The 71,328-nt window shown below is 41.5% G+C and overlaps 5 protein-coding genes across 6 annotated transcripts; 1 reads left to right on the top strand and 4 right to left on the bottom strand.

Annotated features, from left to right (window-relative positions):
* The first annotated feature begins 17,178 nt into the window (after positions 1–17,178).
* On the top strand, positions 17,179–40,917 carry LOC117413797 (sodium-dependent lysophosphatidylcholine symporter 1-B-like). 2 transcript variants are annotated; one of them, XM_058999416.1, is made up of 14 exons: positions 17,179–17,466; positions 21,332–21,457; positions 22,555–22,679; positions 29,562–29,685; positions 29,798–29,876; positions 30,663–30,838; positions 30,943–31,042; positions 32,420–32,541; positions 32,886–32,969; positions 35,637–35,720; positions 35,955–36,067; positions 36,420–36,563; positions 37,014–37,190; positions 37,967–40,917. In XM_058999416.1, exons 1-14 carry the CDS (start codon positions 17,374–17,376, stop codon positions 38,007–38,009), a joined length of 1,590 nt encoding a protein of 529 aa, XP_058855399.1. In that variant the 5' UTR covers positions 17,179–17,373; the 3' UTR covers positions 38,010–40,917. The 2 variants fall into 2 exon arrangements, with proteins under 2 accessions (XP_058855399.1, XP_058855398.1); XM_058999415.1 differs by having other exon boundaries at positions 37,956–40,917.
* Positions 40,918–42,662: 1,745 nt separating this feature from the next.
* LOC117413652 (gap junction beta-3 protein-like) lies at positions 42,663–47,283 on the bottom strand. Its single transcript, XM_034906208.2, has 2 exons — positions 46,814–47,283; positions 42,663–45,528 (listed from the first exon to the last, which is right to left on the bottom strand). Exon 2 carries the CDS (start codon positions 45,422–45,424, stop codon positions 44,618–44,620), a length of 807 nt encoding a protein of 268 aa, XP_034762099.1. The 5' UTR covers positions 45,425–45,528; positions 46,814–47,283; the 3' UTR covers positions 42,663–44,617.
* Positions 47,284–52,674: 5,391 nt separating this feature from the next.
* On the bottom strand, positions 52,675–57,219 carry LOC131701500 (gap junction beta-4 protein-like). The gene is made up of 2 exons (XM_058999630.1): positions 57,081–57,219; positions 52,675–55,405 (listed from the first exon to the last, which is right to left on the bottom strand). Exon 2 carries the CDS (start codon positions 55,389–55,391, stop codon positions 54,609–54,611), a length of 783 nt encoding a protein of 260 aa, XP_058855613.1. The 5' UTR covers positions 55,392–55,405; positions 57,081–57,219; the 3' UTR covers positions 52,675–54,608.
* A 1,116-nt stretch (positions 57,220–58,335) lies between these two features.
* LOC117413883 (zinc finger protein 706-like) lies at positions 58,336–64,344 on the bottom strand. The gene is made up of 4 exons (XM_034023286.3): positions 64,232–64,344; positions 62,460–62,598; positions 59,901–60,018; positions 58,336–59,495 (listed from the first exon to the last, which is right to left on the bottom strand). Exons 2-3 carry the CDS (start codon positions 62,589–62,591, stop codon positions 59,923–59,925), a joined length of 228 nt encoding a protein of 75 aa, XP_033879177.1. The 5' UTR covers positions 62,592–62,598; positions 64,232–64,344; the 3' UTR covers positions 58,336–59,495; positions 59,901–59,922.
* A 1,678-nt stretch (positions 64,345–66,022) lies between these two features.
* LOC131701611 (orexin receptor type 2-like) lies at positions 66,023–70,638 on the bottom strand. Its single transcript, XM_059000489.1, has 7 exons — positions 70,581–70,638; positions 70,306–70,484; positions 69,312–69,555; positions 68,960–69,075; positions 67,866–68,092; positions 67,657–67,778; positions 66,023–67,275 (listed from the first exon to the last, which is right to left on the bottom strand). Exons 1-7 carry the CDS (start codon positions 70,636–70,638, stop codon positions 67,082–67,084), a joined length of 1,140 nt encoding a protein of 379 aa, XP_058856472.1. The 3' UTR covers positions 66,023–67,081.
* Between the last annotated feature and the right edge of the window lie 690 nt (positions 70,639–71,328).

Genomic DNA, 71,328 nt, shown 5'->3' with positions numbered 1-71,328 from the left:
GAGGCTTTCAGCTCATCGCCTTTCATCAGCGCTGATTTCTGAACCAAACTTTTAATAATGCATTCAGGGGAGAAGAAAGCGTTGCAGTACATCCAAAGTGGAAGCTGCAGCACTCCCACTCAATAATGCACGAAGAGGCGTTTGTAGGTTAATGTATGGAGGGAGCTGCAGGCAGGCTGGCAGCTCGCCGTCCCCAGGGGCTCTCAGTGATCATTACTACCAGAGACAGCTGACTGTCTCCAGATGAAAGGCAGAGCTGGAGCTGAAGAGTGAAGGCAGGGGAGGACTGGGGGGGGCAGGGAAAGAGATGAGATAGGAGGAATGGGACTAGGAAGGGAGAGATGGAGGGAGAGTGAGAGGAGGAATTGGACTAGGAGGAGAGAGAGATGGAAGAGGAGTGAGAATAGAAGGAGAGAGAGAGAGATAAGAGGAATGGGACTGGGAGAGAGAGAAGAGGAATGGGAATAGAAGGGAGAGAGAGAGAGAGAGAGAGAGAGAGAGAGAGAGAGAGAGAGAGAGAGAGAGAGAGAGGAAGAATGGGGCCACGTAGAAACCACAGTTTGACATGCCAATGCTATCACAATGACGTGAACCAAATACACACTGCTGCCAATCCCATGGAGTGCCCTGTTATGTGATGTCATATCATACCTGTTTGTGCAGTGCAATGTTAGTTCCAAATCCATTGTGCTCCCACTCTTATACAAGTTTGCCATAGTAAAAGCATGGAGAAGCATTGTAAAGCACAGAGAGGTATGGCAAAGCATATTAAAAAAAACATGGCATACCATAGTAAGCATGGAAAAAAGCATGGAGGGAAAACTGCTAAATCATTTTAAATATGCCTGATCTCATCGCAATCAGTAATAAATGTGGCTGTGCTGCATGCTTCAGCTCAGTGTTAAATAAAGAAGATCACCCCACCTAATATCCGAATCCTCCTACACATTCCCCAATCGCTTATCTGTTTATCGGTAAAAGCTAATACCATAAGATTACTGCCCTTTGCATGCTGCAGCCAGTAACACAGATTCGGATCTTATCTGATTCAGAAGCTATGCAGAGCTTTACTTAGCTAACAAGTTCAGCCTGACACTGAAGGTGCTAATGGGTTTACTGGAAGGAATACGGAGTCTCTCTGCATTTCATCCGGAATTACATTTGAATTCCTGTCCACTCGTCGTGATAAAACATTGCCAAGCTGTACTTACAGAAATACCATTAAGTGTTTTCAGTGTCTTAACACTAGCTGGGGGTGGGGTTCAGATCACCCAGTGAAATAAGTATACGAATCAAAATTGATTTTAACAGACCCTGAGAAGGACTTACCGAAACGTTTGTCATTGAATTTGTTCTTTTACTATTTCTAAAAAGGACCACTGTTTGGTTTAGCCGGATTATAGTTAGGGGTGAAATATGAACTTGTATAACCCAGAGGAAACGCATTCTTTTTCAGGGCGACACATTTTGAATTACTCCTGAAACTTAACGCAATATGGTAAGAAGAGTATTTTCCATGCGAATGGTCTTCACTAACTTAAACAAGAACGGGGCCTCCAGCACACAATGCTGGTGTCAGGTCATTGTTTTGTAACCAGGTTTAACAGAGCGATTGCCAGAGGAATGTGTTAGCAGAAGGCTGGGGGGGTATTCATTACTGCAAAGCAACTGAAGAAGCTGAACCATTAACACACCGATAAGTAAGAATCACCCTCCTGGACTGTGTGCCACTTACACTCACAATGCCCCGCTACACCAGGCTATTGTGTTGTTCAGTTTGAGGTTAAAGGATTCTATTGTATTGTTCAGTTCAGGCTTGACTGAAGTGGTTCCCATTGTTACCTTTTGTCCAGGCAGCGTATGCTGATGAGATGGAAGAGAAACAGTTACAATGGCCCCTAATTTCATTGATTTATTTTTTTTATATTGAATCAACTTTGACAAATGAAAATGTTGACAGTTCCCAAGTTTATGAATGGCAGCAGTAGCAGTCATCTTTCGCTTTTTTTCTTTAAGCGTTCTTGTTTTTTTGTACTTGTTTATAGAGAAGTTAAGTTACCACTAGGATCCTGCTATATCCTCAGTGTATTACTCTGAAGACGCCTAAGCAGAACCCTTAGCAGAGTCACAGAATCAGCAGCAATGACATCACAATGCATTTGGAACACTTACTGCACTGTGATTCTGATACAGCTGCACACACTGTTATAGACAGAAAGCATTCTCTTGATTTACAGAGCAATGTGTCTGCAAGTGATGTTGTACCCACACCACTACAATGTACCTGGTTCTCTATGCTTTTACAGCAGCAGACTTTTATGTGGGTTCTGAAGTGTGTTCAGGTGTTACCATGCCAACTTGACAAAGCCAAATCGGAGATAACAAAGTCAGGATTTTTTTTCTTTTCATTGTGTTACATTTACACACATCTGTTGATATCTTGAGCAACTGGCTTGTAATTGTGGGCAGACTGAGAGGGGCAGGGGACAGGCACTGCTGGAATCCAGAGCTCTTAGGGAATCCCTTTCAGGAACAGGGAGTCCCCAAAGTCATTCAAAAGAGATCTGTGCCCAGGGACCATGCAAATGACACCTCCTAAAGAGAGCATTAGCCCCATTGTACCGGGATGCCTGTGCTTTGCAGGGTCGTGCCTCACTGCTTTCCCCTGGACACCTAGAGAAAGACCTGCTTACTCTCTCTGCACGGTTCCTTCTGATTACCTCAATAAATAAAATACACGAAAACATTCAGCTGCATGGAAAGAGACTGTTGCAGCTCCCATTCAGCTATACTTTATAATGCATGTGGGGTTTTTTTCTGGTAGGTCAATTTCTCAAATTAATACAATTAGTCAGTCATCTGCCATCGTAAACTGACCATGAAAGTGGCAGTAAAAATGTCAGCACCCTGGATGAGAGAAAAATATTTATCCAATCATCGCCTTTTAAAACACTCAGTGGGGAAGTTAATTGCCATTGATTGGTACTCTGTTGTAACGGTGAGGGAAGGACAGCTTTTCTTGTTTTGAAATCAACACTTTAATGAATAGGTACACTATTTTACGGGCTTGTATTGGGACGCATGGTTACTGCTCAGCTCAGCAGGGTTCCACAGTTCATTACAATGTCCGTCAATGTCCTCATCATGATGTCCTTCTGGTCTCGCTTCTCCAAGCTTTTTTTCTTGTCTTCTAATCCCCCTGATCAATACATTGTGTTTGAGAAACTGCAAGAGAAGCAGAGGCTAAAAACCCCCAACGCTTCTTTTTCTTATAATCTCCACTCTGCTCTACGGCTCAAAGACACAGACGTTACGCTAACTGACAGAGAAACAAATATTTCATCACAAGTTCACCATTTCAATCACCAGATTTGAACAGTTGTGTTATAAAAGATTACTATGCTAAAGTACTATGGTTTATTTAGCTTGCACTACACGTTTTCTGTTCTCTACCCTGATTTTTTTTTTATGAAATGCTCAACTAAGATTCTTCAGGAAAGCTTTAACAAATTACATCGGACAAACGTTTCAGAGATTGTCTTCTTTAATGTACAGAGGCTCCACAACAACTACAAAAAGATTACAATAAACAATGAAAAGTTAGCAAGACATTAAAATATAAAAAAATCATCGAGCCAACTAAAAGAATAACAGCAACAAAGCATATCATTATGTCCCGAATGGTGTTATGAATATGGTATGAACACAATATGAATTGAAAGCCATGACCAGGAAGTTGCATGAATACTTTCTGGTGCCACTGTAAGATCCTAATGCATCTTTTAATTTGCATGCTCTTCAACACAGCTGTTGCTTTAGCTGTTACAATAAAGTAACTGCGTTTGCTGCGTGTCTCTTGGTCTGGATCACTTGAGGCTTTCGGGGACCGCATGGTTGTCAATGTTGAGATTGATCAGACCCCACCTTTCCCCCATTCTACCAAACCCAGCACTCATTTATCAATCCAGCAGACAGCCCAATCCTCATCACTCACCGGCACCTTCTGTCTTCTGGAAATTGCATTTTGATTTTTTTTTCAAATGCTCATTAAAGCATTTTTTGGAAAGTGCTGACGCCAAACGCTGCTTACAATAGTAATACTGCTCACTTACAAGGCTTGGGTCCCTCGTATGTACCAACTAGGATCTGACATTTTCTTTGCATGGATTGAGAGTTTGTTATAGCTCTGGAATGCAAATTACAGGATTGTCTCACATACCTAAAAAACACATTGCTCTACACACATATAGATTACATAGAGGATACACCGTGAATGATCTATACTCTATAGAGCTATCATAGATCCCCTTTTGATGTTATATGTATTTTACCAGTGCAACCCAAAATGAAATCACACTCAGGCTCTGTAGAGCAGCTGTGGATAGCTTGATGGTCGAGCAGGTCCCAGTCTCTTACCAATGTTCTGTATTTGTGACAGTGGTTCTAAATGGACTCCATATCGGAAACAGATGATTCCTGGTGCAGTGGGCACGCTGGGAGGGATCTGAAATAGACAGGGGTTGAAGGGGTTAATGGGTTTATCAAGCCATCAAGCAGGGGTCACCCTTCCATCTCCGGGCCACGCGCCTCAGGGTTTGTGCAGGGTGACCGGTCAGCAGCCTGGAGCAGAGTGATCTCAACGGGAAGCAGGCAGAGGAAGCAAGTCAGCCTCCCACAGAGGAATCGGCAGCCCTGAGCAGTTTGAAGACAGGCTTCAATTGCAGGGCAAACACGGCCCAGGAATGTACTGAACTGTGTTCCGTTAACTTCAGTGCGTCATGCATCAAAATGAATTCTTTCTAACATTAGACATTATAAACAAACTCGATTGTGGCAAATGTTTGGTCATTTAGTCTGGATATGGAGCTGTATGCCCAAATCTCAAATTCAGTTTTACTTTGTAATACCTCAAAGCCAAAATGGGTTTATGAGGTGAACGAGCCCAGGCTAACTGTTCTCCAATCCAGGTCTCTAGCCAAGACTGACAATTTGTCTTGAGCAGGATTTGAATTTAATGGATTCCTTTATTAGGCCACACATGCAATTAAGTTAAAATAGTAAGAGAAAAGGAACACAGAGCCACAAACGGTAAAATGCAGGAGACTTTAGAAGTTGTTTAAGATGCCTAATTAAAGCACAAAGTGGTCTATCACTGATAACTGACCGGAAATTGAAATTTCATGCAGGTAGGTATATAAAGGATAGAAATCTTGAGGTGTTGTAATACATGTGCACAATACTGTACATCATCTTGTCAAGGAAATGCAGCTCTATACTGGGCTAGTCTAGTATAGAGAGATACAGGTGACACTAGCAGTGGTGCCGCATCATACCGCACAGCTGTCACTATTGTTCTGCCTGTTTATAAATAGAATATCGCTTTTTTTCATTGAACTGTTTCAGAAAAGTACATTTAAAACTTGATCCATTTTTAGTTAGGAAGGAGATGAGGACAAGTTCCTCCGATTATTTTCCTGAAATAGCTTTATAAGAAATCATAATTCTCCTGTCTGCTTTTCACCGCCCCTCGGTCAATCCCAGAAGACTCAACTTCCTGTTCTGGTGTGCTCTTCCCGGTCCTTCCCTGAATTGTGCCCCCCTCTCTAGCCACCCCTGGTGGAAAACATACAAGCAGCATTGGTGGTGACTTGTATTATTCTTAAAACAATCCCTCCACCCTGGTCAGGATGTTTCTAGCTATTAATAGTCCTCATTTCTTACCACTGTGCTGTTTTACCCTCTCGCCTGATCATTGATAAGTTGCCTTATTAAATAAATTCACCTACAGCACAGTGTTAGGGAACAATGTGCTCATAAGAGTTAGTCACTAATCTTAGTCACTACAATTCTGTATAAGCAACAACAACAAAAAATCAGCTCTTGACAGCTACCCCTATCACTTTCCTTCACCAGAGAAACGGAAGCTGGCCTCTGTGGTCGCGCCCGGTCTGTGAGTGGGAGAGTGCTGGCAGCCTTCTGACTGGAGAAAACGTTTTTCATGTCAAGTGCTATTAGTCCTCTGGGAAACCGTTCAGAGAGAGAGAGAGAGAGAGAGAGAGAGAGAGAGAGAGAGAGAGAGAGAGAGAGAGAAGGATTTCTGGGAAATGTCTATTAAAATGTTTGAATATTACATTTCTTCCCAGCTGTTTAACATGCTGTTTATTGTGCATTGTATAACGCTGTATTGCTGTTTCAGTCACAGATGCAGCTGTGTGTCACCCAGTTTTGTGTTTTAGGCACCAAGGTAGCTGTGGCTAGCTGGCTTAATTGTAGCTTCTTGACTAAGGGAGTGGGACCTGAAGCCCAGACTTTGCAAAATGATCAAAATCAGAGCTGGGACAAAATATCATGTGCAAACAAACACTGCTTAAAATGTACTATCTGGTAAACACATCCCTTTTGTATAAGTTCATACTAAAGAATTCATGAATCTAAATAGTATCGTGCAGCGATAACCAATGCAGAAATGATATCTGAAATACATGTGTGTTTCTTTCCTTTCTTCAATTGGTAATTCGATGGGGTTTCGACCAGGTTTATTGTACAGTGTGACTGTATTCGAGCTCATTCAAAACTGAATAATATTCAGCTGTTCTTTTAAATTCTTAAAGAAACCATGTATCTGTTTTGGCATTGGTTAAATAAATACATTTTAACCTGTCGATCGCTCTTGTCCTTACTCTTTTTATATGCTTCACAGGTGGTAAGCTCCAGTTTCAGTAGGCAGGACGCAGTCAGCTGCTTGGACAACTGTCTCCAGCCCTCAGAAAGCCTGTGTGTCTGCTGACTGAAACACGAACCCCGCTTACAGGGGCAGCTGCTAAAACAGCCCGGCACTAATTGATTCAGAAACATGTAAAACAGGGCTGGATCAGTGACCCTACTGAAGACCAGGAATCAGGACCCACATGAACTGTATTCGTTACTTGCTGACAGATATACCCAGCTGTTTAAGTCTTTTTTATTAAAACCACATGTACTACAAAAGCAAGGGGCATCAAATGTCATTTTAATTGCTTTTAAAAAGGAGTGTTTGCTATTATTCTGAGGTCCTTTTTTATGCTGTTCCAGAATTTGGGTTATTGAAGATTTTCTTTCAATCTGCTTTCACTTGTTTTTGAGATGAAAGGTCGCATTTTGAATGGAATGAGGGAGGCTGTTCAGTCCCAGCATTTAGTGTTCTTCAGGCAAGCTCAAGGCCAGGAAAACAATGATAATAACTCAGTATGCATGTACGTGCTTGACTCAAGAGCTTGCTCTTTAGCTGAATGGTAAGATGCTTGTCTTTGAACTGTGATCCCTTCCCTCTCCATTCAGTTCAATGGACTGAGATGCCAAGGCGTTACACACTGCGGGCACTGAGTTCAAGAAGAGGCTACCACACTGTATCTGTTGGCATCAGTGTGTGGATTATCCCTGGCCTGCAGATTTGATTTACTGTCTCGCTGTGCCAGCGCTGACATCCTCCATTCAGACATAGGCAGAAGGTGTTGGCATGCAGCCCTTGCAAACTCAGTGGCAGCACTGTCAGTGCCAGGGAGGACGAGAGAGGCTGGCAGTGCCAAGGAGGTGCTGCTACCTGCAGTGTTACTGCAATCAAGCCACAGTGCTGCACTTCATTATAACTGCCATGCATTTCACCCTGATCCTTACACATGCATTTACAAAGGACTCAACTACAGCTATAGCCAAAGGTTTTGCATCACCCTGTAGAATTAACTAACTTTGCTTCATAAAGTTGAATGAAACCTGCTGAATAATGTTACGTTAACATATTGAATTACATACCGCTTCAAAGTCACATTTAAATGATATATCATATAGTTTCCAGGTGGCTCCTGAGTGGGGCAGCAGTACAAAAGAGAGATCCATAGCTGGTCATCTCTGGGTTAATGCCTAGCCCTCCAGAGCTGCTTACATCAGCACCACAATCTCATTAGCAGAGCAGACAGCAGCTAGACTGATCATCTCCTAATCCTATTGCATTTGGAGTTGAATCTGTTTAAAATGGACAGATAGCGCCTCTATTACACTTACAGTGTGATGCAGCTAAGAGAGACCAGCGTGCATGTACAGCATCCGTGTTTCTCACCCCCTTTCTCTCAGTGTCAAAGGGCTGCTTCTCACACACTGCCGCTGTGATAAAGCCGTCTAAAAAGCCTCTGGATCACACAGTGTGGCGGATTTCTTGCATCTTTTTACTTTGATCAAATTGTATGAATCAGATTAATTCGATGTAACAGATGGAAATTACATCACATCAATATGATCGTTTGATAATTATGATTTAGTTTTATTTATATAAAATATAGTATAGGGTGCTGTAAGATACTGTACTGACTGTACTAGCGCCTTATACAATAATATTCTATATGCACTGGGACTGGACGCAAACACTGCCTGATGACACTGATTCGTTTGTTATGGAAATGGAAACACAGACATGCTTTGTGATATATACAGTATATACAAGCTGCATCTCCCCGTTACAGGATTAGGAGGATCTGTTTTTCAGATTTTGTATTAGTTACCTTTAAGGTGCAGAGAGGAATCGCGGATACATTCACAGCCGGGTTTGTTGAGACAAGCAGACAGCATTCAGAAAAAATTGTCAGTTAACAACAGTGTCATTTTCATCCAGCAGGTGGAGCCAGAATGTCATGGTCATATTTCAAACACGAGAAATTGAAATCAAGTTTCGTTAAAATAAGACAGTAAGCAAAATAGTTTTAGTTTACTATTGACAAAACGCTGGCAACAACTGTCCGAGCAGGACCGTTTATATTGGAAACCAAACTGAGATAAATAGGACTGTAGACGTTCCATCATTGCATTGACTTTATACAGTACATCCACCAGAGGGGGGTCGGATTGCACTGAAGCGTGTATGTCAGCAATGGCATTTCTATCCGGCAGGGGAAGCAATGGTATCAATTGTTTCATTGGATGACAGCATAAATGAATACAAGAGGTTTGGGTGTAAAGATTATACCTGTCTATTGTCTATAATGAGTAATTCTTCATGCATTATTATTATTATTATTATTATTATTATTATTATTATTATTATTATTATTATATCAAATAACCAAATTGACTAATTTTACTGTGTAACAATTATTTTTATTTTTTTTTTGTTCCTGGGTAGTAAGTGTTATTTCCTAATTGCTTATGCCTCAAAAATATAGAAAATGGCTATTATTCCCCACAAACTTTGCTTTTGTGACCAGGACAGTGATATTTTGAAATTTACCTATTTCCAATGAAAAAACGGGCGAATTTGTGTCTTTTCGTTCACATAAAGTCAGAAAAAAACAACATATGAATCCAAATTAACATGTATTTATACTAAAGTAATACAAAAATGACTACAAAAGATTTAGAAGTGAGTAGTTTTTCGAGATTTACGATTATACTGTAAATCACTTTCACGAATCAGCCCCCAAATGTAGTCTCCCATCATGTTCTTGTTATACTGTCCTTGGTAGTGGCGTTCAAAGTCCAGTATATCCTGGTGGAATTGCTCGCCTTGCTCCTCCGAGTACGCTCCCATGTTCTCCTTGAATTTATCAAGATGAGCATCAAGGATATGGACTTTGAGGGACATCCTACAGCCCATTGTGCCGTAGTTCTTCACCAGAGTCTCAACCAGCTCCACATAGTTTTCGGCCTTGTGATTGCCCAGGAAGCCCCGAACCACTGCGACAAAGCTGTTCCAAGCCGCTTTCTCCTTACTAGTGAGCTTCTTGGGGAATTCATTGCACTCCAGGATCTTCTTTATCTGTGGTCCGACGAAGACGCCGGCTTTGACCTTTGCCTCGGACAGCTTAGGGAAGAAGTCTTGAAGGTACTTGAAGGCTGCCGACTCCTTATCTAGAGCTCTGACAAATTGTTTCATAAGGCCCAATTTGATGTGCAGTAGTGGCATCAGCACCTTCCGGGGGTCCACCAGTGGCTCCCACTTGACGTTGTTCCTCCCCACAGAGAACTCGGTCCGCTGTGGCCAGTCCCGCCTGTGGTAGTGCGCCTTGGTGTCCCTGCTGTCCCAAAGGCAAAGATAGCAGGGAAACTTGGTAAAACCGCCTTGAAGACCCATCAGGAATGCCACCATTTTGAAGTCTCCTATGACCTTGATGCCATCTCAGAAAAATGCAGATATGTATCCACTTAGGCAGCTGGAACTAAACTGAACTGGTGGGCTTAAGGCCCCTGTATTTATACTACTATTTATATTACTGGAAAGTTCTAGAAAGTTCTAGAAGTTACTCCAAGTTTACTCAGCACTGAATCTATCTGGAATGTTCTGGAAAATAGGTAAATTTCAAAATATCACTGTCCTGGTCACAAAAGCAAAGTTTGTGGGGAATAATAGCCATTTTCTATACTTTTGAGGCATAAGCAATTAGGAAATAACACTTACTACCCAGGAACAAAAAAATAAATAAAAATTGTTACACAGTGTTATCACTGTCTCAAAATATTCTTTGTATCTTTATCATTTGAGACAGTGTCCTATTCTCATGTCGCTGACTCATGCACTCTTCTCTGGACAAGGCTACTGCTCCTTGGCCACATTCCAGCATGTTAGTTCAACATTGTAAATTTAATACTATGTTAACATCAAACTTCATATAATATCATAATTCAGGTTATACAAATCACAGAGATCACCCAAACACATTAGATTAGAACTCTTCGTGCGATTATTCTATTATTTTTCTATCACAGGTTGCAAATGGGGGGAGGTATTACTGGTACTAATTTGTAAAAATATACAACCTTCAAAAATATCAAGTCATGCATATTATAGTTTGACTTTAGTTTTGAACTCTTATTAAAAATATGTCATTGATTTTGATCTCAATCTGGGATCTAAACTGGGGGTCACGAGATCTAAGATGGGGATCTTAACGCTAATCTTTTTCCTGCCGCTAAGGGGTCACAAAATACTAAACACTGAGTAATAAGCAAAGGCATTTCCTGCAAACTTTCCCTTACCCTGTATATCATAACAGATATCTGACAGGGGACAAGAATAGCAGACAGAGATACTGTATATATCAATGGGTCAGCGGGTTTGTTCACATAAACACAGCTATCTCTCCCTGCCCTGAAAGCGTATAGAGTCAATGAGCCACCTTTAGTATTAATTACAGAACCTCCACCTGCATTGATTGAGAGCTACATTACATGCTATAGATAAGACTGCAGAATGTAGGTCTGTTGTGGAACAGGCAAAGAGATGACCTCAAATTATCCGAGCGGAAGACAAGCAGAGAGAAGGTTATCTGGAAAACATCAACAGAACAGCCAAAGGTTGTGTTTAGATTGGACTTCCGATGGGAGGATCTGAGCTTAAAGTGCCAATCGAGAACCACGTCTCCCTAAATAATGCCAAGAGGCGATAGTTACTGAGATTCAGAGTCCCATTTGGTTTTAAAAACTGTTTTTTATATGAGCACATGTATTCCTGAGCACGTGGGGAAGATGCCAAATCTGTAGTCCTTTTAAAAAAAAAAAAATCATGCTCGTTTTTTTTTCATTGTGTTTTATGGTTCTGCTTCTCTGCCATATATAACCTCCTGCTGCTGCAGGTATGGTAGTGGCGAGAACGTGCCCAGGGTGGCAGAGTGGCAAGAAGGTTCAAGGCGGATGGAAGCTTGTTTGCCTGCGGGTCAAAACTACTTTTCAGGAATGCAAGTGAAAGGTGCAGTCGTGGCCGAACACTTATTTCTGTATAAATACTGTGGGGTGCTGCTGCAGCTTTAAGAACTATACACTTAAGCCACTGTCTCTGTGACGCAGGCCAGAGTTTCCATGTAATACGACGGGTCTATTTTGGACCTGTCAGCTGACGGACTGCCAGTGGAGCTGGAACAATGTATCCCACTGGATTTGTTCCCACTGGACAGAACATTACCAACGTTAAAGACAAGCCACATGAATTCACTGGAGCTCGTGAGAGGTGGGGCACACACAGCATTGGCTAAAGTCAGGCATTGTTCAGAGTGGATTTTCCCACCTGAGGGACCCTCACCCACCCCTTGGCCTCTCCAGCTACAGGCTGGTAAACATCACTGTGATGCTTGGGGCCGGTCTATTTCAAAGCAGGGCACAATGTCATTTAAACAGCAATTCGCCATGTACATTTTATATGCCGTTATCAAACGTGGGAAGCAGAAAGACATTTGTCAAGCATGGGAGATGGTGTATGTTTTTAAACCTTTGTTGCATTGTGTTTGGTATACTGGTCCAGAATCAAGCAAGTCATCCAGACAGAGTTTTATTTCAAATTCATGGAACCATCTACACTGTATCAAACCATGTCTTATTAAACTCATAGTAAAACCAGAAATGGATCAAACTGCTATGCGATGGGAGTCTTGTTTCCATCCCTGTAACATGCATCGTGCAAACGGATTAATCAGCAGTTACGCTGATATGTTCAGATATGAAAACGATAGCACTATCGTACTATTCTACCAATGGCAGCTCTATTGAAATGTCACCAGTGTGGTACCATGGTAGAACGCCACTGCAGTGTTAACCTTTTTAGATTTGATCATACTAACAAAAAAACACATGGATAAAGCCCTTATAAAAGCTTCCCACAATAACAGCACAGCAAAGTGTAATAAAGCACAGTGAAAGCATAGCAAATCATAGTGAAGCATTGTAAAGCACAGAATTATAGTAAAGCATATTAAAAAAAAACATGGTAAACTATGGTAAACGCACAGTATAACCAAGGAAAAAGTCTGGTAAAAGGGCAACAATATTGTACAAAAATACCATTGTAAAACGTTTCTACGTGAGACACTAGTCTGAACATGCTGAATGTAAGCAGGGTGATGCTAGTTTGTTTGTTCCCCTGTCTCAGTCGAGCTGACAGGTCAGATACAGTAACCCTGTGCCACATGAACAGTGGCGCCTGGACTTTGAAACTGTGAGGTGCGGAATGACTTCCACTTCCAAGGGAGCTAACGTTTTCTGTAAAACTGGATGATTTAAGTGGTTTGCAAATCTGAATATTTTTTTCCCCTATCAAAAATGTAGATTTTAAGGGCCCTATTAACGAAACATTAGGGACTGATTTACTGGTAAGTCAAATTTGCAGTTCTTGAAACCTGTTATCAACTGTTTCCGAGAAGGTTTATAAGTTTACTCTTGCTTATCAAAGTGCCGTTTAACTATTTATAAAACAGTTTTCAAAAACAGTCCTTAATAAAAATAATGTTCCTTAAAACAGTCCCTAAAGATCGATGAATAGCACCCATATTCCTTTAAGGAAAAGCCCGCTTAGCAATTGCAAAACTGGGCTCAGGAATCCGTGCCGCAGACGTGTCACTCAGAACAGCTGTTCATCAGACACCTGGAATGCAGCTGCCCCTGTAAAGCACTGGTTCATGGATATACCAGCTGGGTTGAAGTGTAGAAAGAGGTCCGGGCAGCTTACTAAGAGAGCATTAGCTAGTCTCTTCACTCTCCTGGCATGGTGCAAGAATGCTGGGGGCAGGGGTGCAATCATTTTTTGAAATGCTGTCATTTGGATGAGATATCACTGTACAGAAAAGTACTTTGCTGCGTAGTTTGTATTTCATTTCTTTGTGAGTTTAACCAGCATATCCTACTGACATCTGCATCTCATTCAGCGGCACAACATTCATTTTTGTTTTGGGCAAATTTTAACTTGAGATGTAAATCATACTACACAATGCCTGACCTGCTTGTATAAACTTGTATCTTCCTAGTGATTCAGGAGATTGACAGCATGCCTGACCCAAACCACAAGCAAAAGATTCTCACGACAAACAGAGTAACCCTCAGCCTTGCAAATACAGAGCCCTGTGTTCAGAGAAATGCATTTTATGATTCTCCCCCAGGCTTTTTCATTGGAATTATTCAATTCACACAGGTTTTAATTTGCGGTTGTCAGGTTCACACGATATTAAAACCAATGGGAAAAACTGATATCCAGATAATTGTCCTGGGTCACATGCTGTAATGAATTTGCATGATAACATTGACAGCAAGGTTTTGTGTGAAGTGCGCATGAAATCCTTGAATGGTACAGCATCCAATCCAATAAACTACAAAATGATATTGCAAAAGACTACCGGAAGCCATACTAGTAGCACAGTATTTCATGACAGAATTTGTGTCAGTATGTGGAAAACTACAAAGCGGTATGTAATTCAATATGTTAACGTAACATTATTCAGCAGGTTTCATTCCACTTTATGAAGCAACATGTGTTAATTCTATAGGGTGATGCAAAACCTTTGGCTCATAGCTGTACTTCCGAATCTTACATGGCTTGACCTTAGCATAATCCTTGTGTTGTTTTTAGCATTGAATAGCCCTGTAGCAGTACAGGACATGTGCTGCCGTGTCTGGAGCACTGTGCAACCATTCTTCCAAATGCATCGTGTTGCCATCACTGGTGGTGTAGAGGTCCTCTGATAGCTCTAATAGGGTATCAGCAGGTTAATACATGTATTGCTTTATTATGCTTCACTGGAAGCCTATTCATCCCAATGGCGATGTTTCTGATCTTCTTTGTCAGGAGAATTGAAATGCAATCAGTTTGGCAGTAATTGTGTTCAAAGCAAATGCAATCTTTAGCTCGGGAGATGAGTTAATCAGGTTATGCAGTCATTCTTTCCTGAATATTGAAACCTGTTTTTATTATTTTAATAACTGCCACTTGTTTCTGTGGGGAGGGATGCGTTGCAACATGAATCTGGGGTACAATGAAATTAGCACAGGATTCTGCAGCTTGTGCAATCTCCACCACTTGCAGGGTCAATTCTTTTTTTTTTAAATACATTTAGTGTGCCTGATTATTTGAATATTTAAGCCAGATTTTCTTCCCAATTTGAAATGTCCAATTATTTTCCACCTCACCGTAGAAATTCCCCACACAGCTCGGGAGAACTGAAGGTTCCAACAGGCTGTCCTTCTGAGAAATAGGGAAGTACCTCAATCACACTCCTGTCACTGGGAATTGGAGCGGACAAACAGGTTTATAATCTATGCACGATATATACTTCATCAAAGAGTATATTTGAATTTGCTTGGCTGTGATGTACAGGCGTAAATCGCAAGTGTTTTAACAGCTAGAACTAAGTTTTGTTTGTAAGTGTATTTCATTTGTTTTGAACCAACAAAACAGAAAGATCTGCCAAGACTGATCCAATTGGTAGACTGCCCCCCTCCCTTCCACTCCTCCCAATGCGGGCACAGCAGCGGGCCAGGTGCCAGCGCACTGATCTAACCTTACGGGAACTAGGCAAGATGCCCCCATATAACCCCTGTGAGATCGAATTTGGATTTTAATAGGGCCCTGCGAAATTCACTGGGAGAATTAAAACGACAGGACTACCCTGCAATTCAGTCCTAAACCTGCAGTCCGTGTAGCCACTCCAGCTAAACTTATCTAAAGAATAATTAAGGAATCAACACATTAAATTCTGGATAATTAGAAAATTACGAGGGACAATTATGGCCATTCTAGAAAGGTCCTATGCAGTATCCACAGGGACATGCATCCCCAGCAATTGCAATATTTAGCCACTAGATTGGCACTATCAGCCAAAAAAGTACAGCATCTGTCTTATTTCTATTACTGTTCTAATCAAACTTACCAGCAGTGAGCTGTGTTGTATACTGCAATGGTTCCACCACTGACAGACAGGTTCAAATACCCAGTTACCACTACCTTACCTCATTGTGGCATGCTCCTAATGTTCTCTCCCTCTAACGTCTCTCCAGGTCATGCCCCAGTGCCCCACTGCTTCCAACACAGAGCTCATTGTCAGCTCCAGCGTGGCACTAATCTCTTGGACAGCCACACACTTGCAAAGCTGCGTGCCAGTACGGAACATGCCAGCCAAGTCACTGGAAGAATCATCTTTACTACAGCGCTCACACAAATGGTTTAAGCTCATACTAATAATATAGAGGTACTGGACTAAAGAAAACGAGAAACATTCGCCATAGCGCTTTATGATGGGGTGAAAACTCCCTTGCTTGGAAGTAGTTCCCAGGAAAGAGTTCATTTTCATGTGGTCAGGCTGAATTGTTTGATTAATTGCCCGTTTTGCCTGGCCCTCCTGAATTTAAGCCTGGCCCTTCGTGCTGCATAGTTCTGTTTTGGACTCCTAGAAGAGTCAACAGAACGAGCTGCCAGGATACCCCTGATTCTAGAGGTGTTTAGGCCGCTGCTAACGTATTACCTTCTCAAATTCCAGCAGGAAAGCTGGAGTGGTAATCTGCAGTAAAGACCACTCTCTTTCCAGGCCCTCACTTCAGTTTGGAAACAGCAGCAGCTTGTGCAGTCTGGGATATAAATGCACCTGCCAACCGAACCCCCGTCATCATCCCGCAACCAAATCAGTCAGATCTGTCAGATCTGCTGCCGACGTGCAACAGGGAGATGCAGCTATAATATATTGCAGAGCACACGTCCCCCTGGTTTGAACTGAAATATATATTTTAACTGTTGGTTTGTTTTCTTTTTGTTTTTTGGCACTCCGCCTAAACAACTAGACTTTCATTAGGGTATCAGGTTGGCAGTTACCTTTTAAAACACAGTGAACTTGAGTTTTAGTAAGCAACCAATCAAACCAGTGTTATCACTCAGAGGAAAAGTCACAGTCTCATTGTAAACAATTTCCACGTGGCCGACCTTTGGACAAAGTTGCTGGAGTACCTGTACACATTGTGCTATGTATTGCTAATAATAATAATAATAATAATAATAATAATATTTAAAAAATAACTTCATTATATTAAATACCTAATAATATTTATATTTGGTTATAAATATTTCACTTGACCTAAGTAAAATTGGGTTCACTGCATAGATTAGGCTATAATGATAACGTACAAGCCATGGGCCTCGGTAACTCCAAGCAGAAATAAAATTAAAACACACACACACACAAAAACACAGACAGTTTATTAAATGCAGCATCCACAAAGAGTATTTAAACGTTTCAATCTAAAGGTCATACCGTAACTCTCAACTCTCAAATCCGCGGCAGCTTCTCAATGGCGTGATGTCGGTCTGTAAATAATTGAGAGAGAGAGAGAGAGAGAGAGAGAGAGAGAGAGAGAGAGAGAGAGAGAGAGAGAGAGAGAGAGAGAGAGAGAGAGAGAGAGAGAGAGATGCGATTGGACGTCCCCACCTACTACTAGTATCGACTAATGTAAAGACAGCAGCACAGCTTCCAAAAGTTCACAAAGGGCGTAAGAACACACTTACAACACGCTAGGTCGTACTGCTACATACTTGGTACTTTGAAATTATTACACAAAAACACAGTATACTTCATATTTATTATTCAAAGAAACAAATACATAAATACAATGGCTAAAGGAGAAGGGAGCGAGCAGTATTCAAATACCAATCTGTTACAAAACAAACCATTGAATGAAGATGACGTAAAATTAGCAACCAAGGTAAGTTTTTAATTCGTATTTATTTCTAATACAGCTGATAATATATTGCCAGCCGGCTGTTATCTTTTCTAACACGGATACTGCGGCATGTTTTAAGCGCGCACGAGTGAAGTATAGCAATGAGAATTATAAATAGGCTAAATTATCAAAATATAAACTTTATATAGGAGATAAAGCAGTTATATAAGGTTATACGACCCTAAAAAAGTTACGGACTAGTGATACAAATTTTACAGACGTTTTAAAAACTTTAAATCCCATTTCAACGACTACGACAGTGTGGATGTATACATGTACCAATGCGATGAACCTTCATTTCCTATTTTTTATTTTATTTTGAAAGCCACATACCGAATCGGAACGGTTACAAACAACTGTTTTTTTCTCTCTCAGGTTAAATATTCTGACAAATGAATGAACGTTTCGGTGTCTTCTTTGAATGGGGGGAATTTTGGTACTAATTATTTACTTTTGCAACCACGTACATTACGTTATTCTTTTTACTTATATATATATATATAGTGTGTGTAAAACGTTAAGGTTAAAACATGCTATCTGGACCACCTATGCTGAAGTCGTATCGTAAAGACAGAGTACCCCAATTTCCAAACAAAATAGGACATATTCATTGGTGCAAACCCCCTTTCTTAACGAACTGACGATGTAAAATAAATAAAATTTAAAAAATCACCTAATATACAAAAGTTGAGTTTATACCCTACAATACTGCTGGAGCAGGAATGCTTCTTTGAATGCAGCCACGTCAACTTGGCTGCTGCCCTCTAACGTGTGTTTCTGCTTACTTCTGCTTGTCGCCGCTTCACCAAGGAGCAGCAGGTGTGGCTTCTGAAAGTAAAATACTGAAACAAATAGTGTGAATACATATCCAAAGCTAACGCGGTACCACTAGGCTGTAAAATAAATGCGCAGGAACCCTGTTGCTGAAACGAGTCGCAACGTTTTACACACACAGTCTTTCCTACAGTAGCTGGCAGCATTTACGGAAATAACGTGGAAAGTCATCTGTTTCCACAGCATTGTGTTCTGTCGGGAGGATGTGTGACTAAAGCAAATTGTTTTAGGTTGTAACCTTCCCCTTTCTTACCTATCCATGTCTCTATATCTGTAAATAACAGCACAGTGTCGTAAGGGCACAAGTACTGCCTTTCCGATGAGACTGCTTTGCACTGTTTAAACAAACTCAAACCCAGCCTATGGGCTTAGCAGCTCGCCTTGCTTCTCGTAAAGCTCAAACCAGCAGTGTGTGGGCACCACTGCCAAATTATTTGGCCTTGGCTGGCAAAGCAAACAGGCGTCTCAGCCTCTTTAGGACCCATGTTGAAGGTAGCGTTCCGTCCAGTTACAGAGTTACAGTCCGGCACGGCTGCATTATTCTGGGAATCCCGTCACTATATATAGCTTGTTTAAATATAGAGGGACATGCGAGATTGGTTAGAAATTACAGGCTGAGGCAGGATGCAGACTGGGACTCGCAGGCTGGGGAAATTGCATTGCATTGAGCAGAGATTCCAGGTGAAATGTGAGATTGATGCGAGGTTCAGTGTGTTGTGGGATGCTAATAAAAACATTGTCTCTTCATACCAGACAGGACTTAACTGTTTTTAAACAGAGTACAATTACAAAAACCTAAACTGGGACATGACCGCAATCATTCAGAAATAACGGGCTTGGGATATAACAAGACTCCTATTGCATAGCAGTTTCACCCATTCCAGGTTTTACTACGAGCTTGGATTGCCACAGTGTATAGGTAGCAAGCTCAGGTGTGTTTTTATTAAACACATAGTAAAACCAGGAATGGATCAAACTGCTGTACAACAGGAGTCATTATTTCAAAACCATGTGCGATCCTTGTGAGTCTTGTATTGCCTAGCTCACTGATGAGAAGTTGTGTCATAAATCACATGAACTTGGAAGGTTTCACAAAAGGCTTTCCGAACTCCTCCCCACCTCACCCCACTGCTTTACTCCCTCCCCAAGAGAAAAGAAAGCTGGCCCACATTAAAAACTACAAAAGCCAGACTGGCCGACAGTTGCGCGTGAATTGAATGTTTGTCACCAAACAATCTAACATGTTTACAATGCTGTGTTAATGTTGGCTGCTGCAACACATTAACACCCAGCACACTGTTGTAAACCTCTGTGGGGATATTGTGTTTGCAAGCCAGCCAGCTTTAGCATGAAAAAGGTTCAAACAGTGCCTGAACATGCATTATCCTACGACAGAACATACATCTCTAAGCTCTACCCTCCATCCATTTCCAATTTCCATTTCCAAATACTGTATGCTCGCTCGCTTTGCATTGCAGCCAGTGTTTTCATTTCTCTTCAACAGGATTTAAAGACCAGAATATGGTTTAAAGAAACATTTAAACATTAAAGCTGAGAAAAAATAAGATTCGATTAAGTAAAAAGGTGTTGCAAATGTGTCTGCAGACTCAGTATAGTGAGATCATCTTAAAATGTGGCGTTGCCAGGACATTGGAGCATGCTCTTTTGGGGTGTTTAATAAGCTTTAAACGGGAGACAGTGTCTTACTGAGGTTGCATTTATCTGGAAATGCACAGGGGAGAGAAAACAGACCCACGTAAATAGAGTTGTTATTTCTGTGAAATAACAGGGTGGGGAAGGGGAGGGTGTGCTGGTCAAAGTCACTTTGAGAGCTGAATAGAGTCTTTGAAAAGGCCACTGCCAACACTATCAAAACCTGTAATGATCCGTTAAATCAATAAAGAAATACATGCAAAATATATACTGTGTATAAAAATATACTGGTTAGGTTGACGAGCGATTCCCACAGTTTTATTGGCTTAACTGAAGGGTGTGCCTCCCAACTTTCTGACAAGCTTGACACTGGGGACGGATTGTCACACTGCCCAGCATTCTATAGTGAAAGCCAATGAGAGAGCGTGTGTGTACAGGGGCGGGGTCTTGGTCTCATGGTCGTCTACTGTATACTGGCACATGGTAACACCTCAAGCCTTCTCAAATGGGCTGCCTTTCCCAGCTGATCACATGACAGATCAAGGTTTCATGAATGTGTCACGATGGGGATTACAGCACTTGATGCATTATTTTAGCCAGCTGCATCCTTATGTGTGCATAAAGTTGACATTTTAATTCCCACCTTTAACAGTCTAGAAAGCCCCATTGACAGTATTCTGTGTGTGAGAGAGGTTTTCTTTTATATTCCACTACATATAACAAACAATAACCTGTAAAACACTTTTAAAATTGCCTTGCTTGTAGAACTAGGAGAGCTTATTAATTCCTAACACTTGGCTGCTGTGGTTAAACTGTACTACAGTACCAGAAATGTAACTTTATTCGCAAAAGCTCTTTGTTAAAATTTTGTTTGTGGGTGTGACTGCTGTGGTTTGGTTTCAAGCCAGCTGCAGGAATATTGTGTTCTGTTAAGGAATCCACCTGTTTATAGTGCCACTGCAACAGAGTGAAACATGTAAGAGATTTAGCCCACGGCACAGCCCCGCTAAATGAGAAGCAGGAGATAGAAATACTTTAGTTTTTTTCCCTTCATGCTCTTTCTTTCTTTCTTTCTTTCTTTCTTCTTTATTTCCCTTCTTTGCTCCAAGAGGACTGTTAAACTGTGCAGGTCCTGTATACTGTACAGTGCAATGCTGTCATGAACTTACCCCTGGTTACGCAAATTGAACTGCAACTAAAAATAATACAATCATACAGGAAGCTCCTGATGTAAGTGTTGCTCAAAATATAAAACATACCAAAACACTTCAATGGTCTCAGACAGGCTACCAGGCATCGCAGCTTGATTTTATTTTTTTTAGCTGTATGAATATCTCCCATCTCTTTCTCGTGTTTGTAGAGTGACCGAGGCGGCAGGCTGACTGTGTGCAATAAGATCTGCTATGCTATCGGTGGTGCTCCCTATCAGATCACAGGATGTGCCCTGGGGTTCTTCCTACAGATATACCTGCTCGACGTGGCTCAGGTGAGTGCAGGACTGTTTAAAATGATTTCCTCACTCTAATAACCCAGTACCATGTGAGTGAGAACTGTGATCTAACTAGAGATTAGTAGTTCAAAAGGGTGAAAATAAGAGTCCTGTTGCATAACATTTTCACCCATTCCAGGTTTTAATACAAGCTTGATTAGCCACAGAGTACAGGTAACAAGCTCAGGTGTGTCTTATTAAACTAAAACCAGGAATGGATTAACTGCTCTGAAACAGGGGGGGGGGGGGGGGGTCTGATTTCCATCCCTGAGTTCATGAATAACTATGAAAAGCTGCACTACTATTTACTATAGATTGATACTGCAGTTCATCAGTGTTGCAATGGGTAAATATTAAATGCATGTAATTGCTGGGTCTATTGCCAGACAGGAAGGTTCCTCTGCAGTGTATCAATCTGTAGTCAGATGAAGCACTAGGGACCTTGTTGTGAGAAGATAATGACAGTGTGAAACTACAGCCTCATCAACAATGTTATTGTCTGTGGAAGCTGTTGCGTTGGCACTTTCATAAATTGAGATGTCATAATTCTCATCGTGTAGTCGCCAGTAAACGTGCTGTTCCAGCATGCAGTTAAGACAGTAATAACTGTTATCACCAGCACTGATACAGCAGAGTAAACTGTCTGCAGTAGACCGTGTCTTGCAGGTAGTTATATGTACTGCATATACTGTAGGGATGGTGCAGTACAAACACATGAGACTGACCGACATGCTTTGTAAGCAAATGAGCAATATAAATGTGCCACAGAAACTGTTCCCCTGAGTCTCTAGCCTTGCTCTTCTATGATGTCATCATTGGATCTTTATAATAAAGTAACTATAGAACTCAACTGAAACCTACGTGTTCGAACAAGAGTCACTTACTTGAAAGAGGAAAAAACTGAAAAAGCTGGCTACTTAAAACAGGTGTGATCTGTATGAGTTAAACAAATAAAATGCAGGAGTCCCTGATCTACTAAATCAGTACTCGAAACAGTGGATTATCTCATTGATTAAAAACCTTTTACACCCAACACACTCCAGAGATGACCTCACTGAGCGGTTCTGAGTAACGGCAATCTGTTTCTTTTGAAGCTGGACCCGTTCTACGCCTCCATCATCCTGTTTGTGGGCCGGGCCTGGGACGCTGTCACTGACCCCACGGTGGGCTTCCTGGTCAGTCGAAGCTGCTGGACCCGATTCGGACGCATGATGCCCTGGTAGGAGCCCTTCCCCTTTCCTTTATCACTGCTTCCAAAACAAACAGACATGTTAACCAAGACAGCGAAGCAGACCGCCAGTGCTTGGTGCTAGCAGAAGCAAGCATCTGTGTTTGATGTCCATTGCATTGACTATACATATACTACATATGGGTTAACATAACAGCTGTAGCGATACGAGTGAATGTAACTCAGCTGCTGAAGCAGAAATAACAGAGGTGTCTCTCTGTGTGCACATTGCTAACTGTACTGCCCTTGCACAGTTTCCTTGTGCAGTATAATTCCACAGCAATGCACCTCACGAGGAGCAAACGGAATCCACTGTCAACAAGGTCAGGGTTCCATTCACAGGTTTTTGTGACATCACTGAGCCTCCTGTTCAGGGCTGCCATTGACAGCACGTGGTTTGATGCTGTTCTCAGAGAGGTCTGTCACACAGCACAGGTTATTGCTGAAATACACTGGAGTCACACTTTTCACATCAGACGGTTTCATTGTTGTGATTCCTGTTCTTTATAAGTCCGCCAGGCTTGACATAGTGTACTAAGCTTGTTTGACGCCAGCGAAGATTGAAGTTGTCAACAAGTTATTCTGTCAGCGTTTGCCTATGTGTTTTAATTTTCGTGGCGTGCCTGAAATGCACACTGATGTAACTTAAAACGTGAGTATCGATGTTTCTTAAGAAACTGCTAATCAATTCTCGATCCATGTTTTCCAACACACACACTTTGAATAGACAGTAGTATCTCAATTGTCCTGCTTGGGAGGGCTGAACAGCAATATTACAATCTGATAGTGACCTTAAGACTGGCATTACATTTCAATGTTAGGACTGAGTGTGTGTTTCTGCTCCTGGAGGCATGGATCTTTCTTGAGCATTGGACTCCTGATGAAGCCACAGCGTGCCATTGTTATAAGATGCAGAAAAGAGAGAAATGAATGAAGCAGACCTGTTTGTCTTCCACTTTGCAGACTTCTTTAGGCTCTTGTACTATAAAAACTGCTCAGGGCAGGGTGACTTGTGAACAACTAGATTGATATGGATTATATGCCAAACCACAATCTTCCACGTTCACACAGAACTCAGCACTGCGATGTGAAACAATACTTCTTCATGCCAAGTATGACAGTTGAACGAGTGGGCGAAGTAGTTCAGTGATTTACTGTAGCAGAACATGCCTAGTATTTAGCATAAAATACCAACAGGCTATTCAAATGCATTTAAACAGGTAACTCCACTTAAAACTGCAGACTTGCAAGCTAATTTAATGTACTGTTATGTAAATACATTTTCATTTTAAGACACCAATGCTATTTCATTTTCTAGGGTAGTCCTTCTTTCTAAGTTAATTTGAGCTGAAATAGTTAACTAAGCCCATTATCTGGGTGAAAAAGAAAGGCAGGCTGGCTTGCATAACTCCTGTCTAGAGATTGATTATTGGAGACAGGACAGACAGACAGATGGGCAGGGAATGATTGTAACAGTTAATGCATCAGCACAGATGGACAATGGGGCCGGAGGTGGCGTGGACGCTTGCTGGACACTACAGGTTAATGTGGGTGAGCGCCAGTGACCCGTAAAGGCTGGATTGGATGGAGAAGCAGCAGCAGCAGCAGCAGCCGCAGCAGTGCTCCCATGCAAAGAGGTGGCCTCCTTGTAAGAATAGCACATCCCTTCTGTAGAGCATCAGGTATACTTTCCACTGGAAGCTGTGCCTGAATGTAAAGCAACGTCTATACAACCTCCGAAGAGCCCGCTGATCATGCACAATGCAGACTATAAACTCCTCTTAATGATGTGGCTTAATGCGTCTCATTGGAGGAAGTCTGTATTTTGTTACGCATTGTTTCATGAAGTGTGGAATTAAAAACGGTGGTTACCAATCGGGTGCTTTGATTGTCTGAAAGGGGTTAATGATGTAAAATCAATGAGCTTTGTAAGCCTTTGAAGCAAATGTAAAGTCGGTAGATGCTTACAGTACCGTACTAGCCTGCAGTTATAATGCAGGTCGTTTTGCACGTCATGTGAGCTTATCTAGCATTCCTAGGGGACCAAGGTAGGCCTATTTGTCAGGCTGCCAATGTCCATAACTCAGAGAAACTAACTTTAGGATTAGTGTTCAGACTTGATTAATGCAAGAAGGAATCCAGTGCAGGGGGACAGACTTCTACAGTCTAGGCAGCAACGCAGATGGAAACCAGTGATCTGTAGACCCAAGAAATACTTCTGTCATGCTGCAAATAATCATCCCACCTTCCTACATTATCATTGCTGTGTACAGTACAGGGGGGGTTTGTATTTCATGATCCAGATAGTTTTGAGTGCTCCCAGCTGTGCTCTCTGTAGTGACTCTGTGCACCAAATACTACATAAAGCCTTCACAGTCCTAAACAAGACCAACAATGGAGTGAGTCACATTTTACCATGTCTGCCAATTTTACTGTTGGGTCTTTGGTTAAAGCTTCACATTGGGGCATCGCACAGAAAACACTGTTGGTTCAATGTTGACGTTCAAAGTAGTTTTGACGGACTAAAAATAAAAATGAAAGCAAGGCACACATCTGGAATGTGAGCCAGAAAAACTGTAGAGGAGGAGTACGAGTGCTGGTAATTGCAGTTTAGCAATGAGAGAAGGGCATGCTTTAGGGCTGATGAGAAGGTTTTTAAATCTGTAAAATTTGGTCTTCAGGATTAGTGAGGTGTATTGGGGCTAGGGAAAATACATGCATCCTTGACTTTGTCCTTCACCACTGAACCACCAAAAACACTGAACCACCAAAAAAGGAATGAAAAAACACAGACTTCTAATCAGATTACTCTGGCTGAAGGAGGCTGTGAGTTGTCATCTTTCAGAGGAATAAGGAAGGAATGCAGCAGGGGGGAGGGGGCAGAGGGGCAGGTCCACACACACATGCACACACGTGGAAGGAATTCAGTTACAGAAAGGCCAGCCCACAACACACCACCAGGATACAGCCAATTAGAAGCCATGCAGAGATTCTGAATGAGACGTGGTTGTGAGCATGCTAATTTGGAGGCAGCCTGGGGACTGCCGGTCACCAGCAGAGGTAACTACAGTTCAAGCATGGTCTGATGTCGAGGGACTCGGCTTACAGTGTCAATGAGTTCTTTGTTGCTTTAGAGAGCGATTTCCTCCAACTGATGCAACATCTTGTTGCTAGTAGTTGCAGTCTCCTTGGTTTTACAAAGCTGGAAGGAACCGAAGCTCATGTATGTGTGGTATCAAGGTCTCTGACTCCGAGTGGCTGAGATTTGAACTCCATTGATCTCAATACCACCATCCTTTTAAATAAATCGGAAGCTCCCCTGCTGTTTACACTCTTTTACTGATCGATTTACACGTTGCACTGCTGCTAGGTGTCTGTGGTTGTAAATAATCTTGCTTCACAATGAGCCTTGTTTTTAATGATCTTAACAGCGCAGTTTGGATCAGCTGAATTGATAAAGGACCTCTTGGTTCCAATCATAAGGCCGCACTGTCATTGCATGCTTTGACTGCAGGGACGCTGCCTACTGCATATTTCCTGACCTCTGCTGTTGATGTTTAATTCACTGCATCTGACTAGAGTCTGTACAGGAACCGTCTGTTGTATACTGTCTGTGTATTTGCTGTGACCTTGAATTCAGTGTACAGCTGTAACTCCTCTCACTGACACACCCACCGCTGGGTGTGTGTATGTTCAAACTACTGGGCGTGTGCAGGGAGTCCTGCTTTAGCTGCCTCACTCACTGCCTGTCTGCTAGCAATGAGTGGGTCTGACACCACAGATAAGACCGTGCCGTGTTCTTCTAGTCTGGTCTGAAAGGACCAGGATCCTAGGATTGCTTGGCATAGATATTTTTTTCATTTCGTAATTGTGATTACACATGCCGTTGCTCCAGCATGTCTTAGTAATTTGCTTATTGGTAATGTACCTGGCCTTGATTTGAATATCTTCCACCAGCACGGCTATCTTTGGTTTAAAAGTTTCCAGCGTTGTGGCTGGTAAGTTGTATCTTGTGCCAGCTGATATCACAGTAAAGCTTAAACGGCATGCAACAAGAAAACGTTCCTCTACTTGCACTGTGAGGTTCAACATTTTGACTGTAGGGACCCACAAACACCTTCACGCCTGTATAGTCTCTTGGGATCATAGTTGGTTTAAATTTACCATTCCAGGATTTGTGTAGGATTGTGTTCACATATACAGAAGCTCTACTGCTAAAATAGCCCACATTATAACATTGTAAAATAAAATGTCTTTCCCAGTCCTGCTAGCAAATGGTCCATATATCTCGGCAAGGGACTAGCAGCTACACTACCCTCCAGTATGCCTTGGGTTTGAACCAGTATCAGTAGGTGGGCGTGAAATGTACTGTATTTCAAAGTGTGTTGAAATTATAGCTCAACGGTAGTAGAACAGGTGAACAGACGTAGAAAGGATTTCCTTGCACTTCCCACCCAGACGCACACACACACGCGTTTCCTCGTTCTGTACAGACAGGACTAGCAGTCGGCTCTGCTTGTGCAAGGAGGGCTGAGTAATTCTTGGAATCCTTAAGCATCTCCTGTGCTAACGCTAGCGGATCTCGTTAATGCTGTAACCGAAAACAGTATGCATAGTCAAGATAAAACTACAGGCTATGCTGCTCGCTTATATACATACAGACAGACAGTAAGAGTGAAAAAACATATTTGGCATTCATTTAATTTACTCTTTCAACTCTAAAGAGGACATTTCCAGTTAACCGGTCCCAGTTCTGGCTATGCCCCTGGATGATTTTGAAATGTCAAGCCATTTTATAAATGGTAATGGATTATGTATGCAAAATTGCATTGCTTCTGAAGATCATTTGATAAAGGGGTTTTTCCAGTCTCTTCTTTCAGCTTGTAAGTTGCTGGTGTATTGCAAGAACTAAATTAGGACTTTAACACTGTCAGCATGAAGCCACTTTGCAAAAAGGTCAACCCTTCTAGAACGAATTAAGTAGTTTGTCTCGCATGTAATTATAAATCAGCTGGGAAATTTTCTGCAACCTGATTGGTTGCAGACATTCCAATCCCATATAGTTAAAATAGAACTCCCGAGAGTTTTGATCTCATTTCATTGCAATCCGGAAAATCACAGTTCCATATCCATACCCCACAAACCAAACTTAACTGAAGGTCTAGCCACCCATTAATAACTCAACCCAAAGATGTGGAACACTAAATTCCTTCTGCACGTGATTTATTTCCTCTGTTGTTTTAAAGGTTTGTTCTGTGCTGCACCTTGCCTACTAAATGTATAGTTTAAAAAGCACAGATTTGTTTTCCTTTATCGTTGCATAAATGTGTCTCAAGTTCGGACTGCTTCTTTGTAAATGCAGCACAATAAGAGTTCAGTTTAATGCAGTTATGATGGCGTTTAGAAACGTATGTCACTGTGGATTACCCCAGCTAGCTGTCAGTAAACCGAGAGGGGAAGAGAAGTGGTTGTTGTTTTTTCTGTTGACTCAGTTCTCTGTTAATTTGGGACAAATGAGAGCAGTAAACCCAGCAGGTCTCCTCACCTCCACCCCTGGCTTAATCAAGTGCTTTGTTTCAGCCTGAGTGTAAAGAATAATAACGAGAGCTGGCGGTCTTCCTCAGCAGCTCAGTGTTTCTGTTTATTCTCCCGCTAAGTGCTCACGTCAAGGTGTAAATAAAGACTGGCTGTTTCACAGCAGTTAACTTCCTTACTACACTCTCTGCAACTTTGTCGTAAAAGGCTAATTGATTTACCAGCTTTGTAATGTATCGTTGTTGCTAATAATCAACGATGGTGTAATACTCCATTATAATGTTTGCTAATTTTTTCAAAAAAGAACCCTTGTTTTTCAGTTTTATTTTTTAACTAATAATTGCAATCACTAATAAGGAAAGTTGCATTCCAGAATGAAGTATAAGCAGTAACACCTTCAAGGGGAGGACACTAGTTCATTTTCTGAGTGTCAGAACCTGGGGATGCAAAGAGGAAATTCTGCCCATATGTTGCAAGTTTTGTACATGTAAATACAGCGCTTGTAGGTCATTCTACTTTTTCCTGATGGCTCTGATTTTGTTTTTACAGCCCTGGTGGGGGATGCATGTTAAAGATAAATTATGCAAAAACCCCTTTAGCACAAGTCTAAATGCACAGTAACGTTAGAATGAATGACATACACATTTACAGCAAGCCGTCGCTGAATCATTTAAGTGTTCCTTTCTATATAATCCCGTAAACCTTTTAATGCGAAACACAGCGTGTTTTTTTGCCCCCAACACTTGAAAGTGCAATTGCTGCACCAGCACTGTGTAGTGCAATCTGAACCAGTACCTCTCTTCTCATCGTCCTCCCTTTCACTGTTTGTTTACCCAAGTCGTTTGTCTTCACCCAAAGTGGAAGGAGACCAAGAATAATAAGGAAAGTGGCTTCTGCATTCTTGGGGTGGGGATGAGGTTGTTTTTTTTTAATTTGGGGGAGATCAGGCCGCTGTTAACCTTTTGATGTCTGGTTAACTAGTTAGTGGAGTGTGGAGCTCCCTGCTGGGTCAAAGGTCATCAGTGTCAGCCTGTAATGCACCCCCTGCTGCGGAGAGAACACCCCACCAACCACAGACACCCCTAAAAACATCCCTGGCAAACTCATCAGGGAGGGGGGTACAGACCTTGTAATCACCCCCCAGGGATCTGGCTGTCACTTCTGTAAAAACCTGCAGCAGAGCGGAATGAAATCAGAATGCAGAGCGACTGTCGGTGGTGACTGCTGATTTGCGTTCTGAAGCTGTCCAGTGCAGGTGGGGCTTGCTAGAAATCCGGGTTTAAATACCCCTGCTCCTCCAGCGCTAACTCCCCTTCTCTTTTCATCATCTCCTTGCAGGATTTTGCTCTCCACTCCATTTGCGGTGGCCTCCTATTTTCTCATCTGGTACGTCCCGTCGTTTGACCAAGGCAAGGTGATCTGGTACCTGGTTTTCTATTGCCTCTTCCAGACACTGCAGACGGTGAGTCTCCAGCAACGGACAGAGATTAACCTTTTTGAGGTCTAAACAATGGAGTCAAACTGTGTAGAACATTTAGCACTCATCTCTCTGTTTTATTCTTTGTACATTACAGTGTTTCCACGTGCCCTACTCATCCCTCACCATGTTTATCAGCTCTGAGCAGAAGGAGAGAGACTCTGCCACTGCCTACCGTAAGCGACCTGCTTATTAAACAAACGACAAGTAGAATAAACAGTAAGACCCGTTGACGGATTTAAATAACGAGCACCCAAAATCCATCACGGCAACGAATAAATAAATACTGTCAATGGAAAACGAAACTTAACATTCGTCTGCCGGAGTTGGGAGTGTTGTGTTTAGAGATGTAACAAACGTTACAATTTATGATTGGGAGTTTTCAGTTTTGGAAGACTGGAGAATGTAAGCTGCCTTTTGAGGTTGCTATGGTAATATGTGTTGTGGAGTGTGCTGGTATAGATCCTTTGTATCTTGCTCTGCCACTAGTTTATAAGCTGCACACTGGAAAAGCTCCAGATTACCTTACATCTCTGTTAGAGACATGTAGCTCTATGCACTAAGATCGCATGATATGCCTACTTTTAAAATCCCCACATTAAGATAATGTGGGCTAAGGTGCCTTTGTATATCAGCTATCTTTGGAATGAATTACCTTGAAACATAAACACGGCCTCTTTCACAATATTTATTTTAAATCTGACCTGGGTTGCAAATCCTGACAATGAGCAGGATCGTGTAAATTGGAATTGTTCTGTTTTTTTTTCATGCTTTTTTGTGTGTTGCTGTTTTTATGATCTTTATAACGCTTTCTGTCCTGTTTGAATGATAGTTGTGTTTTATTTTTGCCATTGATTTTATGATGCTATTTCTTTTCACCTTCTCTTGCCAGGATCCTCTAGATTAAATAAGATCTCACGGGTTCTATCCTGGTTAAATAAATAAATCCATTTGAATCTCAGGTATGACGGTGGAGGTCCTGGGCTCTGTTTTGGGCACGGCTATCCAAGGTCAGATTGTGGGGGGTGCCAACGTTCCTTGCATTCCGAGTGCCCTGGACTTTGGCAGGGGGGTCAACGCCACAGTGTTCCTGCCAGAGGTCAACGTCACCAAGGAGTACGTCTCCCTGGACGAACTGGTATGCCACCATCACCTTCCACGAGTCGGTTATTGTGACTCTTTCTGTGTGTGTGCTGTTTTTTCCATGCTATAATAACTTCTGATTTCTGGTTTTTTTTTTAGGTGCTACAGAAAAAGTCCTACATGGTCGCGGCAGGTGTCATCGGCATCGTTTACATCGTGTGTGCTTTCATTGTGTTCTTTGGCGTACGGGAAAGACCAGGTGAGAATGGAACATAAGGGTCTTTTGATTTCACATTCCTTTTAATTCAGTTGCTGGCTTAGGCTTTGTCAGATCTCAGAAGCCAAGTTCTGTACGTGAATTGTTGATGATGAATAATAATGATTCTCATCTCCTGTTCACTGGTAAACACTCCATACAGTGAACTTGACTTGCTTTTGATACAATTAGAAGAAACTTAGAGCTGCCCAGGTTTCAACTGCTTAGCTTAGCTTTCCAAAAAGTGCTGACCAGACCTGGACCTACTTGGCTTACGGGACACCCACCCGCAATCCCTGGCGATCAGTCTGGCCTCAGCCTGTCATTCATTAAACTTTACAGCAGCCCACAACACTCTAAAACAGGTTGAGGATTATCAGATTGAATGGTAATTTACTCGCATTCTTTAATTAATGAGTCTGCGTGATTACTGCTGACAAGAACATAATGGACGCGCATTCTTGACAAATTTGTACTTGACGTTTATCCATTCTGTTAGACAGCAAATCTGTTGGGTTGCTAAACGTTCCCTAATGAGTATATACTTACTGAAGTCTAGTACTGCTGTAACTCTGAAGTTCTTACTTAGTTCTTAATGTGTAATTGTTTTTGTATCAAAAATTAACCGGGCATTTAACCTGAACGGGACCTTCTAGTTAGAAGCAGGTTAAAAATAATTGCATGGCTCTGTCAGTCTAAGGGTGAAACGGGGCCCTTCCTCAGGAATTTGAGTGGGAGACCTGCTTGGAAGACTGTAAATAACAATGCAGCAGCATAGTGCTGGGAATGGTTAGAGAAAGAGGCATTCGCAATCCCTTTCGGTTGTGGGGTTTACATGCATATTCATAAAGGGAGCTTGTAACCGGGGGATTGAGAAGTCTGAACAGACCTGGCATTGTGTGTTTGGAACACCGAGCATTGACTGCTAGAACCTGGACCTCGCTGAATAGCATTGCAGACTCTCTCAGGGTAATGGTTAACACAGCTGCACTTTCTGTATTTAGATACATGGATGATTAAATCCCATCCTGTAATTTCCCACATTGCCATTTGTAATATCCTCAAACCTTATGATTTGCTGAAATCTCAGTGTGTTTTATATTGCATCTAAACACAGTCATATGAGACTCCCATTGCATAGCAGTTTGATCCATTCCTGGCATTACTATGAGTTTTAATAAGACACACTTGAGCTTGCTACCTACGCACTGTGGTTTGGTTTTGTCAGATCTCGGAAGCTTATATTTAAACCTGGGATGGGTGAACCCGCTGTGCAATAAGAGTCTTATTTCCATGCCTGATACTCTAGAATTTTGGTTGAATCAAGGCTCTGGTAAGTTGAGTGATTTTGGACTGACAGTTTCTTGCTCCTCTCTCCAGACCCCACCACTCTCCTGGCGAAGAAGCCCATTTCCTTCTTCCAGGGCCTGCGCTTGGTGATGGGGCACGGGCCGTACGCCAAGCTGGTCATGGGCTTTCTCTTCACATCCCTGGCCTTCATGGTGAGCGCCCTGCCCTGCCTTCTCATTGCCTTCGGAATTCCAAGAACATAAGAACTTTAAGTTTACAAACAAGAGGAGGCCGTTCGGCCCATCTTGTCCGGTTCCATGTGGCTGATTGATCTCAGAACTTTGTCAGGTTAAATGATCACTTGATGTTATTATGCATCGTACGAAGAAGACCATCGCATGTCTCGTGATAGATACACTATTGCAACCTGCATGCCATGATATGAATCGTGACATTGCTGTATTGTTACTCCTCTGCTGTGAATGATGGGTGGACAGTAGTGTGGTGAAGGTGTGCTAATCAACCCCTGTCTTCTGCTCTCTCCCTCGATTTTTAGCTCCTGGAAGGGAATTTCGCTCTTTTCTGCACCTACACTCTGGGATTCCGGAATGACTTTCAGAACATTCTTCTGGCCATCATGGTGAGTCTTGACCATCTCTTATAGCAGTGGACAGCGGTGAAACTCCAGTAAGCTTGGGTTACATAAGAACGAATGTGTGGGACTGAGAAAAGGATGTTCGGCCCATAAAGGCTCGCCCCTACAAAGGATCTCATTTTAATAGCACAGAATCGGTTTACCAATGCTAGTAGGCTTGTGAACTCTCTCTCTCTTTCTCTCTCTCTCTCTCTCTCTCTCTCTCTCTCTCTCTCTCTCTCTCTCTCTCTCTCTCTCTCTCTCTCTCTCTCTCTCTCTCTCTCTCTCTCTCTCTCTCTCTCTCTCTCTCTCTGTCTGTGTGTTCTAAACTTGGTTATTTTAGCCATTAGGTTATTTTAACCTGTACTCTTGTATTCTAGCATTATTCCTGGGATCAGCCTTGTATTAAGCCATGGTAAACGGAGAGATAACTAGATTAACCATGTGTAGCAAAGTGTAAACTGTAGAGTGTTCATGCAAATTTACCATGGTAAGTATTCGAGGCTGCATTGAGCGTGTTGTATTAGTATTATATTATTGTGTGCACTGGGAATGCTGCAGAACCAAGCCCTTGCATGGGAATAGCTCTTTACCGCTCACAACGCTTTATTTTGATTGCTACTTCGTTGGCTAGCTAATTGCGGGGGCTGCAGCACAAATCGTACGATTGCCAGCACAACAGAGGCATTGACTGTCTGTCCAAGATTCAGTCGTGGGAACATTACACAGCGACTGGCCGTTACCCAAAGCTGTGATATGAAACCAGGGCTTTTAGTTTCTAACGTTTAAGTACTAAATGTCTCAGGTAAAAAATAAAATAAAAAGTCAAACCTACAAACGTTTTGGGTAATGCCTGTATCGGTGTGAAATGTTTTTGTGATTTAGTGTTCGGGAGGAGGCATTGAATAGACTGTGCATACTCTAAAGGGAGGGCACCGATACCTGTGTTAAAGTGCGGACGTCCTTGGCTGGGGTGTGCTAGTTGCATACTTTGATACAGGAAATGGATTAGGGCTCACTGCAAGGGTATGCGCTTTTTCTTTCTTTTTTTTTGTTAATGCAGAGAGAAAGGAAAGAATACAGTGTTGTCTTTGTTCACCCATTCACCCGGCCATGGGAACCGACAGTCAGTGCTTCTGTATACCCAGAACTCCTATTGTCTTCTGAAAGATGTATGTTTTGGGGTGGGGGTGAGGGGGGGGGGGGTAGGTTTAGGATCTTAAAGGCTTTCTATTGGAGTTATTCAGATTTGGTAGAGAAGTGAAGGGCAAGATTATACCGGGGACACAAAGCATGCAGCGCAGGTCTTTGAAGCTGTAACGGGAGCAAGCTCAAGGTCATTGCTGCTTCTTTATAGGGAAGGGGGGTGGGGAGCAGGCTAGTTTATTGTGGGAAGAGTAAGGGAATGGGAGTGATTTAAAAACTACCAACTGCAGTTGCCTCACGGCTAATACTCCACAGTCAAATAAATAGACTAGAAAAACAAGAGAAAATATGAGGGTACTAGTAAGTTATGGACTGGCGGTAACCGCTCGGTGTACAGGGAGTTTCTAGGGATTGTAATCACTAATAATTGTCTAGCGTCTCATTTCTATTTTGCAATGATGAGGAGAGGGTGTGGTTTATTTCCCGGTCTCATTTAAGAAACTAATCATTAGGGATCAACTGCCGCCCGTTGAATTTGCACTTTTAGGTCTATTGAGACGCAGTTTGTATAAATGAAATTTTCGTTTTCTAATTACATTACTCACTTTTAAATGTAGAAGGTAATTATAGTTAATATTTTGCCCTTCGTGCACTTTAGCATAGTTGTCAGTCAGTTCTCAGCTAGCGTGTGTGTGCGTCAGAAATCTAAAGGAAAGCTGTGTCGAGATGATAAGGTCAAAGTGCCGTTGAGGACCTAAAGAATGACCCTGCGGACTGAGGAATGACGTGCTAGAATCCCAGCTGAATTCCTTGCATGATCAGATATCCCAGAGTACCTGGGAATAGTCGCTGTGAGTGACAGATTATGATGATGATGATGATGAATTCCAACACAGCTGTGATGCTTTCCATGATGCATCGCTTCCCTCACCCAGAACTCCCAACTCTTCATTTTCCCTTTATTTCAGTTACTTTTCAACTACAGTGATTTAAATAAACTCTACACATTTCAGTGGATTTGTAATGTTTTATTTGTGTGACATAATCACACATGCTTACTGCATTTATTTCTTATTCATGTATTTATTTATTTATTTATATTTATTTATTATGGTACCAGTATCATTAAAGGTTTGGAATCTTTTGAGAGAGTGAGTGTTTACAAGCTGTACTTAAAATAAAGATATAGTTTTATGAATAGGAATTGTACAATATTTTAACATTTATGACCATGATTTGTGCTAATCTTGTACAACAAGGCAAAACGAGTAATCTGATTATGTGCGCTTGTAATGGGCAGTGTTGTGTGATACACTGCCGTTACGGGTTCTGTCCTGTCCCCTGTCGATGAGATGAGACGAGGTTAAAAGCTCTAAAACCAGGAATGCAGACGAGCCCGGCTGTTTTGCATAGCGGTTAAGGCGCTCTCTTGCAGTGAATGGGGTAGCTGGCTTGCACCCAGTCTCCACCCTGTGAAATCAGAGCAAGTCATACTGTATGTGAAATCTCTGTCTCACTTTTTTCCAGATCTCCGCTACCCTGACCATCCCCTTCTGGCAGTGGTTTCTGACGAAGTTCGGAAAGAAGACAGCAGTGTACTTTGGGATCTCGGTAAGCGTTTTATCAGACTGCATTCCTGACTAACAGTGAAGCTGCCATGTGATTAGATCAACCCGCCTTCACAAAGAGTCAGGTTAGCGGCAGTTTCTTTCAAATGTACAAAGTCTTGTGTAACTGCCTCTATAGAAACAGGGTTTGAAACGCGCGTAAGGGGGTTTGTCTGCTGGTGTAAGTGCCTCGCGCCCTGCGCTCTGCTTCACGGCTGTGTGTTTGTTATCCTGGCAGTGGGTGATCCCCTTCATGATTCTCATCGTCTTGATCGAGAGTAACCTCATCGTGACCTACGTGGTGTCCGTGGCGGCTGGGATCAGCGTGGCCGCAGCCTTCCTTCTGCCCTGGTGAGTCTCACACTAAAAAGAGAGCTGGTGAACAGCCTTAGGGGAATGTAAACCAACTGGAATGTAGAGGAGGCCTGACTCCTGGTTGGGGAGGAGGGGGGCCCATAAGGCCTGACTAGGGACATGGGCTGTAAAGCAGGTATTAAGAGGTACAGCATTGAGGATGTTTGTGGGAGACTGCAGTTTTTACCCTTTAAGGTACAAGGGACATGTGTCCCACAAATGCTATCTTTAATTTTGTCAATGCAAGGCATGAAACAGGGTTTCAAATTTGGATCTAGTCATCCAAATGTGTTTTTAAGAAGTAATTCCTTGATAGCTGAATGCAGCTTCCCTGTGGTTGTGTGTGCAGGTCCATGCTTCCAGACGTGATCGATGACTTCAAGATCTGTAACCCCCAGTCCCAAGGGCACGAGGCCATCTTCTACTCCTTCTATGTCTTCTTCACCAAGTTCGCCTCCGGAGTGTCCCTGGGCATCTCCACACTCAGTCTAGAGTGAGTACCTGCCAGCCTTTTTACCTGTAGTTTATCTCCATGTTCAATGAAAGGATATTCACGCTCCCATCTAGAAAATGCGGCATCATTTTTCAATGTTCTGGTTAAACAATTAAAATGAAAAAGTGCACAAACACCCCCATTAGCGATTTGGTCTTCCACATTCAAGTACTTTTATGCTTGCAGCAATCAGTGTTTACCATGGTGAAAATACGTATCATTATTCATATTTTTAATTTTGCGATGGAATAATCTGTGCACTGTAGCTGGGCCAAGTAAAATTAATTAGTGGGCCGCCAGTTGCCCATCCCTGATCTAGACGATCACTGGCACAGCTTAATGTATCTCCTGAATAATAGTAGCTTGTAAGGATCGCCACCTAGTGGAAAGCTCTGAAAATCCAGTTCCTAGTTTTTCTTCTTTCCTGACCTCTTGGTTTCCCCTCTCCAGTTTCGCAGGGTACCTGACGCGGGGCTGCTCTCAGCCGGACGCAGTCAATCTAACCCTGAAGATGCTGGTGTCCCCTGCGCCCATCGTGCTCATCATCCTGGGGCTCATCATCTTTAAGCTGTACCCCATCAACGAGGAGACTCGGCAGAAGAACAAGAAGATTTTACAGGACATGCGGTGAGGTGGTGCGCCATTAATAGAGAGGCTTTTTCAGAGAAACATTTAGGGGTGTTCATGGTGCCCACATTGCGACATCCTGTACAACATGACATGTGTGCTAGCGAGAAATGGTCGATAATTTTCGCTTTTGTTACAAATCTGCTAAATATACATGCAGCTAAATTTGCATAATTACTCAATTCCATGTGCATATATTTTGTTTATTTTAAATATGTCCATAATGGTACATTTGCAAAATCGAGATATTTCCTGTTTTACAGTATTGAGCATGCCAAATAATGTCAAACAATCACTTGACAATGTGTTCTTAGAGAACAATGATAGCAACTCAGTATGGGAGCAACTGAACCCAGAACCTCCTAAAATGATTGCAAACCATACAATAGTAAGAAAAGTGCAAAATAAATAATTTGACATTTTAAAGTTACTTAACGTTGCTGCTCAAACTGCTATGCAATGTCCTTTAGAGAAGTTTACCACAGTAAAAGCATAGCAAAGTGTAATAAAAAATAACAAAAGCATGGTAAACAATAGCAAGGTATGGTAAAGCATATTAATAAACATGGCAAACCAGGGCAAAGTATGGTAAATTCATAAATAACCATGGTAAAACTGCAAAAGTATCTTGCAGAAATACAGTGCTCAACTTTTATAGAGGGTTGGCCTCTAAATCAAACTTGCATCACTACAAACACACCTACGCTTTCTAATCAAAAACGCTTGAAGAATGTGTGGTTTATAACGTACCTTTTTTATTTTTAGAAATCCTGCAGGGATAACGAACACGACTCTGAGACAAACTCCAGTATAGTGTAACAGACCGGAGCCGTCTCTCTGTACTGGTGTTTAAACTGGGCTGCGGCACTGGGGAACAGCAAAAAAAACTGCGGAAAACGGCCCAACTTGGAGTGACCGAGCCTACCTTGACACCTCGAGAGAACCCCAGGCTTTGCAGGCCTGACGTTCACGGATCCTTACAATTTGGGATCTGAAAACTCTTGGGAGCTTTACAAACCTCCTTTACAATAAGTAAATCAGCCTGACCCATAGCATCCGTGAACAAATGTGAAAAAAAATGTCCTTATTTATTGGGGTGAGGTGGTGGGGCGGGGGAGTTTAATGTATTTATCATTGAATACAGTACACTGACGGAACCTAAAAGCTGCTCATTGCTCTGGACTCACCAGTAAGATCTCCACAGTCCCGGGTATTTCCTCCTTGGGTTTAAGATCTCTAATTTATGCATTAAAAGACCCCAGCAGATTTGTACCTAACTGGAGAATCAACCCCTTAATGCCTGACCCTTATGCTGTTACTTGTAATACTTCATTCACAGGCAGTGATGTCTCTTCCACACTACTGAAAACACTAGACTCAGGGTTTAAAAGAAGTAGCAGCTATATGACAAACTGTACTGAAGCAGTGTTAAACAGACACCCACTCATGCTGGATTAAACTGAGACTTGCTGACAACTGTTTCAGGTCTTTCTAGTCTTACCTGTAGTGGTTTTTAAAGCGCAGAGATAACCTTTTTAATAATAATAATGATAATATTGAAGGTGTTAAAAGATTTGCTGCTGTTTAAACCTACAGTACAGCAACAATGCATCCAGGAGTTCCAGAAATGGGTGGTGTCCCATTTGTTTTTATTTATTTATTTATTTTCTCACTTCGTACCGTACGGACCGTATTCTCAAAGACTCCCAATGAGAAAAACACCTGCTGATGCCAAAAACCAGCAGCGCATGCTTTCGCGTCGTGTCCTGTAGTTATCACAGGAGTCTGTTTACACTAATACTCCTATCCGTATTTCATGTCATGTTTACAGGTCATTTCATACACGCGAGGAGCCCTGTACAGCATGTCAGTATTGCTCATGATGAGCATAGCTTCTGTGTACAGTTTGGGAGTTGATTTATTTGAGTCCCAGTTATCAATAGCTTAAAGTGGACTGAAATCCAAAAACAAGCACTTCTGAAACACATGCTACCATTACGTTTTGTAATGTTGTGCTACAAGCAAAGCGATCGCGCAGACCTGGATACAGTGAATGTTAAACTTCAATGATCTGAGCCCTTCCTATGTGATATGTGAATGTGTTGTGTTTTTTGATATTGTGCAGATAGTGTCTCTTCTCTCTCTAAAGCACTTGTGAACTGGGTGGCAGTCTTCTCTGTGAAGGAGCGATTTATATCCTGCCTGAATCTTGCTCTTGGTTTACTGATGTTCTGAAGCGTTCGCCTGGAGCACACTTCAGAATGTAAAGAATACAAATGGAAGTTAGACTCCCATTGCTTTGCAAGCGGAGCCGTTCCAGGTTTTACTGTGAGCTTAATTACGGATCCCTTGGTTAGCACAAGTACAACCATTTGTGTCATGTTTGCTTATGTTAACCCCGTCTCCAGCAGCTTCTCGTAACGTTGAGAAAGTATAAGTCAAATGAAAAGCTAGTCAAAGGAAAACCTGGAATGACCCAAAATGCTCTGCAACGGCAGTCTTTCTATCACTAGTCTGTGATATGTGACTCCTGGGGTAATTGCCTCTGTACAGGGTTTTGAATCTGAGTTGTCTGTTTCTCCTTTGCACTTATAAAGAGGGGAGCCAGACCAGCTTGGCCGCAGGCTCTGGCTAGCTCTACACTGTAGCACTAGACTTGTGTTTATTCATCCTAGGCTATATGCATGAAAGCCAAGTCCTTTTTTTTTTTTCTTTTTTTTGACTCATTTAGTTACCTGCTGTTGGTAAAAGCTCTACTAAGTTAATAAAATCATTGCACGGGTACCATTCAGTTTGCCTGTGTTGCTCACAATGTAACGTGATGCTGATGAATCTGTAGAAATACAAATGGACAGCTGTGGCCAAAAGTTTTGCATCGCCTAGAATTTGTAGGATTGAGACACCAATTTAAACTGTCCACTATAAAACATTGGCTTGGTAGGTTAAATGCACAGAATTAAATTAAAATAATGAAATGCACTGTAGGTTAAATGCACTCGTTTGAGTTGGTGGCACCACACAGAGGTAGCAGGCCGTGGATTGGATGTGCATGGAAGATGAGCTCTCCAGACCGGCCGGTCCCTCCAGTGGAGTGGAGAGAACGCAGCATGGAATCGCTTGTTAATGTTGTTTACATTGGACTCTTTTCCGTGGTGTTTGCAACCCCTCCAGGTGGGCTGTGTTGCGCCAGTGTATTAGGTTGGCATTTCTGAGCTTGTGTGGAGAAGTGCTCGTTCCTCCTTCCATACAAATCATGTGACAACTCAGAGACGCCTACTCTCGTCAGACTTCAGAATGACTGATCATGACTGTAAATGCCAAAAACCAAACTGGGGGGGGGGGGGTACAGTACTTATTCTTTCAAATAAACGGCAGTTCTAACCAGTTCTAAAATGCCATTCTTTTTCAAGTTGCTATAGATTCCTCCTGATAGTTGTTCAAAGACATTCCTATACAGGGGTGTACTGGGATCCACACAATGGTCAGCATTACCCTTCCTACCAAACAGCATCACCCTAATGTCTGTTTATATGTAGATCCTTTGTAAATATAACTATAGCTGAGGTGAACTTGTACAGTAACACTAGTCATGTGTTAAATTAAAATTTGTTCTTGAACAAAATGTATTTTTGTGAAAACTTTTTTTGTAAAAAAAAAATGGAAATAATAATAATAATAATAATAATAATAAAATGGTATTGTCACTAAAACTCTGGATTGTTATTTAATTGAATTGCTTGGGTTACAGCACCCCAACACTCAACAGTGTCAGCACGATGTATTCGATTCGTCTTGAGCGATCAAGCTATTCTTTTCTTTGATTATTTGAACCCACTGATCATCATTATTAAATCTGAACCATGCGTGTAATTGTCTAGCAATCGGGTCACTAGAAATAATAGATGACATCATGCAGTGGCTATCATCTGTTAGTCAATGTTTGCCACAATACACGTGCAAACCCTTGTTAACTCTGCCCCTTGGGGAGAGCTGGTGTAGATAACCCTGTGCACATTTAGATTGAAGAGCATGTCTGAGTCCGTGTCTGTTCTAACCATATCCTTATTAAACAGAACCACTTAAACCCGACAAAAGCTAATGACACATTCCTGTTCATTAGCGGAGTTGTCTCCCCCTGTTGTAAAGTACTGGCAATTACATTGCATTGGAGGGAGGGTAGAGAAACACTGATATTGTTCTGTGATAAAGCATCTACCGCCATCTACTGGTAAAGGAGGTTATGAACTGGGTCCCATTCTCCCGCTTCACCCACTGGAGACTTTGACTGAGCCTGCAGGACTGGAGTGAGCAATGAGAGTACTGTGTATATATATGATTTAAATAGTATGAAATAGCTGATATGCATCATTTAGGAACATGTTTGATGTTTATTTAGTGCATGGTTTTTATCCTTTTCAGAAAACAAAATACATTTGGAGTAAAAAAAAAAAAAAGCCAATGTTGTTGAAATGAGTTGTGGCAACTGATTTGGGTGTGTTTCTATAAGAAAACTTATGTTGAAACTATGTAAGACGCCTCTTCTGAGATGTGGGGAGAGTGCGTGTGTGTTTTCAGCATTCCTTCCTCGCTTAGTCATACACTACGTGACTCAGACACAAACACAGAGAAAGGCAGCAGTAATTACTTACTCCTGCTTGTGTATACAGTCTCAGATGTGATCAGGATAGGCTGGAGTAACTCATCCTGGAAATACACAGTGGAAACACCCAAACAAAACAACATTCCCAACTGCTGGGGATGCTGCTTTGACACGCTGGTGCGCCAGAGAGCACGGTTAGCTTTGCCTTCAGTGCAAAGTTTGTAACAAAAGGCTATGTTTTAACAGAGGGGTTATGGGTTCTATTTACACAGCTTTAACCCATGAGTTATTTAAAAGTCTGTTTCTTCAAAGGATGTTTTTACAGAGAAAATAAAATCAGTTTGATATACAGTGTGTGTGTGTATGTGTATATATATATATAGATAGATAGATGAAACTGTTGATTGTTTAAGGCAAACCAACATTGCTTGAAATTCATGGTAACAAACGGGTTTAAAATGTCGGTTGTCTACAGCTTTGTGTCAGATAAGCCTGTGGTTAATCCAGATTGTATCATTATTATCAACTCCCTGGAGACATTTCAATCAAGTCTGTTGGGTCTAAAGAGTATTATATTAACGCTTAACAATGCAGATCTATATCCAGGTAACAACACTGCAGAGCGCTCTAGTAGTATAGGAAAGAGAACTCCACTCCACACTGCAGAGCGCTCTAGTAGTATAGGAAAGAGAACTCCACTCAACACTGCAGAGCGCTCTAGTAGTATAGGAAAGAGAACTCCACTCAACACTGCAGAGCGCTCTAGTAGTATAGGAAAGAGAACTCCACTCAACACTGCAGACCAGCAAACTAATCTAAAAAAAACCCAATATGTATCCATGCCTGGAAACACACTGATACAGCAGCACAGATTTCAAAACCCAGACACAATTTTTATTGGAGATATTTTCATCAGTTAAGTACAAAAGTTAAAAATGTGTAAATCCATTTGGTACATACATTTCCATAGGAAAGGTTTACAAGACCTGCATAAGTGAACATGGTACAGCACACTATACACTAATATATAGAGGACTCTCTGATACCACACACAATACCAGTTCATCTCTTTACACAGCGAGCCATTGATTTGGGCTTCAGCTTTATCCTCCAAAACACAAGAACCCAAGTTACATTAAGAGTGGCGAAATGAATCAACTTTCCCATTACAGTAAAATACACAAAAAAAACAAAAACAAACACGGTGTAGAAACAATCTTTTTTATCTGGCACAACATCTTCAGCCCTCGCGATTCCTGCACCGCTGAGATTGTTAATTGCTTCAGAGTAGAGCAATGACTTTGTTCTTGATAAGACTTGTTTGCATTGGCAGAAAGGTTTAACAACACAAGAGTACCAGGCACACAGGACTTGAGAAGGGCAGCTTCCAGATTCATAAAACTCAATTGCTGTACAGCTTACCTACTGCTCTTCACAATGAACTAGCCAGACTGTTAGTACAAGTGAGCAGAAACCCCATATTTTCCCTGCAAGAGAAACATTGAAATTGTCAATACAGATAAGAGCACAGACTGCAGTACGGCTGTTGACATTCTAGTCCTGTTTACTTAGTCAATAATTACAGGAGACAAATGTAGTGATAAGATTTGGAATTCCACTGAAAGTGGATGGCAGTGAGACTTCCACATTCATATTTTGTGCATTGTTTTTCAAATTAGAAGTTATTTACTGATATTTCTAACTTGGCAACTTTATGCAAAATATATATATATATACAAATATGAAATATGTAAACTAATTAATCTAAGTACTGTGATACATACATGATACATACAAGGGATTATATAGTACTAAGCAAACCTGCGCATTTCATTCATTCATGTTATATTTGTATTTGTAGTGGACCAATGTGAAAATAAAACCTGCACACCCATTAAACAATTAAATACCTTATTACCAGAGGCTATTACAATATGAACATTAACATATTTATAATATATGAACATTAACATATTTATAATAACAATAATAAAACAATATCATTTTGGAAGGTATAAAACTATGCATGTTAAACTGAAGGGAATTTTAATGTTCCGCATTGGATTCCATTCAACAAAACAGATTTTGAAGGAAACATTCTCTCCCACAGCTGGGTTTTACTTTCCTGTAGCTCTGCTCCCTGACTCTCCACTTGAGAAATCCTAGCTCAGGCAGTATCACTGAGTGTCTGGATGTTACACCACAGGCATCTGAAATGACGAGCCCAATCTGCTTGAGTACAATCATCTTGTGACAGACTCATCGCACTAGATCAGGCTCCCACTAAACCACAGAAAGGTTTTAAAAACTCCACCTCTCTCCTGCATTCCCGTGGAGCGGCCACGGTCACGATGAGGAAGGAAACTGCAGGGTCATATTTCATAAATTCAAGTTCTGCTAAGGCCTGATATATCGTTTTCTGAAGTTCATTAAATGAACAAGGTTGTTAAGTAGAATACATTTGTATGAAACCTTTTTTTTTTATTCTGGTAATTGGAAGCTACAGTATGCAATTAACTGCTTTCCCTGCTCTTAAGACCTTATATAGATGAACAATTAAGGTACCTCGTTAGTTCTTGCATAATCTCTGACCATAGTCAACAGTGGACAATCTGCCTATCTTCTTCCTTTATTATAGGTACCCATTGTCGGGACACCGACCATGGACGAAATGAAGTCCGTTGATCTGGATTATTAGTTTTACCATGACAGAACCTTACAGGAGAGTTTTATTAAACATGGAAATTGATCAGTAGGACAGAGAACAGAAGGGGACAGGAGAAAAATGATCTGGCAAAAATCATTGGATAGCTCTTTGAAAAATGTTTCATTGACCGAAAAAGAGGTTGGGAGCGGACGCCCGCAGCTCCGTGCCTTTGAGGGCAGGCTTCAAGTCCAGGGGTGTCATCTTGTGGTGACACGTGCAGGTGGAGGCTTTGCTGTAGGCCACTGAGTTCCTCTTGCTTTTGTTCTTCAGCTTCCTGCTGCAGCGCAGGACTCGCTTGGTGATGAGATAGATGATCTCACAAACGCTCAGCAGGATGCAGAGGGCAGAGGCACCCACCATGAAGTAGGTGAAGACCTTCTTCTCCGTCGGCCGGCCGATGTAGCAATCCACCACGTTGGGGCAGGGTAGGACCTCGCACTTCACCAGGCGTGGCAGGTAGAAGCTGTCGTAAATGTGGTGGAGGATGTAGAGGAAGCCTATTTCGATGCCCAACTTGGCGAAGAGGCTGAGCAAGTAGGTCCACCACAGCCCGCCGTGCTTCTTCCCTGTGTTCTGGTACAGGTTGGAGCAGTTCTCTCCATGCTCCTGCTTGTGCTTCTTCTCGCGGACCTCCCTGTAGGCCACGTGCATGACCACGAGCAGTGAGGGGCAGGTGACGAAGATGAGCTGCAGGGCCCACAGGCGGATGTGGGAGATGGGGAAAAAATAGTCGTAGCAGACGTTGGTGCAGCCGGGCTGCTTGGTGTTGCAGTCAAAATCCTTCTGCTCGTCGCCCCACACCTTCTCGGCCGCCACCACGTACACCATGACTCGGAACACAAAGACCACGGACAGCCAGATGCGGCCGAACGCCGTGGAGTACTTGTTGACCCCACTCAGGAGGCCTTGGAGTGTCTTCCAGTCCATGGCAGTGGCAGTAGCAAATCTTCGTCTTCTTCTTCTTCTTCTTCTTCTTCTTCTTCTTCTTCTTCTTCTTCTAATGAAAGCAGCAACGGAAACCAGCTGGAAAACTAAAGATAAGACAATGAATAAAGTAAGGCAAAGTCTGGTGGCGTGCGAACAATCAACGCAAATTTATAACTCTACAGAAAACAACCCAAAGCCAATATCCTACACCAGAGAAAACAATATAAAAGACAAACTACAAAACTCTCCGAAGAAAACCCATCCACACACGAAGGCACCGGTCGAATACTTTGTCTACTTGATTAAGTAGTTTTACTTTATTTTTACATTTTTTGAAACGTGATCTCACCACTCAGAAGTTAGGCAAGGTATACACGGGTCACTACTTAGACCGTAGAGTGTAAAATAAATCAGATACAAGAAAGAAAGAGACAGACAGCAGGACTAGAGTAATTCTCCCGGCTTCTCTCCTGTGCTGATTAACACAAGGCATCTCCATTTTGTGGCGTTTGAAGCACAAACATGCCACAAGTTATCAATGCAGACCTTGTTGATAGTACAGTTTGCTAACACCCCCGAGAAAATAGGCATACTCTGGTGTTTGGTGCATACTTGCAGCAGTAGGTTACAAATCCAAGGAGGAAGGTTATACTTCCCTTTAGTTATAGCTATCACACATTTTATAACAACTTACACAGCAAGCAGAAATATTTCAACACAATATGTCAAAATCGGAAAAGTCTAAATAAATAAAGTAATCCTGTAGAAAATAAAATAATAAAAATGTAAACATACCAGCACTGCATTGATTACAAAGACTTGGCTACTGCAATGTGGGGATGTGTTAATTAATGTATACTTTCTTTTTGGTCTGCATTAATGTGCTTAAAGTGTAGTCAATTAGAACGTTTTATTAAAAAGCTCTCATTTCAATTACAATTCTATTGGGTTTTTCCCTAGAACCCTTATTTTCTTTAGGTTCTGTATTTAAAAAAAAGCAGCAACAACTGTATATAACGCGTTTAATGTTAATAGAACAACAACAACAACAATAATAATAATAATAATAATAATAATAATAATAATAATAATAATAATAATAATAATAATAATGTACCGGAGTAAATTCATCCATCGTTGTAAACAATCAAAAATAAAATCTTTCTTTTTTTTAAACTTTACTTGACAAACGTTTTGGTTAATTGTCTATCTCTATGAAAAACCACATTGGATAGGCTTCTAGATTACAACTGGGTAGGCTATCGATGTTATTAACACCACGTCTAAAATAAACTTGTTTTATTTGTCGGGACAGAAAGGGATACAACTGTACATTTCACTTGAGAATGATAACAGACCGAGAAAACAAACTAATGGTTTAATACTCACCTTTAAAGCAAACACACGCACTCCATATTTATTCTTCTAACAGGAATCCTCGGTTTCAGAGTTTCAAAATTCTTAAAAGTTTCTGAACTCGTTTCGCTGACACAAGCAAGGTAGGTCGTCCACATTCGCTAGTTGAAACAACAAGCCTATTTTCAGGGTGTGGTCTCGAAAGAAGGCAAGCTCCCGATTCGTGGAGTGTTTCTGATACCGGTTAACGTGTATGTATATATAAACCGATATCAAATTCACATTAGTGTTACTAACCGAACAAGAAAGATTTCGGCTTATTTTGCGCAATTGACTTAAGAGGTTAGTTTTGGCGTGCCCCGAGCAGTGTACAGTGTACAATCCCCCCTCCCATTAATGAATTCATTATTGGTGTCTGTTTGCTAGATTCTATTGAGAAAGCAAACTTATTTGACTGTCCAGTTCATTACATTTCGTTATTTCATGTTTACGCCAACTTTGGAAGCCTGCTTGCCAAGTCACATATGTGAGTGACTGTGAGACAAATAGTCGCAGTCTCCAGTAAATACTTGCGCCAGTACTAGGAGGTTATAAATTACACAAGCAGGCTCTGCTATCGTTCAAGGTGACGCAAAGCAGAAGGCGATTGATGCGTTTTGTTGAAGCAGTCTAAATTGTATCTGATGATTAAATAAAGGAATGTTGCCAAACAACCTTTTAAGTCCAAACAGCTGTGTTACTGCGAGGCACAGAAACAACTTACTGTGTAAAAAAAGGATATTGCTGCTCTAGAAAGAGTGCAAAGAAGAGCAACCAGGTTTAAAAGGCATGTCATATGCAGACAGGCTAAAAGAATTGAATCTATTCAGTCTTGAACAAAGAAGACTACTCGGTGATCTGATTCAAGCATTCAAAATTCTAAAAGGTATAGACAATGTCGACCCAGGGGACGTTTTTGACCTGAAAAAAAGAAACAAGGACCAGGGGTCACAAATGGAGATTAGATAAAGGGGCAATCAGAACAGAAAATATGAGGCACTTTTTTACACAGAGAATTGTGAGGGTCTGGAGCCAACTCCCCAGTAATGTTGTTGAAGCTGACACCCTGGGATCCTTCAAGAAGCTGCTTGATGAGATTCTGGGATCAATAAGCTACTAACAACCAAATGAGCAAGATGGGCTGAATGGCCTCCTCTCATTTGTAAACTTTCTTATGTTCTTATGTACCTCACATCATTCTCTGATCTGTTCTCTACCCCTGCTTGTCAAATAGGTGACCTGTTTGATTCTTCAACTGAAATTAAACCTGAGTACTGTGGTAGATTAACACCAAGGCACTGAAAAGCTAATCAAGGTCCTGCTCAACAGGAAATGAAGTGGTCAGATTAGGAGATAATTGTTTTGCTTTGTTTTTTATTTTGTATCTCCTTTGTGGTAGCTAACCGTTCAACCGGCTGTAATGCAACCCGGTTGGATGCTGTGAACAATATCTTTTGTGTGAATGATCTTTAAATCTGCAATGGCAGGAACACACCTTCGTTTTCAGATTGAGCATAGAGTGGAAAGCTATGAAGAAACACCCTCTGGCTAACAAAAGCATTCCTTTCAACTGCCTAGTTCTGTTTTTTTAAGAGGGAGGGATATTGGATAAAGAAAAGCACACCAAGGCTCTTTGTTGAAACACACTTTGCAGGTTAACTTGATTGTTTAACATACGCTTTCATGAACAAAAAAGCTCTTTTTTAAATTAAATATGGATTGAATTGTACGGTGATAATAAAATGAGTTTGAATAGGACCAGGTGTGCCCCAGTGATGTGTGTGGAGAAAGGGATTTCAGCACTTTAGGGTAGAGCTTATTTCTGATGTTTCTGCATTGGAAGAATCACTCAAGAGATCTCAGGTGTATCTAAGTGAATGTAAACAAAAACAAAATAAACATCTAGCTCCTTTGGAGCACTCAGTAAACAGTCGATCACCCTAACCAACACACCGGACGACTAAGCTGTTTACCGGTAGACATGAACACACAGTTTTATACACAGTACTCGCACTTGTGACTGCTTGGAAACAGGGCACACACCTTCCTGCTTCCTTCTCCTCAGCAGTCCCGAATGATTTGGCTGTGGGGTTTATATTCCCCACAGAAACAGATATAGTCAGCTGGCACCAATTTACAATTGCCAGAGCCAGCTGCCATAAACAATAAATCCATTAACACAATAATACCACATGAACAATGCCACACATTTGCACGTGTGATCCTGCTGAACCCTGCAGATGAGACCAGTCACATAGTAAACATGCAGTGTGTCGGTGAGATGAGAGGAGTTTAAAAGCTCTATAACCACGAATGAAGACAAGCTCTTTTGCATAGCGGTTAAGAAGCTCGCGTGCAGTACTCAGGGTTGCCGGTTCACGGCCAGCCTTCATCTTGTTACATAGGTGCCGTGACCCAGATCTCAAATATATTCATTTTTCCACTTTGAAACGCCACTCTCAAGCTCAGCAGTGGATGTTGCCTAGCCGCTTGTTCCCTGTTTTGCCTAGGTTACACCTGACCAATAGGGGTCACTGTGGTGCGGGTAGAATAGCCAAAACCAGTTGATTAGTGAGTCACCAGCCAAGATCGGCAACTCTGCTCAGGTTAACCCAAAGCTCTCGATGGCATGACTCACTCTGCACTTCCCATGACAGTGTCTTTATTGGGTGAGGCAGTCCTCAACAGGAAATTATTTCTGGTAAATTCCTTTTGGGTTGACTGTTGCTGTGTAATGCTTATGTCATCTTATTTTGCAATTATATGTTCTTCTCGTTTTACTGGAGTCAAGAACTGCAGGCACATTCTCTTCAGTGGTAAGGCAGCAGTGGCACCACAACAGCAACACCGTCCTTCTGTACGAAGGAGCAACGGTAGACCATATAGAGTTGCAATGGCAGGAACCGTGGCTAGAATGTTTCCGCAACGGTTTGATATTTTGACAAACCAATATTAATTCTCAGTACAAGATATTGTTCTACCATATTGGTACGTCCTTCGGATGAGAGGTAAAGACAAGGTCCTATTGTAAGTGACTCTGCAGCAGCAGTTGTTGATGCATAGTTCACCCCCTAGTCTCTGTAAGTCATTTTGGATAAAAGCGTCTGCTAAATTACTAATTAACTACTGTGCTCTATTATTAGCAAAACCAGATGTTTTGCCAATGCAGGCAAGGGTAATGTTTCTTTATAAATAGTCTGACACACAGTAACAATGGCATGCCAATGGAATACAAACTTTTCTGTACTGATTAAGTTATTTCCACAAATATTTGCCTTCTTGACTAAGTATTTTAATGTTACAATTATGGACTTATTATTTGACATTAGTACACCCTGACCCTCGAGATCCATTCCAGTCTGGGTTTTTGTTCCAGTCAGTTCCTGTATTAGTTAATCGATCTCTAGCAGGTTCATTTAACTGGACTGGAATGGACTGGAATGGATTTTGAGGGCTGGAGTTGTGCACCACTGCAGTAAACCCAAGCCAGCTCCACATGGCTCCATGTGATGCAGGTTGCATTGTGAGATACGCTGCTGCAGGTTGTCCCCAGATGGTGCGATGAGATGAGTTAAAAGCTCTAAAACCATGATTGCAGACGAGCCCGGTTCTTTTGCATTGTGGTTAAGACTTGCAATGTGCAGGTGTTGCCGATTTGCACCCGGCCTACGCTCTGAAGACACAAAGTGGGTTTGTGTGTTTGTATAGTTGTGAGGTACATGTAGATCAGGAATGTTCGATTGCAGAGCTGTCGAGACCTGTTCTTCCTGTTTTCCTTCAATCTGGTGTGTGTTCAGACAGATTGTTGCATGCAGGTTCCCCCTCCATTGGTTACGACACTCTCAGTCCGTGGGATGAGCTTTGCTTCTTTGTGATACAGGGCTGGTTTTGGGTGTGTCGTGCAAATGACGCCTGAAAGGACATGTTACAACTGGCATCAGAATGTTTGAAGATACTAGACCTGTTTTATAGCCTCAGGGAAACTCAAGTCAGCCCTGTTTAACCTGGTAGATTCAGCTGGATACTCTATCGACATCCATGGGTTTAACTCAGTCCTTACATATTCAGTAGCACAGATACTAAAAAGAGCAGCCGTAGAAATTATTGTTTCAACCCACATACACTTCCACCTGCACTGGAAAGCAATGTACTTCCCTTCTAATGATTTACTTCCAAAAGCTGAAACTGTAATCAGTCGATTAGAGAACACTAAATGCCGTAAGATTTTTTTTTTTTTGTGATAACGGAACACTTCAGGGGGCACTTTAATATAATACATGAGATTCATAAAAACATGTGATCAATGGAATATTGCCCCTGATAAGAGCCAGTCCTGACCTGCAGGAGGTGAAGAAAGAGAAGTACAGTAGGAGTGGGAGTTTTGAACTGATGCCACTGGAAATTATCAACAGTTCTCAACCCAGGCAGTGGCAACGTGTGCTTCTCAAGTCTGCTGCCCTGCCCTGGAATGACCATCACTTTTCTAAGGAGGTGAAAGAGCAGTTCTTGCCCGCCAAGCCTTGTGATATCATGCTCCATGAATCCTTAAGAATAGCTCTTTTCAATGGTTGGATTAAACTGAGGGTGCCGCTGTGATTGATCTTAGATGAATCAATACAGGCTGTTTGCTTAGAAGTTCTTTATTCTCATCTCCTTATAGATGCATGCACTGATGGGTGGAGTTGGTCAATGGCTTTGTCTTGAATGAGGTTCAGTGTCTGTGCAGTTTTTCTCCATCGATGGTGGTCATGACTAGTGATGCTACCCGGTTTTAAACAAACTTTTTTTTTACACTGTCAGTAATAGGACTCTGGTGAGACATTGTTAATCCCACATGGAGGATTGATCACATGTCAAGTTTTTAATGAAGTAGCGGAGCAGTCTGAAGAAGACATTGAGAAAGACTGCTGGTCAAAAAGCAGCTTATCAAATACTTTTACTAGTTTCTCTTGATATTAATAAAAATAATCTACACTCTTTGAACTTCTGTGCTGCTATATTTGACACTCAAACAAAGCGTGCTTACTTAAATATTTCATCACATGCCTTCCAAAAACAAATACCTTTACAATACCCTACCCAGTACTAACACGATACGCATTTAATCTTGAAACAGGATGGGACTCATCAGAGGAATGCAGAGGGTGAAAGTATGTTCAGTGAACACCTGCTCGTCAGTTTACAAGGACTGGAGGGTCCTGCACACTGAATCAAAGAGTGCAAGCACGTCTGAAAAAGAAGACGCCTCCAGGCATGACAACTCCACAACATGCTGTGAAAAACAACTCAGCTGGGGAACTGCTCATAGAATTAGTACAGCCTGGAAAAATAGCTGCATTTAAATACACAGTCTGGGTACGGAGGTGCTATCTGTGTGTTGATTTGTTTTTATTTTGTATTCTTTCAGGTAATACTTCCCCGCTTTGCAAGTCACCAGAACCATTTCATTTCCCCGTTTTGGAAATATCATTTATTTGTAGGTCATTTTAAGAAACAGGGATTCACAAATCGAATCCGATGAATTCAGGTTGTGGGCTAGGAGGCACGGCAGGCTTATTCGCCAGCCTCCAGGACCCTGGATTTCAATTCCTGCTCAAGTGATGAGGAGTTAGTTCGGTTGTCTCTCAACCTTGCCCCCTGATCAGAGCACCACCACAGTTTTCAGTCTCTGCTTGAGAGAGAGAGGACCAGGATGGAATGTCAGGCAGGGGGTGTTCAGGTCAGGATTGCAGGACGGCATAAATGTAAAGCAAACCATTAAAGGTAAAGTGATTTTAGCCACATTAGTCAGGCTTTTCAATAACCCTTGTCAGAGTTACTTTTTTTCTTCTTCAATCAAATCAAACATACAGCTGTGAAATTAAACATGTCATACGTTTATTCATAGAAATATAAAAAATATATAACAGTACTGATTGACAAAAGGTTTAGAACAGACACAAATGGCAGTATAGAAACTCACTATTCCATGTATACATTGTAAACACATATAAAGCAATGTATGTAAACAGATGAAACAGCCCAATATAGTGTAACAAAGCATTCAGACGAAATGAATGAACAAAGCACCTGTCATGGTACTGCTGTAACTATGGGGTTTATAGTCTGCACTCCGTGTGCCAGGCAGTGAATTGATACAATCATTTTCACTGTAATACAGACTTCGTACAGTAACAGTTGTGTCCTTTTCTAGGTATTGCTCCATTTATGGTTCACCCATTAAGTGCCATTGTCCTCATTTGAGGACAGGCTACTTTGTAATTGTAACCTGGCAGCTACTTCTCATAACTATACTGTTATGTTAACTTACTCTGCTTCACAGCCAGCGTGTAATTTCACTGCTCTGATTAGGGGCACGTCTAACTTGACTGTTCTCAAAATAGGACGCAGCAGTTTGTAGCCAAAACAAGGGATTTAAATTTGTGAAGAAATATTGATTTAAAATGATAAGTACAGCTTATGTTCTGATTGTTTTTTCAAAGAACAATGTATTTGGTACTGAATTGGTTAATTTTGTAAAGGCAGAACTGGAGAGCATACAGAAAACTTAGATTGGAACATAAAATGTTCTAACAATAAAAAAAAAAAAGATAATACCGTTTGATAATCTAACGCCGGTGGCAGTGGCATTTACATGAAGGGTTGGAATTCCTCAGTTCTGTAATCTTTGATACTAAAACTCTTCTTGAAAAAAAAAAGTTGGTACCAAATAAAGAGGCAAAAATACCCTTGAAAAAATAGCTACTGCTACATAGAAGAAAGAAATGTTCAACCATGGAAAAAAAAGTTGTGTAAAACTGGACCTCAGTTAAGTATCAAATTCCTAAAAGCAGACTGTAAACAACATGCATTAGTGCATGTGAGATATTCTACCAAAAAGGCTTGTTTACATTTACACCGGCTAACCACAGATTAATTTCCGTTGAACAAAGGCTGTGTGACGTGCATGATTATCAGCAAGGTAATAAAATGGCATTGCCTTTTGATTAGAAGGCTCTTCAAAAAGACTAAGGAATTAGCCTCATCACTACGATACCAATGAACTTACTGAGACAGTTCCTGCACTGCTATGGCCATGTGGCAAGGGGTATCGTGGTGATGTGTCCTGGAAATGGTTCAAAGGGTCAGGAAATGATCGGCTCCTTCAGAAGCCTTATCTAAAAAAAATCTGACTTTATGTAAAGAGCTGGGGGGAAAAGTGGTGCACCATAGGAAAAGTGCTGATAACGAGCCTCATGGTTACTGGTTAGGCTGCAGATGACCTACTGAATGGCCACTGAAGCCGTCACATCTTCCATGCAGCTCATAGGACTGCTGGGGGCCTGAAGGCAAACTCTTACTTCAGGCCAGTGGGTATGAGTGGACAGCCTTAGCCAACAACAGTGCACAGATTAAGGCCTAGTTGACACGTTAGTCTACTTGACATCCTTATACGTTTAACCCTAAGACAGATGGATGCTCAATTGGTGTTATTTTCTCCCATGGTGTGCAGCTTTTGCCCCAGCTTTCAGATTTGTTAAGTAACTGCTCAAGCGTGTGTGCTTTGCAATGGTTTAATGGTGACCAAAAAAATCGTTGTTAAGAACCATTCTTTTTATGTACGGCTTTAGCACTGACCCACAACCATTGCCTTGCATGAAACAACCTGGTCAGGAAGAGCAATCCACAACGATGGGTCAAGTGCAGCTTCCTGAAGTCCTGCAGTCCACTTCCTCCCTAGTATAGTACCTGAGTGGAATGAACAGCTTCTTGTATTTCTTTTTCTTAATGCTGAGCAGCAACGCCGCAACTACTTGGAAACCTTAATGCTGGGAGGGGCATAGGGCGGCACCTTCAGAGAGTTTTCCATAATGCTGTTGCTCTCCTTGTTGTTGATCACGGTGGAGGCCATGAACAGCTGTCGCCGGCGGTTGTTGGAGACCACGCACTCCCGACAGCGCTTGCCCAGGAGGTAGATGAGCTCGCAGAGGTTTAGGAAGATGCAGAGAATGGATGTGACCACCATGAAGATGGTGAAGATCTTCTTCTCCGTGGGCCTAGAAATGAAGCAGTCCACCACGTTGGGGCAGGGCTTCTGGCTGCACTTGATGAGGCGCGGGAAGTCGTAAGCTTCATAAATGTAGTAGAGGACGTAGAGGAAGGTGGCGTCCACCCCGGCCTTGAAGACCAAGGTTAAGACGTAGGTCCACCAGAGGCCACCCCTCTTCTTGCCCGTGTCCTTGTACAGGCGGCCACAGTCCTCCCCGTTGCGCTCGCGGTGCCTGCGCTCGCGTTCCTCCCTATAGGCCACGTGCATGACCACGAGCAGTGAGGGGCAGGTGACGAAGATGAGCTGCAGGGCCCACAGGCGGATGTGGGAGACAGGGAAGAAGTGGTCGTAGCAGACGTTGTGGCAGCCGGGCTGGGCCGTGTTGCACTGGAAGTCCTTCTGGTCATCTCCCCAGACCCGCTCGGCCGCCACCACGTACACCATGACCCGGAAGAGGAAGACGATGGAGAGCCAGACGCGGCCGAACGCCGTGGAGTACTGGTTGACCCCGCTCAACAAGCCCTGGAGGAACGCCCAGTTCATTCTGACGTCCTTTTCTGAAAACGGAAAACATTACCTTATTTAAACGTTTATGCGCATGTTTCTGAGAAATATCGCATTAAGGGGCAGATTAAATAAAAAAAAAACAATACACCCTCCCTTACTTTATGACCTGCATTGCTACCATGTTACATTGCGCTATTTATTAATCCTGAGAATGTATCAGAAAAATAATGCTGGTCGTTGTATTATTCATTGGACTCAGGGAGTTGATGGAAACTATACATACAGCAGTAATGGACTAACATATATGTTTAATTCGATCTTTCACACTATATAACAGTTAGGGTTGGCATGATACATCCATTACAGACTGCTGGTATACCCTCTATATACTGTATAGGGGTTTGTAAAGAACACAAATATCTGATCTTTTTGCACAGCTGTTAAGAAGCATTGTTTTGGATGGCTAGATCACAATATCTACCACTTACACAAACAGGTTTAACTGTATAAAACGTAGTTACGGTAACAAAGAAGGGTGTCGGCGTCTTGTTTAACCTGTTTGTTCAGTGCAGTAATAATCGAGGAGAGTAGCAAGGCAGAACAATGGTGCAGATGTCTTGTTTAAAACAGGTTCAGAGAGAATTCAACCCAGGGTTTAATCACTTGGAAAAGCCTAGAATAAACTAATGATGGGCCAGGTATTTAAGAGATTAACCAACCCTCTGCTGTGACAGAGGGACAGTGGGAAGTAGATCATTAGTACTTCTGAGCTTCTACATTTTTTAAATGATTTACTGATGTTAAAGAATAATTGTTTAAAATCTATTGCAAACTTATAACAACTATTAAAACTCTCAATAGTGAAATACAGTACTGAAAGAAACTTTATAAAACTACATGACAACATTTATTAAATTATACCAGGGATAACAGAACCAGAAATGCATTAATACTAATCTATACTTGAAATCAATGTTGTATTATTATTATTATTATTATTATTATTATTATTATTAATGTTAATATAATACAAGGTAGGATTAATAAAGCACAGTATCATAATACTACTAGTTATAATAATGTAATGGGATACTGTAGGTGGTTTCGATGCAATTCGTGTTGATTCCTCGGTGTCCTAATAAAACTCTTTAAATAAAAACTCCCGTGGTTGATCACGACGTGGTTTTTATTTGCAGGAAATCCACCTCCCTTGGTAGGCTTCTTATTCATTCCGTTTTCTGAATCGATTGAAACGGTCAAGGTACAGTATTTATATAAAAGTACAGTTTCCACCCTTTTTTTTGTGAAAATAAAAAGTTATAAAACTAGCTGCGTAAACGGCTGTATTGATGGTCCTTTCACAAAAATGGCACAAACGGCACTTGAGCAAAACCCTCGATAGATATAATAATAACAACAACAACAACAACAACAACAACAATAATAATAATAATAAAACAATAATAATAATAATAATAAAACAATAATAATAATAATAATAATAATAATAATAATAATAATAATAATAATAATAAATGTAATTATATCAGCCTTTTATCTTACAAAACCCAATACTATTATTCTTGCTGGTTGTATTTAATTGATTTAGACACACATGCCATATTTCCGTAGGCTATCAACCTTTTTTAAAAAAGAAACTCTCCACACATACATGTGTGTTGAATAACAATAATAATAAACCCGCATTGTTGATTATATTCTTACCGTGTGAATTATGAAGTCGCTCAAACTGTCGGAACGCAAATACCCAAAGCGAACAGACTAAATTCGATGCGGCAATACAGAGCAGCGCCGTGACTCCATCGTGGAAGCTCGACAGTTCGCTTTCTTCTGAGGACACAGAAGAGGCGTGGCTTGCTCCTGTTTGGGACGTTCCCCAGGCATGTTAAAGCACATTTCTCAACGTGGAATGTTATAAATAATGCACTGTTTTTTAATGCATGGTCACTGTTGTGATTTAATAAGAAGTCACATCTCTGCGTTTTAATGACTGTTGGACTTTCATCTAATCTCTATAAAGGAGTGGATGAAAGCCGGATCAAGTCAAAACCACAAGATTACCCCGTCTCTAAAATAATACAGATTAAACTGCCCCGTCCAGGCAGTTTGTTTTATTCCTGCTTTAACCCACTTTATTATTTTTTTTTATTATTAATTCGTGTATTTCTGCAACAGTAGTATTTTTCACAGTAATTTTTTGTGCTACAAAGTTTCAATAATAATTATGTTTACTACACTCTCCATGGTCGTGGATTCTTATGAAAATGTGTTCAGTCGCAAGAGGTAGTTTCAGCTTGCCCTGCATCTCTGTTAACAGCATTGCCTTTAATTCTGCTGTTATTTGCACATCCAGGCTTTATTAAGGGTCATTAAACATGACTGTCAAATTAACATTTTACACAAAACATTAAAAAAAAAAAAAACCCCAAAAAACACACACACACGGTACTTTAAGAAAGTAACATTCTTTAAATCGTACTGCCAACTACACTGCATATTTAACTGTTGTTCCCAGTGCTCATTTCATGAACAGATACACCATTTTGCAGAACTTTCTTTATGGAACCATTGTCTTTTTTTGGAACTCACACGGTTCTTGGAACCCCTGTAAAATTCTATGCAGAACACTTCTCCAGAAAAGTGTTGGCAGAGACGCTCCAAACAGACCATGCAGAGGGGCCTTTCAGAGCAGTTGTTTGGTTGGGTATGTTATGAGCAAGCAGATCACTTATTATATGTCAAACAGTGATTCCCAAACATTTCTAAGTGCTTAAGAGGATTTTCAGGATCATAAGCATGGTCCCACCACCCACTTTTATAAAGCAGTGGAACATGATATAACAACGGCACAAATTTTCAGTGCTCCTGGTTTGTTTACATCGAGCTACAGAGACAAACAAAACATGCAATCTACCTAAATATCTGGTTAAAATAAAAAAATAAAAAAGCCACAAAAAAGGTCTTTCTCTTTGTTTTATTTGAATACGGTACAAGTTAGTAGTCATTAAAATAATTCGAGGAGACAGAAAAAAAAAAAATTGTAAATAAATGATATGTACATAAGATCAAATACCCAGGATTCCCTAATGTTGAGGTGTCTGTAGCCTTAAAGCCCCGCCCCGCCGCGCCGCCCTCTATTCATTTTGAAGAGAAAAGGAATAAAATCCCTTGGTGGTACATACTTCTTGAGAGTATGCACTTGGATTTTCCATTCAACAAACTGCAGCACCTTGAACAGAATCTACACACTGCCTCCAACTACTTGCATTCAGGACATTTCTTTGCTTACAAGTATGCCATTTTGACAACTTGTGCTTCGATGAGAACCTAGCACCAGAAATGCATCAAACCGTATCTCTTTCCCCTTCCCAGCGCAGTGCCCTTGTGATACTTTTTTTTTTTTTTTGTTACTCTGCTCCCATACACTTAATTACGTTTGAAGGCTATTCAGATGCAAGCTACACATTTCACAATTAGGTGTACCGTATGTCCCACCCTTCGCAAAAATAATTAAAAAAAAATCAAGAGGGTTAGTCCACCGATAGGTACTTTGCCCCCAAATGACACTGAAATTAAACAATGTTTGTACCGATTTTAAACTTTACTCGGAAAAGAAATTTAAAACAATTGCATCATTTTTAAAATATGCATTTTCCCGCTTTCATTTTTTTTACCATTCCCTTGTTGTAGTAGAAATATTTCAGTATCAAAAAAGTTTATTTACGTCATTACACCAAGAATACTCTTGGGCAGAGGAATAAAAAGTAAAATACGAGAAAGAAAGAGGAAGTGTTCATTTACAGTCAGGCTCCCCTCCCCTTTCCTGAAGCCTGTAGCTACCAAAATATTAATTGCATGACTTATTTTGGCAAGATAACTGCAAATACATCTACGGAGAGTATCTGTCTGTTGCGGATGGCATTCTGAAGCTGGTATGAGTAGCTGAAGGAGATACTTATTACTTTACCCACTTCCCTAAACAAACTCCAATCCTCCTCAACACAATACAACAAGAATTAGTGGTCGGTAGTACAGTTCAAAGCTTCAATGTCTGTCCTTGCTCACGTCGTTTGCAGATTTGTCCAGTTCTTAAGTACATCCTGTCACCGGAATTTGAGTCTGAAACGAAAAAATAAATAATTAAAAACTTGTACTCTACACCCAAGTAAGCAGTGCACACCGGTTTTAAGGTCCAACGTGCTCCATTACTCACTTTTCCGCTGGACAAAACTACAAATCCCAATGCACAGCACTGAGTATTACTGTGAGCCTAATCAGACTTGCTACCTTTACTCTGTAGTTAATAAAGCTCAAACCTGGGATGAATCAAACTGCTATGCATTAAGAGCCTCATGGCCATCCCACAGCTTGTGATTTACACACTGCAATTTTAAAACTTTTACTGATCTTATCGCCCCCTCTGACAAATCAAAGACTTAAGTTGAAAGCCATGGGATTCCACCCAAAGCACTGAAGAGGGCTGCTGGATGTGGTATGAGAAGATGCAGACACACTGGCTCTCACCCAAGCCTGTAAACAGTTTCCTTTAAGCCTGTACATCCACTAGCTCAGGAGGCATTGGGGACTTGGGGTGTTTGCTCTCAAAATGTTGCTTGAATGTCTTGGGATCAGGCATCTGTGTCTAGAAAATAAGAAACAGATGTTTAAAGAATATTTCTAAACAATGTACAAAGTTATGAAGATGAACACTGATTGCATAGGCTTGCATTGTGCATTTCATACACGCTAAAAAAAGAATTTCAATGCTTTGGTGCCATCTAGTGGGGGAAAATACATCTGCTCCTTCAAAACCCAGATTTAAATACCACAAAACTTTCAAATAAAGACTGGAGTTCCATTATAACCTTGTAAACAGGCCACAGCACTATACCATAAATATTTACACATTAAAGACTGAAGTGCATGTTACTTAGCAAGGTCTCCACCCCAAGCGCCTTGGCAGGTTGTATGTGTAGTAGGGGTGAGACCGAATAGTCGAACATTCGACTATTCGATAACGATGGCACCTATCGACAAGTGAATCCAACATTCGAAAGCTAAAAAAAAAAAAATGTATATATTGATTTTATTTTAAAGCCTGTACTGCTGATTGGCTCTCTATGTAGCGGTAATGAAGATTGACTGGAGGGTGGGATTTGTTATTTCTTGTCTGTGATTGGCTAAACTAGAACGTACCTCGGCTAACGATGGCTTACTCACAGAAAAGTTCTGCATAGAAATACTCTGACAAAGTAAATGAAAACACTGTTAAGTGTAAAATATGTGCAGTGCAATTAAACTACCACAAATCTACAACTGGTATGTTAACCCACCTAAAAGCCAAACACCCTTCTGTGACGCTAGCAACGACAGAAAAGAAAAGAGGACCGCAACAAACCGCCATTGCATCCTTTGCGGTGAGGCATCGTCAGTGTGACAACGTCGTACGTGCTGAAAAACATCAGCCCTTATTGCTAATATGGTGGCAAAGGACATGCTTCCCATAAGTTTTGTTGAAGGTGAGGGATTTCGGGAGTTGATGAAATTTGTGGAACCTGAATACACAATCCATGCACGAAAAATCCTGCACTAAAACAATTACCACTCGACTCGAAAAAAATGCATGCCGATTCAGCAGCGTCTGTCCGCAGAAACTTGTCAAAGGCTGAGAAGGTGGTGATTACTACAGATGCGTGGACTGCACCGAATACCGAGTCGTACATCATTGAGGATTGGGAAATGAAAAACGTAGTTCTACAGACTCGCGCCACGCCAGAGAGGCATACAGCAGAGAATCTCGCAAATGTGTTAAACACCGCTGTAGACCATTCGGGTTTAGGGGGAAATCACTGCCTGTGTTCACGACAATGCCAGCAACATCATCTTCGGAGTTTGTTGAATGGGACTCGAATTTGTGCTTTGCACACACTCTGCAGCTCGCCTTCAACGATGGCTTTAAACTTGGTGCCATACATAATGTAGTCGGTGCGGCCAGCCGTCTTGTGTCGCATTTTCATCACAGTGCAATACGCTACTCAGGCTCTGAAGTTGAAACAAAAACAAACAACTCTGCCTGAGCACCGTCTGCTGCAGTATTGCCGGACCTGATGGACATGCTGATTTTTTTAAACAAGAATAAGTGAACATGATAATAATAATGGACATTGCTAGCCTAACTATTCCTAAAGTTTTAGTTAGGATTTTTTTTTGCTTCCATGAAAGGCTAGTGCGTTAATGCCACTCAGGCCTTTTTGTTCATTCATTTATTTATTAATATTATTAAGCTAGCTACATACATAGCAAGCTGTTGCCTATACAGGCTATTTATTTTTTATTCACTGGAACTCGAACGCACAGGTATGTTGCCGATTTGATTTAACGTAGACCGGTAGTCTATATTTTGTGTGTGGTTTGAAAACGTGGGAAAAGTAAATCGTTTAGTTAAGTGGATTGTATAAATTAGCTAGCTAGATAGTCTAATGCATTTTGTATTTCGCTGTTATGACCGGAAAACATTATTGCCACAAGGATGCTAAGGTTAAGGCATTTGCCTCGCAGCTCACATTGCTAAACTATTATTGAATGAAAATTAAATTAATAATTGAATAAAAATGATACTTTTTTTTTTTTTTTTTTTTTTAATTGTCACAACCTTTATAGTTCATTTGAAATTGTAATTAACGGAAAAGCTTGTGACAATATCGGTAAAAAAAAATAACACTTGCTTGCAAAATACGAGAGTCTCACACGAGAGTTGACGGTATGCTTATGTTATTGCTGCTGTTATGGCATTTCTGTATGTTTCCTAATAGGAAGGTATTTTTTACATAGCCTAATGTTTATTTAACAAAGTTAGCTAAGTATTTTAAAATAAAGTTCAGAATTTATTGCAATTGCAATAATTGTCACTTTGCATTATTTCGCATTTAATGTACGTCTCATTTTGAATGGGAGGCGGGGGGGGGGGGGGGGCGACTATTCGATTAGTCGACCTCAACAGCTGTGGAATTATCGATAGTCAAAATATTTGTCGTGCACATCCCTAATGTGTAGATCTTCAAACGGGCTCCGTGCGCGACATACCTTGCAGACTGGACAGGTGAAGACCAGGGCTGCCATGGCAGCTGCTTTCTGGTCATTGCCGTGCTTCTTCTTCTCAGTCTGCTTCTTGAGATTCTTCTGCTGGGACTGGATCTTCTGCTGACCGCGAGCCATGGTGCTCCTGCAAAACGAGGCGGAGACAAACCAATTAGACAGTTTGGGGATAAAACACTGCACTCAAAAAGAAACTGCTCGCATTCAATAATCTTACTACCTCCTTCCAGGGAATACAACAGCTTGCTTGTTGCTAACCCCTTTCCCCCATGGTTTACAAAGAATTTGTTATTTAGCACATGCTTCAAAAATAGGACGCACACACATTTGGGAAAACACACTAAACTTAAATAAAGCTAAGCATTTGCGTAGTGACTCAACCTTTTTATTGCAGAGGATTTGCTTTATAACCCAAATGGTTTTGAGAGCGGTAGGAATTTCCTGTAAAGAAAAGTTAAATGCTATGTAAAAAGGACAAGAAAAAACTTTATTGACTGGTTTTATGGACTCTCTGGGAATATTGCTTGACAAAATCAGCACTAATCTTTTTAGGAAGCATAACAAACAAGCAGCGGATCTGTTTACACTGAAGATCAATGTGCATGCGTCAGGAGAGTCGATAAAGTTAAGAAAAGCACCGCAATTTACTAATTAATTGTATTTCACAGCATACTCGTTGGATTCCATTTTAAAAAAGTTAAAATGCAACACATTAAAATACAGGTACAATTAAACAAATACGGAAAGGGGCGACACTGTGCTATAGTAGAAGCCAAGTCTTTGCAAAAAAAAACAAAAAAAACAGTGGTGGTCAGATAACGCAGAGACCGCATTAATTGTTGCCAACATCATAAGTCTCTGTATATAGAAGGGGCAGACTAATGAAATCAGCACCTTTTTCCCCCCCAAGCATGACACTTTCCCAAACCCCGCTGCTGAGTAGCAGTATCACCATTCCATGTGAACAATTCGCCATTTAAATATATACTGTATATTACATTAAAAAAGTCAATAGCCGTTTAGAGAACTAAGATTAAAAAAGACAATAAATAAAGACTGCTTAAAACTAAGCTTCCACTCCATCACAATAGAGGCGTATGCAGTTTCAATAAACTGCAGTTATTTTCACAGCAAAATTACAAAAGTGGAAAACGAACTTAATCACCCATATGGATCGTTTATTAATACCAGCCCGCTTAGTCCTTGGTAGCGACTCCATACACAACGTATTATTATTAGTATCAAAAGTAATCACAAATAGTACCGAACAATGACCTTTTAATTTGGCCCATTGCACTTGGGTACAGCATACATTTTCTGGAGGAATAATTAGGAGAAGGGAACAATAGCTGTATTGGTGTTACACAAAGTGAAAAAACTAAACCAAGGCAAGCGAAAAAACGACCAAAGCGTTTCGAATCACCCCAGGGCGAATTTTAACGGTGTAAAAATGACATTACATACGCAATTATACCACAACCACTGGCATCAATGAAGAAATACTATATATAACATACATAACTCATCGCTCAACACGCAGGCTCGACCGACCACATCAAAATGTCTGTCCTGTAAAAACACAGCAATAGCATGGTTTTATATTCCGGTGTGATCTCTCCTTCGAAGCGGGCTTCCGATAGCGATACCTAACCCGTTTTAAACCTCTATAACACATCCACGAACGCATAAGTTAACCAACAAGCCGCCAAAACAGATAAACACATCGTATTATATACTTTAACTGTCTCTTTTCCCATTACCTTTCGCTCCTGTTCTTTCTTCCCCTCTCTCTCTGCCGCCGTGCTCGATTGACTTCCTCTCAAGAAAGTACGGGGCGCATAGAGCGGTTTTATAGGAAACGGAAGGACCTATGCATTGACGAGGGCCCCCTAGCGGTGTGGAGTCAACGCTCACTGAAATGTGGTCAATATCAGAGGTTTAAATTCACCTTGATGTTATAAAAAAAACCCGCTACTTTACAAGTACGCAAATGTATGAGTTAACAGACCGATATCGGGAAAGCAGAAGTATCTTTGTGAGTTCACAGTGTTTTTTTTTCTGTAGAAAGTGTCTAGTGGTACAGTTTTAGCATTATCAGCTCAAGGCCAAGCTAGCATTCTATCTTTTTTTTTTGCACATTTTAATACAACACCCCTGTACAGGATATGGTGCGCTCGCTTTTATATCAGTCCCCTACGGCAGATTGGTGGAGCATACCATAAAAGGAGAGGGAATATATTGTGTCTTCACCTGCATTGTGCAATATTAAGATACAACCCCCCCCCCCCCAAAAAAAAACCACCTGGGAGAGATCTGTGACTTGCAGACACACTTCAAGCATCTGTTCGTGTTTTATTCTTAATGTTAATGATCTGCATTTCTCGTTATTGTTTCCACACTAACCAATGAAATACCGTTAATATCATTTATTTATTTGTCTTTTAGCTGTAAGTTGATTAAAAAAAAATAATAATTCAACCAAGCAATTGTAAAAAAAAAAACAATAGATTTTATTTACAATGTATTGCATGTGAAAGATCAAAGACAATGCTGGAGGCTCTAGAGTAGAAGGATGGTAAGATGTTGCTCATCTGACCCGAATCCACAAAGATCACACAGTGTATTTGAGCAGTGTGTTTGTTAAACCAGCGTGTTTTTATTTTTTTTATCTTTTTAACTTTTACAGGGGTGTTCCAAGGCCCCCAGCATTTATTATTATTATTTTTATTTTTTATTTGATAGAATCTAATCTATTAAGGATTTTGTTTCCCCCATAGTGTTTTATTTATTTATTTATTTGATTTTTAAAAATACTGATAGCAAGTTACTGGAAACACAAAATTCCCAGTAAACAGTAAAATAACTATCAAATTGCACCTGTCATCGTGATGACACAAAGCTGGCAAGGTGGGCTCAGGGAGTGATTTGTAATGCATAATTACACACACACCATATCATATATGACAATCAAATAAACAAATACACAATATAATATACTAAATAAACAAACCAATACATACATACCATACTGAGAATCAAGGAGTTAAACTGACTGGACAAAAACTTAAAGAATTGAGAGATCTCAATGCATAGCTATCCAGACTGAGAGCTCTCAATGCATAGCTATCCGGAATGAGAGCTCTCAATGCATAGCTATCCGGACTGAGAGCTCTCAATGCATAGCTATCCGGAATGAGAGCTCTCAATGCATAGCTATCCGGACTGAGTGCTCTCAATGCATAGCTATCCGGACTGAGAGCTCTCAATGCATAGCTATCCAGACTGAGAGCTCTCAATGCATAGCTATCCAGACTGAGAGCTCTCAATGCATAGCTATCCGGACTGAGAGCTCTCAATGCATAGCTATCCGGACTGAGAGCTCTCAATGCATAGCTATCCGGAATGAGAGCTCTCAATGCATAGCTATCCAGACTGAGAGCTCTCAATGCATAGCTATCCGGACTGAGAGCTCTCAATGCATAGCTATCCGGACTGAGAGCTCTCAATGCATAGCTATCCCATGATGCATGAGCACATGCATTTGGGTTATTCTTACTTTCCTAACACTCATCCCATTTTTAGACCGGTCGCTTTACCACATACAAGAGATTTGCACCAAGCCTGTACCAAAAAATATTATTATTATTATTATTATTATTATTATTATTATTATTATTATTATTATTATTATTATTATTATCATATTTTGTGAATAGGATCCACAATCTGAAAAATATCGTTGTTAATGCTTTTTCTAATATATATCCCCTACTATTTTTTGCTGTTTGCAGCCGCTCTGAGTGGTTTTGGGTTCTCATACTAAGTTGTTATCATTATTCCCTCAATCTGTCTTTGAGCTGCTTTGAGCTTCCCTGGAGAATCCCATGTGCTGGGACTGTACACCCTTCCTCATTCCATTCAAATGCCATGCCAACAACACACACCACTATCACTTAACACAGGGCTCAGTACAGCAGATTAGGTGGGAGCAGAGACAAAGTCATGCACTTGTTGCTTGTTTGATTATCTTGTGCCACGTTGCACTGTACAGAGCCTGGAGCAGCAGCCAGTTACTTCACTGAAACACGCTTCAAACTTACAAAGGACTTGCACAGATTGCTTCACAAACAACATCTACAGTGTATACTATGACAAATATACCTACAAATTATACCAAAAATATGATTGTCCTCTATGAAAAAGCGCTAGTGAGTCCATCATCCTGAGTTAACTGTACATTTATCCCAGGCAGTGAGGTGCTGTTTCTGGTGGGTTAGAGTTCAATGTTAAACCCTATTGCGAATGCTTGCCTCTCACCAGGAAAAGTAGGCAATCATTTCATCAAATGAGTCTTCTCCCTGCCGATCTGAATGTTTCGGTCTGACATGGCGGTAAATACATTTAGTTATTATGTTATACAGCAGTTTGCATGGAAGGGCTTTGGCCAACTTTCCAGAACTGCTCCTTCTCTGTGGTTTCAGTATGCTTGTAAATTCACTCAACCTGTTATAATGCCTTCAACATAAAACCATTTCCCTGTTCAGGCAAAATCGAAACCACCGGTGAACGGTTCCGACAGCTCAGTCTTCAGGATTCTAGGGTTCTAGGTGCTAGCTGAGAACCGTGGTGACACTAGTGAGAATCACGTGCTCATGAACTTTGGAAACGTTGTCGGATTTGCTGTTGGTGGTCAGAGATTTCTGTCTGGTGCTCCGTGTCACGTGATGCACGTTGATCCGTCGGCACGATGCGAATCCTTTGAAACAGCAGGAGAACGCGGTTTTGAACTCCTCCCGGAACTTTCCTGCAGGGGGAGAAGATAATCAGAGAGCTACTGACAACACGCAACACCTTGGTGGTGAACGTCAGATCTGATACTGAAAGGGAAGCAGCCCATGTTGTGATGTATCTGACATTACCCCCGTGGAAGGAGGCAGTGAGAATTATTTGAGGATGGCTCTGCTCTACAGTACAGGAACTCAGGAAGGTGACCTGATAGTGATGCTCATCTAGGTGCTCTCCTTTCTCCTGCTGCCATACATTGGCATTTTTATTTTAGTGTAAAATTGAACAGGACTGAACTGTAGCATTAAAGACCAGGCTCTGTGAATGGAGTAGTCAGAGATGTGATCACAGGCACCCTGACTCCCCCTAGTGGCACAGCATGGCCAGACAGCACACTCACCACTGAGGAAGTTGTAGATGATGGGGTTGGCAGCACTGTTGGCATAAACCAGCCAGTGGGAGAAGGTGAACCAGGCGTAGATAGCCTCCCGGTCATCTGAATTCTCAAACCTCCTAAACACCCTGAAAAAAACAAAGCAAAGATCACCACAAATTTAACATGCCGTGTTCAACCCTGGCTTAAAACAGTTTGACACTCGCTGGCCCCACCTCTTCAGAATGTTGAGAACACTGATTGGCAGGTAGCAGAGCGCGAAGACCAATAGGACGATGAGCAGCATCTTGGCGGTCTTGTGGCGGGCGCGCAGCTGCTTGATCTCAGCGCTGAGGGCGACAGAGCGGTGCGAGGAGGAGGATGGGGTGCCCTGCTGGGCACTGGCAGGGTGACGTGACGGAGGAACCCACTTCCTGGCCAGGGCGGCGGCCGTGCCTGGGATCTGAGAACAGCACATACACAACAAAGAGATCACATTTCATTGCTTCGGAAAAACCAGAAAAAAGCTCAAATTGATGACGTCTAATTTGCATTTCTTAAAAACTTCTAAAAAGAAGAGGTGGAGGATATAATGGTGTTTACAGTTGTGTATGATTGAATAATATAATAAAAGACAGTAAGAATTCCAATCTGACATATACAGTACCACCGGGCAGTGTAGCCAGGGGTGGGTCCACTTACATGGCTAACAGACCTTATAGTTATACTGGGGGGTCAGGAGTTACCCAGCCTGTAAGAACAGCCACCTGAGTCTGTAGGTCTTTGACTGATTACTTGCTGGAAGAACTCCAGCTAACCATTATTATTTATTTCTTAGCAGACGCCCTTATCCAGGGTGACTTACAATTGTTACAAGATATCACATTATTTTTTACATACAATTACCCATTTATACAGTTGGGTTTTTACTAGAGCAATCTAGGTAAAGTACCTTGCTCAAGGGTACAGCAGCAGTGTCCCCCACCTGGGATTGAAACCATGACCCTCCGATCAAGAGTCCAGAGCCCTAACCACTACTCCACACTGCTGCCCATGGAGGGGATTATTAAGAACTTTCAGAGCACATTCAGAACAGATTAGCGGGCAGGTGTACACTTGAACAGGATGTTTATACAACCAGGACGGGACAAGTGGAATTCACAACCCCATGCGTAAAGAGATTCAGCAACTTCTTTACTGTCCTGCTGTACGGATGCTCCATAACTGCTTCTCTGTATGGATATGAAGGTGATGCTGGACTGGGATGGTTGACGCTGTGGTCTGGGTTTCCATACCCCCTGAGCTGTGGGGAAGTCTGGGCTCAGCTCACCTGTCTGCACCAAAGCTTTCTGAAGATCAGGAAGTAAGCCACGAACATCAAGCACAGCGGGGCCAGATAGGTGACCACGAAGAAACACACATGATACACCTTGGGATAGATCTCAGCTAGGAGCAAAAAACACAAGAGTGTGAGGCAGGCGGGGTAGATAAGTGCATGCAGCACAATTAAAAAAAAAAAAAAAACACTTGTTTTATGTGTAATAGCAGCTGCTTGATGCAGTGTCCTTTGAACAGTTTCAGCAGCCAGTTTCAGTTCAGGGTCAAACGGCGGACAATGACATATCTTACACAGGACGAGACACCCCCACACACCCCCGTACAGGCTTGTAATGCAGCCTCACCGCCCCAGTGCTCGTCGCAGACAGAGAAGAGCATCGTCCGATTGGCCAGCTCGGGGATCATGCTGCGCTTCTCCATGACGATGGCTTGCGGCACCATCATGAGGGAGGAGATGATCCAGATGGCGACGATGCTGTTCCTGGCACGCTTCGCCGTGCTCTTGAACTTCAGCGGGTGGCAGATTGCGTACCAGCGATCCAGGGCGATGAAGCTGAGCGTAAGCACAGACACCGACACCGAAACCGTCTGGGAAACCAACAAGAGATATACCATGGTCAACAGAGCCACACAGCAGCCCAGTGCAGTCACTCTGTGCAATCAATTAGAAAGCAAGACAAGTGCTTCCTCTGTGCACAGTCATATCCTTATTCAACCACAAGAGGGCGCTCCAACTCAGCAAATAAACCCTAAATGCGCGGTATGCATATTGACCAATAGCTGCAAAGTAATTCATTCCAGCAAATCCCTGTTTATTCAACCTACTCTAATAAAAAGAAAAAAAACAGAACGACTGAATTAACATGCCCCCTTCGGCAAACAGTTGTAGGTTTCTGATAATAGTTCATGTTGATGAAAAGTACATTTAAAAATGAAAGAGTGAAATCTCTTAGCTGTTTTAATAATTGTCACTATGTAATTCGGAAGTTTTAATTAGGACCAGGCACAAGATATGTAACTGAATTATACACAAGGACAAGTTGCAATTACACTATGTGCTAAATTCCTAATGAAAGCCTGCTAATGAAATGCATGCGTTGTTAATATTGTTTTGTACGTCATAGTGTGTGGCTATTTCAACCAGTCATTGACCTGCCGCTTACTCTCTTAATCAATCAAGTGGGTTGAAGGCCACATCTTGTACCATACTCCTTATCAAATAAAAACCGTTCCTTACAAATTCTGTGCCGCGGCGGTTTGACCTGAACGACTGGATGATGAATTGGACTGAGGAGCTTAGACACAACTGGCTCCCCTGCAGCAGTGGCTGGAGCTTACTTGCAAGTAGGGGATGACCTTGCAGAGCGTCTGTCCGAAGAACCAGGTCTCTGTGATGTCCACTAGCAGACTGGCCGGGAGACAGATGGCAGTGACCAGGACGTCTGCCAAGGACAGGTTCACGATGAAGTAGTTGGTGACGGTGCGCATGTGATGGTTCCTCCACACCGCGAGGCACACTGAAAAAATAAACCATCCATTTCAAAATCTGAACAGCCTTCCAGATAATAATGGGAGTCACGGTAGCTGCTCCGGCTTCCGCCACTACTTAATACAGCCGTTTATGGGAGATCCAGGGTATTGCCAGAGATATCCCAGTAGTTTCAGTGCCATTCTGGATTGCTCTAAAAACTCCCACATTACAGAAAATAATTCTGTTTCAGTGCCTGTGGATTTATTAGGAGATGGGCTGTCACAAAAGTGGAAACAACCTTCTTCTCGTTCTCCTTGTTGAAGAGGCAACGCATAATAAACAAAGACGGATTTTCATATAATTGAGCATATTTGTAAGGACGAACTAGGGAATGTAACGGGGGGTCCATGTTTGCCCTAATTGTGTCTAATTTTGCGGACTTTTTTTTCTTCTTTTTTTTTTTTTTTTTGAATAAAACTCGTTTGTAGATATTACGCCTTAAATTCATATGACTGCTCCCTTCATGTTACTTTGGCCGTTTATACCACGCTATACCACGGCGGAAGCAGATATAAAAAGGTATGTTAACGCCTAACAAAAGCAATCGTGAAATCGGGAGAAAATATAGCAATCACAGTAAAGAACTGCAATTTGTTTTCTTTCCCAGTACATTTTTGCTCCTGCACAATTTCTCAGAAGAATAAGATTGTGGGCAGCAGCGGCCGCACCTAGACCATCAGAGAGCAGGCTGTCCTTTGTAAGAACCCAGCTGTTTTGTTTGCCGCAGTGTGTGGGAATGGCACAGCAAGCCTGGCATTGTTCCTTCTATCTGTACCTGGGGTTTGCTTTTGAAAGCTGTTCAACCCTGTTGCACAGTGGTGAGCGTTACT

Source organism: Acipenser ruthenus, chromosome 25 (genome assembly GCF_902713425.1).
Source record: "Acipenser ruthenus chromosome 25, fAciRut3.2 maternal haplotype, whole genome shotgun sequence".
Lineage (NCBI taxonomy): Eukaryota > Metazoa > Chordata > Actinopteri > Acipenseriformes > Acipenseridae > Acipenser > Acipenser ruthenus.
This window is presented reverse-complemented; position numbering and strand designations above follow the sequence as displayed.

Excerpts from the sequence above, each read along its gene's own strand:
- LOC117413797 (XM_058999415.1), top strand. The coding sequence starts at position 17,374 with ATGGCTAAAGGAGAAGGGAGCGAGCAGTATTCAAATACCAATCTGTTA. Across the intron at positions 21,458-22,554 it reads ACCTGCTCGACGTGGCTCAG|CTGGACCCGTTCTACGCCTC; the intron begins GTGAGTGCAGGA and ends TTTCTTTTGAAG. Across the intron at positions 36,564-37,013 it reads ATCTCCACACTCAGTCTAGA|TTTCGCAGGGTACCTGACGC; the intron begins GTGAGTACCTGC and ends TCCCCTCTCCAG.
- LOC117413652 (XM_034906208.2), bottom strand. The coding sequence starts at position 45,424 with ATGGACTGGAAGACACTCCAAGGCCTCCTGAGTGGGGTCAACAAGTAC.
- LOC131701500 (XM_058999630.1), bottom strand. The coding sequence starts at position 55,391 with ATGAACTGGGCGTTCCTCCAGGGCTTGTTGAGCGGGGTCAACCAGTAC.
- LOC117413883 (XM_034023286.3), bottom strand. The coding sequence starts at position 62,591 with ATGGCTCGCGGTCAGCAGAAGATCCAGTCCCAGCAGAAGAATCTCAAG. Across the intron at positions 60,019-62,459 it reads TCACCTGTCCAGTCTGCAAG|ACACAGATGCCTGATCCCAA; the intron begins GTATGTCGCGCA and ends CTTATTTTCTAG.
- LOC131701611 (XM_059000489.1), bottom strand. The coding sequence starts at position 70,638 with ATGGCACTGAAACTACTGGGATATCTCTGGCAATACCCTGGATCTCCC. Across the intron at positions 68,093-68,959 it reads GAAAGCTTTGGTGCAGACAG|ATCCCAGGCACGGCCGCCGC; the intron begins GTGAGCTGAGCC and ends TGCTGTTCTCAG. Across the intron at positions 67,276-67,656 it reads CATCTACAACTTCCTCAGTG|GAAAGTTCCGGGAGGAGTTC; the intron begins GTGAGTGTGCTG and ends CTCCCCCTGCAG.